The sequence below is a fragment of the Harpia harpyja genome, chromosome 15, assembly GCF_026419915.1.
Source record: "Harpia harpyja isolate bHarHar1 chromosome 15, bHarHar1 primary haplotype, whole genome shotgun sequence".
Lineage (NCBI taxonomy): Eukaryota > Metazoa > Chordata > Aves > Accipitriformes > Accipitridae > Harpia > Harpia harpyja.
This window is the reverse complement of record NC_068954.1, coordinates 3,353,870-3,414,817: the sequence shown is the minus strand read 5'-3', so window position 1 is coordinate 3,414,817 and position 60,948 is coordinate 3,353,870. Positions and strand designations below refer to the sequence as shown.

Genomic DNA, 60,948 nt, shown 5'->3' with positions numbered 1-60,948 from the left:
ATAGGAACAACCAGGTACCCAAGAGGAGTTAGTCCCCATCAGCCTGCAGAGCACCAAGAACAGCACAGGCAGCACCACCTCAAATCCTGCCTGCCCTTCAACCGAGCCAGGATGGGGCTGTACTGCCTTTCTGAGGTGATAAAATCTTCTACTGCCTTAAAACCAATCAAAGAAAATCCACTCTTCGGTTTATGCAGTTTAACTCGCTGGCAGCAGTACAACCCGCAGGACCTGTACCAGGCATTGAGGATTTTTATCTAGAGGTTGGCAGGAAGATTCTCTTTAATACTATTTTTAATGTAACCGTGTTTCTTTTCCCCTTTTGGGTGAAACTTGAAAAGTTCCTGGAATACTGAAATTTGGAAAAAGCCACCGTTATTCAACAGGGAAGTCCATGCTCTCACATCCTGCCCCAAGCAGCACCCTGTCCATTGCCCCAGAACTATAAGCACATGGTAGAGGTTCGAGGGACCATAACAGCCCATGGCTACAGTGACAAAGAAATAAGCACACTGTTGAGACTAAAGCACACAAATAAGCCTGCTCCACGATCCTGATAAAAACTGCTGCCTGGGAGTGAATTCCCCACTGCCTCTTCTCAAAGGTCCCAAACCCACATTCACACTCCCCCCTCCTCCCTTCCCGCTCTGCAGTTTCTCATCCAGACATCACCCCCCTCTCCCAGGCCAGGCTTACACCAGTATATTCTGCTTAGCACGGCTCTCGCCTTCACCGCAAACGAGAAAGGAGTCTCCGCAGAAGGTCCCCGTGTGCTGAGGGGCGATTTTCCCGGGAGCACGAATCCCCTGGGAGCTGCAGGTGAGCCTGAAATGCCCCGTGTCAGCACAGAGGCTGATCTGCAAGCCGACGTTAGGTGCGTGCTGGCAGACCTTTGCGGGAGAAGCTGGCCAGCTGGCTTATCCTGGCAAAAGCTGTTTTGTTAGAGCTGGCCGAAATGCCTAGAGCTTTGCATCGGGTCTGGGCTTGTGCACTTGCCTCTTCCCTGTCCCATTTGTACGCTTTGATTTCTGAGCTGTTTTTTGCACTGTCGGGAATTTTTTAAACCGTGTTAATTGTAGTCAGCTGCATAATGTTTGTTAGGCCTCTCCACCAAGCTCTTTAAATGAACGTCAGTGGCTGTCTTCCCTTGGACAATAATGAATGTATATATCGTTAAGTGCAGACTATACAGAAAAGTGGCTAAGTCAAGGATCAGAGGGTTTTGTAAAGCCTGTTTATTTTTTTAAATAAGTTTGAGCATTTATATTTTACCACCATTTACGTGGTTTTGGGGAACCCAGATTGTGTCAAGATCTCATGCCAAAACAAGCCAAAAGTTGTTTGATTTCAACCTTTTCTTCCATGAACCATATTTTAAATGATACTTTGTCATTTTAAATGTTTTATTGAAACATGTACTGATGAAAAAAAAACAAACAAAATGTCATCTTGACAAAAGATTTATACATGAATCAGAAAGTATTTATTTCAATTTTGTACCTTTCCATTTTAATACATTATAATGTATTGACTCAACTGAGATAATATAAACAGTTCATTTTAATAACATGTTTGCAGTGTGCTGTGTCTTTTTATTCTTTCCTTTCTACTCCACAATGGACACAGAGCCTACGAAACCAAAAGCCGATCTGCAACATTTCAGATCCTGGCAATCCTGAGTTTCTTTTAAACCAGAGCAAGAGTGTGTCTTTAGCAGGATGCTCCAGGAAAAGCAAATGGGCAGACCACAGGATGAGGTAGCCTGAGAGAGAAGAAGACCTGGGGGTAAGGATGGTCCAGGGTTAGAGTAAACTACCATGCAGCTGGAAATCTAATTGTCTGCTGCTGGCTCTAGGTGACGTGACCTCCTGTGGAGTCCCCAGATAGGGGATGGCACAACCACGCCGCGTCTCCCGTGGGCACCGCTGCAAGGGAACCAGTTTGCATCCTCTGGCAGTGGTGTGGTCCCTGCATCGAGACTCCCAGGTGAGCCTGCTCACACAGGGACTGAGTGCTGATACCTGTCCTGTCCCTCCTCAGCCCCACTCACTCAATCCGTAAGTAAGGACTGACTGTTTCTTCCACCAAACCCCCAAATTCAACTCCTATTCCTGATTTTCTTGACCTACCTCCTTTGTCACCTCCTCCACAACCCTGCCCGGAATGGTGCATAAACGCACCACACACACGGAGGGACACGTCTCTATTGCTGCCGATGAGCTTTGGCTTCTCTGCTCCAGTTTTCTGGCTTCGGTTTGTGCCTCCTACTGAGTCCCTCTCCCAAGCCCCTGCTGAACCCAAACGCGTGTTTAGCCCAGTTAATGATAACTGACCCCTTGATCCATCACTTCACAGAGAAAGCCCAAGTATGAAGCGGGCTATGCAAGCTGTCCTCATTCAGACAAAGGTCTGTCATTCAATGGTAACTCTCGCCTACGGACACCCAGGATACGCCAGTTGTGAGGAGAGAAACTTGCTCATGAGGCCTCTGTATTGGTGCTGGAGGTTGGTATGGCGTGGAGAGCAAATCTGCTTGTGACCACGAGGTAAATGCTGACTCCATCCTTGGCTCTAAGGCACTGTCTGGCCAGGTCCATGCTACCAAACTCCTTCAGCCTCCAGAGGAGGGTGGTCACATCCAAACCATCTATTGGGAATGGTCTGTTCTAACTCCTGAGCCAAGTCCAAGGATTATTTGGGACATTCCAGCTGACCTGGTCCAAAACTGTACTCAGGAGTGTGCTTGTAAACCTGCCCAGGAGATAAAACCAGTGAGGCTCATCTTGCCAACTTGTTGGACTGCATAGCATGCTAACAACAAGGGAGGGTGGACACTCATTGCAGAGGCCCAGTGGGGTGCTGATCTCTGGTGATAGCTTCTGGGTATTATCACACAGCTGTGAAAGTCTAGCATTTCACGGCATATCAAAGAATACGTAGTAGTAAAAGAGGTGTCTCCTACACAACAGTAGCTCAAACCAAACATCCTTGTGTTTCCCAGATGGTCTAGGCAGGATCTGAATTTCAAGACAATGCCAAACTTTGACTGGAAGGCAGGTCTGGGGGATATTGAACGGAAAAGGAAGGAGAAGGGGGTGGGAGGCTGTGCAACCTCAATGTTACACCTAAGGGACATCAGAGAAGAGAGCACATGGGTTATTGAAAGACATCTAGAAGAAAACCAGGTGAGTGTGGGCACTCACTGCAGACAGCTTCCTTTATTCTGACTCAACTTACCCTCTTTGAGCTAAGTAATTCATACGTCTCTGCGAACCAGTCAAGGACAGGCACTTTCTACATTGCATCCACTCCTCCCCAAAGAATGGGGCAACTGCCATCTGGAAAGATGGCACGAGTTGAGAGGAGCCCTGGAATCATAGAATAATTTGGGTTGGAAGGGACCTTTAAAGGTCACCTAGTCCAACCCCCCTGCAGTGAGCAGGGACATCTTCAACTGGATCAGGTTGCTCAGTTGGAGTCCACCCTCATCATGACTCTAAGACAGAATAATGAGCCTTACAGATTGCTCTCCCAAAAAGTGGCTGCCAGGTGTGCTGGAGTCCTTTAGGGTCAGAAGCAATAGGTGACGGCCAGAAAAGCTATGTTCCAGGAGAAGCTGACTTCTTCTAAGGAGAGGCATACAGGGAGACCATTTCTTCTGGGGTGGATGTAACAGTGCAGCATACACTGGCTGTTGCAGGGCATCTTCCTCAGCTTCCCACTAGGAGGGAGATGGGATTTTCAGCACAGAAGGACTTGTGTTGGGCATGGCATCCATGACAAACCTTCACGCCTTTGCCATAAGTTTGTGTGAAGACCTTTGCCTTTCTGACCGCTGTACCCTGTATCTCATTCACTGTGGCCTCACCTGTTTTTTCAGGGGCAGAAAGGCACTTCTAGCAGAAGGGAGGTGGACCATTCCTTTCTTACCCCAGGACTAGAGGGATGATGGCCTGCGTGCTGCAGCAGGGGGCTGTGGTGTGGGTTGGGAGCTACCAAACCGCTCTCTTAGACTTGGGTAATCAGCCCTGAGTGGCAAAGAGGGTCTCTTCTTATCCCTCCACGCTCTCAGTTCTCCAGATGCGTCAGGAGCGATGAGATCCCTGCATTTCTCCGCATACAATGACAAGTCTGGCTCACAAGCATTGGGCAAATGCTTTACCAACATGGTCTTTGAGGCTGGGATGTGAAGGAGAAGGGAGAGAAGAGGAGTATGATAGAGGGATGAGGCTGCAGAGATCCCGGGACAGTGGGAGAAGCTGTGAAGGGACCTAGAGAAAAAAAAATACAGCCAGGACACCTTTGAGGGTGGGAAGGGAGGCAGAAATAAATGCCAAGGGAAGAATGCCAAGGGGTTGTAACCAGGGTCAGAGCAGAGCAGCAATCCTGGAAAGACCATCTTTCACCTAGAAGGGTGGGGAGAAAACAAGTGAAGAAACTGCTTTACACAGCAATTACATCTTTCCTCCTAATGCCCATCCCAGGACATCTTTCTGACAAAATAGGCTCCCTGTTCCCTTTCATCAGTCTGCCAAGTTCCCTTTTAACAATTTCCTTAATATTTTCCCTGGCTTGCTACCAACAAACAACTTCTGGAGAGGACAACTTCAGCTCAGTCTACGACCTGATTGCTTTTTGTGCTGTTCCTCATCTGCCTGCAGAGTGGACTCCTGCCATGTTATAGCACAAGGTAGGTAGCAGTTGCCTCCACCTAGGCCAGGTTTTCAATGTGAATTTTCTGGAGACTTGCCTGGTCTTTGGTTCTGTAGGAAGGTTTGGAAGTAGCTTCTTTCACAGGAGCTAAGGCACATATACCCACGGACCCATGGAGAGCGTAAACATGGCCATACCCAAACGGCATGTTGGGACTGACCCATGACCTGTGCTACCTTCTTAGTAGCACCTGGGGATGGTTTGGCTCAGCGCTAGTTGGCCTGGGTTGAAACCATGTCTAGAAACCAAGGCTAATTGGTCTGGGTTGAAACCATGCAAATAAGAGTAGAGTTACAGGGACCAGATGCCAGCATCTTCATCCTGACAGAGAAGAGTGCCAGGCCATTAAATCATCATTTAATTGAAGGTCACTGTGTTTATATAATGCATGGCACAAGAGTGGCTTAGAGATCTTCCTGTGATAAGATAAAGAGTCTAGAAAACAAACCAGTAAGGAAAAAGTGAACAAATGGACTTCAGGCCAAAAAGGAGCATGAGGTGAGACACCAGGAGAAACTTTCTCCTGGTAGGATAAGTGGACATTGGGTAGGTTATCTGGATGGGAACTGAGCATTCACAAGTAGAGATGAAGAAGGGGTTAGACACACTTCAGTAGGACTGGCTTAGGTAGCACTGATGCTGTCCTGACCTCTGGCAGTGCCCGCTTTCTAAGTACCACTGGGAAGGTAGGCACTATTCCAGGGTTTATTAGAGGTACGCCTCAGTAGATTAAACCGATTTTTCTAACTCCTTGCCTACAACTTAACAAAACATCTGATCACGTGTGCATGTGCATTCTACCTGTTTGTAAATCTCTCTCTCTCTCTGTAGAGCAAGCTGGGACCCGAGTGCTGAGTTAAAGCGGAGATTTTCTTTTCAAGCAGAGCACTTTCCCAAGTGCTTCAGAGAACGTTAAGCAAACAATGATATTTACAAGCACTATTAGTGTTGCCGTTTGCACTAGATGTGGATTTGAATGAGTCTGTGAGAAAAGTGTGCCATGATACTTTCCCTGGCTCATTGACTCTACGATGAGCGAACAAATGAAAGCTCCAGCACAGCTCCTGTTTTACAAGGAGCATGTGGAAATTAAAAAGTTTGCAGTATTCAAAACTGAAATGTCCCAAACAACATGGTGTACGGAGTGTTTCCTGGATGCTTGGGAAGCCACAAGAACTCAATCATTTGTTTTATTTGTCCTGTTGTTGCTCAGAGACGCTGTTGCATCCCAGCTTGTCACCTCACTGAGGTATATAGCGGGGCAGAGCATCTGCGGGTGGAGTGAGCAGAGTCATGGACCCGAGCAGCCAAATATGCTGTGAAAACCAATTGCTTTGTTGTCTTTGGGCTCCAGAAAAAGCATCATTAACCTGCATTCAGCAACATTGGAAAAGAAGAATGACATGTTAAATCAAATTGAAGGTCTACCTAGCCCAGCACATGGCCTGAGACAGTGGCCAAAAGCTGATGTGCAGGAAAAAGTGTAAGACGCATGGCAAGTCTGGAGTGATCTCTCTGTTTTGCCCATCTCTTTGTCTGCTATAATCATGTCTGCAAGGAATTCCTGAGCTGGAAGTAGCAGCTGGACTACTGTGTTTAATGGCACCCTTCAGCAATGCGTCTGACCCCTTTTCAACCCCTGTATCTTCCACAGCATCCTGCGGCAATGAGTACCACAATGAAGCATAGAATCTTTTCACAGAATCATAGAATCATTTAGGTTGGAAAAGACCTTTAAGATCATCAAGCCCAACCGTAAAAGCAGTTGTGATATGGGAGGGAGTGGTGGCAAACAGGAGGCTCCTGTGTCGGTGCTGCAAACAGAAAAGCCGGCAAGTTGACGGAGGTCTTGATTCGGGCAACCCCAGTGATACCCCAACATAGGAATGGTGAGGCTGGGTCTAACCTCCTCATGCAGGGAAGCACTTGGTTTATTCAGACTCACTTTGCCAAGTGTCCCTGGGTAGCTGAGCCTGGAGGTACATTCCTACATGTTTAGGAGAAGGACTCTCTCTGCAGAAAAAGGCACTGCCACTTTGCTTTGGTTGATGGGCATAAGTCACACTTCTCCTCTTCCCTCTGACCTGCCCAAGCCAGGGTGCAAACCTTGAGGGCAGTCCTTGTGACATTGACAAATGGTGGTATGGAGTTGCCTGTCCCTCTTGCTGCTCCAGAGGCAGTTCATGAGCCCCGTGGCTACCACGGTGCTAAGCTTTCTCATGATATAGACCACCAGTAGCATATGCAAGGCCTGTAGCAAGATCAGTAGACCTCAGTGCGTCACCACCCCTATGGGACACTGGTCCAAAACAAGGCTGCTGCATCCACGTTGCTCTTGGGAATAATTCCTGGCCTTTGCTGACTCCTGAACTGTGCTCGGCAAGATCAGTGCTGGTTGGTCTGGGTCAAAACCAGGCCAAGGTCCATGCTGACAACTGACCACTGGGGACAACAGCTTCCCAGAATCTGAGCCCAGGTTAGTGTAGTAGCATTGGTGCAGTTACTAAGTCCAAATGATGTAGCAGGACACATCCTGCACACACCCTCTGTTTTGCCCACTCTAGAAGGTCACCTTTGTGTAGACAGTCCTGTGGTCCAGGATTGTGGAATATGTTACGGATATGTTATTCAGCCATACCTGTTGAATTGGGTTTAAAACTAGAGTTGTCCCTGGTAACGTGGGCACTGCTGTACCCTAAGCTTCATGGATGTCTGTTTAGCTGGTTGCTTCTTTAAGACATGTCTCCTACTGAAGACACACCTGGATTTCACGTACCGGGACAGGCTCTGAACACTTCAGAGGCTGTTACTGTCACTTCTCACCCTGTTTTCCCTGCATTTTCCATTCCTTGATGCTTGTCTTAGCATGGGCTTCATGGGGGAATCCCATTCTTCCAATTTGTGGAAAAGGGAAGGGTAGGAAGATGGACTAGTAGTGAATCATAGTGGTGTCCACCAGACCAAGGCAGCTCCTGGCATTTCCTAATCAATGTCAGTGGTGAGATCACAGGACAAAGTTGCAAGTGTAGATGAGAGAAAGGAAAACCAATGTGTAATTAAAGAGCTAATGAGCCCATGTTGGCTATTTTTAGTGCTCTTTTATTTTCCAGTGGTTGCTCAAACAGCCCTGAAATGACGGTACTGGGTCAGCCTTGAAAGTGCAGCTACACTTTGAAAAGTGAGCAATGTCCTTGTGGGTTTCCCTCTTTATTTCTCTTCAAAAGACCTAAATCTGATTTGCTGTGTTTACAAAGCTGAACCCTGCTGAGACTGTGAGCAATGTTGGTTCCGAAATCTTCAGAAGTAACCTCGATCCTGCCACAAGAACTTCCCAGACAACCAGGGCTAATGAATAAAACGGGCTATAAACTGGATGCATTAAACCAGTTTAAAAACTGCTGCAGACCTATTTGCTTTTTTTCACTGCTGACCCCCTGTTTGCTGCTGCTGCTGGATTTTGACTAGTCCTCAGTACATAATTTTTTATGAATAATATATCAAACATGCTCTTTTGGGCCTGGCATTTTCTCCTCCTCATAGAAAACTATGAACTTTCCTTGCAGCCATTTGCAAATCCAAAAGTATTTGATATCTGGGGCAGGCAGGAATGCTTTTTTATTTCAGCAGTTTCATCATGAATATTTTTGTTGAACTGAGCCATTGGTATTGCTTATGTGCTGCTCACCTACTTCTTTTCTTGCTTCCTGACCAGAGGAGCAATTCCCATATCTACAAAAGTATCATTTGCTTCTGATCTCATGTTTGTGGTAAATAACACTTGAACCTAGATGGCAACAAATGTCTTGTGTAAATGAAATTTTCTGCCTAGCTGCTTCTCAGAAAATGAACACAACGATAGTGAAAGGGAATTAATTTTGAAATCTGAACAAGGATCTGCAGGAAATCCTTTTTTTTTCCTTTCCCATCTCAGTTTGAACAAAGCAAGTGAGTGTTTCATAGGATTAAATGGGACACTTAATTTGCAGAAGAGTAAACTGCACTTTACAGAAGAGTAAATAGCACAGGACTGGTTTTGTGGTTAAGACATTGCATCGGACCTGAGGAAAGATGCATTCTGAGAGGGCTTCCTCAATTGATTTATAAAGTGATAGATATGGAGAACTTGATGAACTGGAGGAGCCTTTGGGAAGCCACCCAGCTCCTTTCCCCGTTCTGTGGTCAGGTCAAACAGGCCATTCGTGACAAGTCTGACGATCAAAAAAGACAATCTCACAACCCCTTAGCCAGTCCCAGGTGTTCTGGTACCCTGCTTGTTCTCCAACATGCTAAATTATGTTGATTGCTGCTTTTCCAGGTGGCAATGGACAAGGAAACCAATTGCTTGCCCTCATCCCTAGCAGCCTGCACTGGAGTTCCTGTATGCTTTTGATTTCTGGACAAAACAAGTCCAGTTCCTCCAAACTCTTCCTCAGACTGTCTTTTCTAATCATCTGGTTGTGTCCCTCCCTCTCCTCTCTGGTCCATATCTGGTTCATCCCCAATTTCCTTAAGTGCAGTGGCCAGATATGGGCATGGTGTTATAGCTATGGCTTTTCCATCTCTGAGACAGCGGGCAATTATCCTCTTTCATCACAGATAATTGGTCCAGAAAGAAACTGGTCCTTTTGAACCAGTATTTTACTACAGGTTCTTATTTCATTAGTTATTTTTTAGCTCTACTACTTCCTTTTTTATTTCCCCCCATTGTTGGTGCCTTCTAGTCATTCCCGGTTTCCCTACACGTGATATTTCCCAGGTTTAAGTCTTATCCTACTGCTTGCTATCTCATATTTTTCAGGCTATTCCCCCACTCCAAAGTGATCGTTTGAGTTTTGATGCTGCCTTCCACATTGTTTGCAGCCCTTCTGTGCATGGTACATCAACAGATGGTCTGTCCCACACCAGGTTGTTCACAGAGTACCAGCTAGACACATTGTGCTACGGGGAAGCTGTCTGGAACATAAGTCTGCATGTGGGATGGTGCTGAAGGTCTTTTTAAGGACTATTTTTTTTCCCTAGAGATGTTCAACCTGGGGCTTTTTGAGTTGCAGATAGTCTGCAGAAAGGCCAAGAGCAAATCCCATATGGGAGCTTTGTTGCATGATCGGCAGCAGGCTGGGGCTGCTGTGGAGGCTGCTGGGTTGTCCGAGTCCTTGGGTGTGGGAGGATGTCAGCTGCCAGGATCTGACACCTCCATGTCACCCTGGGACCTCATCACACGTCTGGGGCTTCAGCCTGGACCCATCCCACCATGGGGCCAGGGAACCATGAGGAGCTCCAGTCCTCTGCCACCTGTGGATGACTCCCAAAGTTCCCCATACCCTCAGCGCTGAGGTGTGGACCATGCGTCTGTGGCTCTTGGCTAGATGAAACGTCTCGCTACCTTAGTCACCAAAGCCGGCTTTCTGGTCAGAGACAAAAATTAGGTTGGTTTGTTGAGAATTGCTCCCAGTGAGTCGTGTAGATTGTTTTTCATCGCTCCGTGGTCCTCCAGTGGCCAAATATTGAACAAATTATGTAAGAACTTCTGCAGTGTTTTCCCAGGGACTGGAGTCAAGGTAACTCATCCATGATTCCCTGACTCCGCCACTGTCCTCTTTGTCCCATGATAATGATTAGCGATTTCATGACATTTCTCAAAATTTCCAGGCTAAGCTTTGCCCAAGTTACAAACCTCCAAGTAGACACATCAGCCCGCTCTTCCCACCCTCGAACCTGCACTGTTAAATTGCACTGAATATTCCCTTGGGATTCAGGGGAAGACTAAAACGAGAAACATGCAAATCCTTCAGTCTCCTGACAGTGCTTCTTATGGGCTTGTTACCATTGCATCTACATTAAGAACTGGCCCAGACTGGCCCGTTTTCCTCTTACCTCTCCTGCAATGTATTTACAAAGCCTCTGTTTGCTGACAGTTGCACTCTTTGCTGATTTTATCTGTAGCTGACGGTTTCTGAGAGTGCATCTGTGCAAAGACTCTTGGCCAGTTTATAGATCTCGCAGTTCTGCTCCATGTCTTTGTTTCCAGCCCCCTCCCCGATATCTCCTCTCAGGTCAGCCTGGTCCTTAATGGTTTCTGACCCTGCCTCCCCCTATCTCTTTTAAATCAACCTGCCCAAGGTTTTTCCCAAGCCCTGAGCTGCTGTCCATGTCCTTGGGATCCTCATTTTCACCCCACCTGTGGATTACACCCTGGCTTGCCCTTGAGACCTGCTGGCTCTGACTCTTTGGCTTGCTGACCTTCTTTGGACTGGTCCGTCTGGGACCCTCTGGTGCCTGGCCTCATCCTGCCGGGACTGCAGCTCGGAGCAATGCTTCCAACCCACGTTCAGCACAGCCCAGCCAGGAAATCTGATCACCAATATACCAGTCATAACAAAAAAAACACCCACTCTATGCCCATTAACATGAGTTTAATCTCAGTAGCATCCAATTCTTTCACACTCCTTTATATTTTAAAATATCTCCACAAGAAATGCAAGCTGTTAGCACCTTGACTTTCACATCATGTCCGTGCCTCAGTTTTCTTCTCTACAAATCATTGCTGGTCTTTCATCTGCTCCCTACCTCCTTTCAGTGTTTGGATAACAAACTGCTTACAGCAGGACTTCAGTCTTACATCCCATAAAGCCTAGGCTGATGAATTAACAACAACAATAGCAATAATAAAAAAAAAAATAATAAAAACACACTGTGCTCATGGAACAGAAGGAAAATTATCTGGATTTCTGTCTGCTGCCTCTTTTGCCCATGCTCCCTCCAGCGTTCCCTGCCAGGCACTGCACACTGCTGCTGAGCTCTTCACTGGCAGCATTTCTAGGAACATCAACCCCTTGCCTTGAGCATCTTTCTGCTCCTTGCCTGCCCCAGTAGCTGTTCTTTGAACCCCTCATCTCCTGGCTGCAGGCACTCGTTCTGACATCTTTTGCTCCATGGGTCAGACGTTGTTAATCTCTTGCTCTCTGCCTGACTCTTGATGGGTGACTTCTCTGCTCGGCTAATACAGCTTTATACCAGAGCTCACCTCTAATCCGCGTGTTCTCTTGAATCATTGTCCTAAATCAAACCTGTCTTTTCGTTTTAAGGTCTCCAGGCAGTCCTTGTCCCTAGTGCTTCCATCACACCTCTCCCAGGACTCGCTCAATAAGCATTTCTCGTCTGGCCTCAGGCCATTTATCACACAACAGAGGCTGATTTGCCTCACAAATGACCTGTTGCACAGCCAGGACTCACATCCTATTTCTTTACTTGCTTTTCTCCTCCTTTTTTCCCCACTTTTCTTTTCCTGGCCACCTCTCCTCTCCCTCCTCACATTTCGCTTGTTGATGGGGCATTTGAATGGGGCACAGACAGAGAAAAATGGGCGTTTTGACTGATGCTGTTTCTTCTCTATTTGAACTCAGGGTGATACATTCAGGTCTAGACATCTCTTGCAGGCATCTAGTGTGAGGGGACCTGAACCCCACCTGTGAATGCGTCTCCCCATGAACTCCAAGGGGGTTATAACACGTTCATGGACCCCACCCCAGTGTCCTCAGGTAGCAAGAGACTGGTGTAGAGCTATCCGTGGCATTAGCCCGTTGCCGATACCCGTGGCTGCCCTTCTGGGGGCATAGGAACTGCTCGTTAGCTGGGAAATGTAACTCCCTTCCACGTGTCTCCTCTGGGTGGAATGGGGCCAGCAAGGTGGGTATCAGGGTGGGCATCAGGCTCAGATGCACTTGCAACCCTCCTCCATTCATCTGCCGTTTCAATTTATCTGTATTGTTGGCTCTGTTGATCCCAGCTGGATCTCCCCCCAAGACCCAGACACTTCAACCTGCGAGTGGCATCAAAGGAATTCCCCAAGGCATGTGGGGACTCTGGAGCTGACGCTGACAGCACAGCGCAGGCTGCAGCCACCGTGCAATCGATAACAATGTGCCAGGAGGAAAATACCCTGCTCAGATCTCTGAGCCCTAAATGATCTTTGCAGTGCTGGCTGTCGGGAAACACCTTTTCAAGTAAGACCCTTGGGAGGAATCGCTGGAGAACTCTGAACGTAATGCCCACCAGGCATCTTTATTGCTTTATTTTCAGAGAATAGCTACACTTCAACCACTCCAAGCACACTGGAAATAGGATTTCAGGCTATATTCTTAGAGGACTATAATCACCCATATAAGCTGTTCTTTCTCTGGGAAGAAAATATATACACAAACATACATATATATGCATACAAATATTTTTCTTTCCTGTGACACCAGCTTTTACCCAGATATGTAATTGTGAAATATAATAATTGCCCCTGGATGGCACCTTCCCCTTTTGCGCACATTGCCCAATTTCACTGCCCCTGTGCATATTCATGTACTTAAATGTTTCTAGGATCAGCACTTTAAAATACTAATTTGCAAGAACTGTGGCTACATCTGTGTAGAATAATTTGGACCTTGACCTCAAGCCTGCTGTTAAGCAAATGCAGTCAGCAATAATTAAAGAAGGTATGATCTCATTTGTGTTTTAAGCCGTGATTCTTTGCAAGCAGGGGAGTAAGACAGCTTTGGAAGTAGAAGTGCTCCGATGCAGTCGAATATTAAGTTTCAAAAACAAACAAGAAACAAATCTCAACCTCAAGGCATCCTTTAACAGAAATTACTTCCAATCTTCCCCCTTCAGTGATGTCTTTCTAGCACAGCGAAGCTGACTCAAAGGTATGTAATGCTGCTACCTATTGGAGCAATCAAATATTACACTCAATTCTCAGCTAGAAGCCTTAACACCTCTCCAGAATCAAAAATGGAAGCAGAATTTGGCTGGTCTGAAATGGCTCACGCAAGTAAGTGACCATTTGAACACTTAACGCATGGATGACACTACAATTTAGTTGACGTAATAGAGACCTCGGAGTGATAATGGCTATTACTGCCAGGAGGAGTACTTTGTTCAGGAAACACAGGTTTCCTTTGTGGCGGAGGGGAAGATACATCACCTTATATTTCAGATCCAGACGACAGCAAAGAGTGGCCACTGCTGAGAATCCCTGGGTGGTGATGAAAGGGAAGGAGGATCCTGGTGCGTGTGACCTGTGAGCACTAGAAAGCAGATGGGGTGTCAGATTGAGAACTACCAGAATCACAGAGCTGGTGGTGACATGAGAGTTCATCTGGCCTGTCCTCCCTAATGAAGAGAGCAGGGCTGATGGGATTCAGCTAGAGGTATCCTAAGACTCAGCTGGGTATCTAAACTCCCTCTGGGTTAGCAGAAAGATGGGCACCAGGAATTCAGGTTACAGGCCTGCTTTGTACACAGTTAAGGGAGGTGAGGTGGACCCTGTCCTAGACTGTCCAAGCAGGTCTCTGCTGTGTATGAATTTTGTTAGGGCAAGAAAAAAATAAAACAGAAAGAAGGCTCTCCTAGGGTTGATTCTGATCTCTAGGGATTTCCTCCTGGAGAAAAACCTTAAGTGGAAGCTTGAAATCTGCCACATACCTGGTTATTTCCAGGTACAAATGATGGTTCCTCTTCCTAAGGCAGGAGAGTAGAGGAGCCAAAAAACATTGACAGATTTCAGGTAGACCTCAGTAAACTCAAAGAATGACCAGGCAGTGTCTTGGGAGCCTGGTTTATGAATTAAAGTCAGTCATTCCTTAAACTAACGCTAATAAGCGCATCAGTGCATAACATCCAGCTGCAAGCCAGGACACAAGAAGTAGATGCAAGACCACCTTATGCAGAGCACATACAGACATATAGTATGAGCATAACAGACAGAATGAACAAAGTCAAGGCACTGAATGAGATAAACCCTGCGGTTGCAAAGCTTTATATAGCGCAGCAGGCATAAGAGAAAGACCAAAGGCAAGGCTGATCCACTACACAGCAGAGGGAGCAGGGCATGATTCATCCACTTAGTCTTCACCAAAAGGACTAGATGCAATCAAGTGGCTAACACAGTTAGGCAAAGGGAAAAGATCTCTCTCCCAGGTAGTGAAGGATTGGGAAGTATTTATTTGTTTTCACACCAGTCAAGCCTGACGAATGTGACCTGAAAGTATGCAGAGAACTGACGTAAAAAGGCTGGTGAGAACATATGCTGTGAGAATTTCTGGCTAGATGTGGGCTTAGAAGACCACAAAAGGACCAACTTGATACTCGTCTTTAAAGGAGCAAGTAGGGCAGAGCAGTCAGTTTAATAGGAATTGAATATAAACTATTAAAAAAACCCAAACAAACAGGCTATTTGTAAGTTTATAGATTTGCCAAGAACAAGCTCCATCATATCAATCTAACTTTGACTGACAGAATGGGTCTTACAGAGGAAAAGACGCTGTTATAATTTCTATTTTCTATGTCTATAAAGTCTTTAGAAACTGTCTTTCACAGTGTTCTTATAAGCAAATAGGGAAATGTAATGTAAATCAAAAACCACAGAAGCAAAGCAGTTTGAAAAGCTGAACTGGGCCAGCTGTAATCCAGCTGTCATCCAAATGGAAGGATGGATGAAGAAAGAGTGGTGGCCAATCTGTTCTGATCCTGGTAGGACTCAATACTCCCATCAACGACCTGACTTAAGGTATAGAGCACACTTACGACACTTGCAGGTGACTCCAAGCTGGGAAAGAGACAGCAGAGACCCCAAAGGTCCGCAATTCAGAACAATACAACAAAATAGAAAGACAGAAGTAAGTGTTGATTCAGTAAGGGCAAAAGACAGGATTAACACATTCCACGAACACAGAATATAAAAGCCTCACGTAGCACTTCTCTGAAAGGGGTACGGAGGTTAGAAAACAAAATATTACACTCAGATGCAAAACATAGCCAGAGAAGAGACAGGGGAAGCAGCCTACAACTCCAGCTAAGCGCTCAGAAGAACTCAGAAGCATCATGTGTGTCGTGTTTTGGGTGCTACACTGTAAATAAAACAACTGAAGAGTGGCTAAAAAACCAGAAAAACGTGAATGACCATGGGCTCAAAACCATGATCTGCAAGAAAAGACTACTAAATAGCAGTAGTTTGATTCAGCAAGTAAACATCAAGGAGGCGTTGCATTCAGTAGCCAAATACAAAACGTTTGTTTCAGAAAGGAAAAAATACTTTTTATTCCACACGTAAGGGGAGTAAGACAAGAAGCACTGAGCTGATATTATAGGAAGGAAGATCTGCGTTCATCACAGAATCCTTAAAAATCTTGAAAAGCAGAATAAAGAGGTAATTTGCCTGAGGAGGCTTCAAGTTGCTGCTGTTAAGACATACGTTTACATAGTTCATTGCTGCTGCTTGTTAAGAGTCTTGTCTGGTAGTTTTCCATCAGGCTCAGGCTTCAACATCTTCGACCATTTATATACCGAGAGCTGTCCTTGGACCCAATCATGACAAGTTCAGCTTTATTACAAGAGGACAGGCAGAGGACGGCGCACAAGACACGTGAGGTCCCCCCACCGCTCTTCCCTCCCGCGACGGGCACAGATTTGGGTAAATTCAGGAACATTCCCCCCACACACACCCCCCAAGGACTCAGACTGCCCGTGCCCCGTTATTTTTCACCACACACACCGAGGCCACAGCGAACACTGGCTCATCCCGCTCCCCATCCTCCACGAACCCCCTCACAACGGGCTCCGCCTGCGGACACCGCGAAACGCCGTCCCAAGCTGCACTTGTGGGGACGACTAAACACCCGAAGAGACCCCACCACCCGCTCGCAGAGGCTTTAAGCGGCTTTAATGGCTGCAGGGCAGGCCCGAAGCGCCCAGCAGAAGCCGCCGCGCACCCCCGGCCCTCTCTGTGGAGGCAGAGGACGCTGCCGGCCCCCAAGGGGCGCGCGCGCTCTTCGGCTGCCCGCAAAGGTGCCTGTCCGATATCCTCCGGGAAACGCGCGAGAATCGCCGATATAACAGCACGTCCTTTGGTATCTTTAAGTAGAATTTTAGCGGGTTTGCACCCTCTGTTTTCGGTAGGGTGGGGCGCCGCGCTCGCCAGCTTCAAGGCTTTTTTTTTAATCAGGCATTTCTTTCGCCGCCTCTACCGACGCCCGCGTTCACAAAAGTCCCCCACGGGGTGGCGGGGGGGGTGTTCCCCCGCCACGCGCCGCGGAGGGAGGAAGGCCCCCAAGATGGCGATGCTGGCGGAGCGTGAGTGCCGTTCCCCGCGGGGAGCGAACTGCGCCGGCGGGGCTCGGGGCGATGCCGGGGTCGGGGTCGGGAAAAGCCGTTATCCTGAGGGGGGAAGGCTGCCTGGGAGCTGCCCCAGCCCCTCCTCACCGCCCTCGCTTGATGGGGCGGGGGCCGGCGTTTCCTTTCAGGGCCTGGGCGCCATCTCTGCGGCGGGGTGCGTTAGGAACCCTGAAGCCTTGGGGCCGGGGCTGTGCTGGGGGTTGGCGGCTGCTGTGTGTCAGCCAGGCAGGACTTCAGGGGATCCGCGTGTGTGTAGGCATCGGTCTTTTGATCGCACGCAGGGTTAGCGTTTGAGCTTAGGTCGCCCTTCTTGTCTGCGCAGGGAGCTGCGGAGAGCAGGTGAATTCTGGGGTGCGAAAAGCGAGAGTGGGGTGTCAGGGGTTTCAGGCAGGTGCTTCAGGAAAGGCAGGTAAATCCGCTGAGCTCGTGGGGAGAGCTCAGGATAAGGCCATGAGGTTGTGTTATGCCCTTTGTGTAAGAGTGTCGCTGAGTGAATCATTTCTGAAGGTTTTATGATATGCAGCCTGATAATTTTGTTTAACTTTTTCCTAATATTGGAGTCTAACAGAGCTTCACTCTTACCTCTGAAGCGATTGAGGACTTGGGCTCCCCATATCTAAAAGAATTTATTAAAACATTGGATAAATATCCTGACTGATAACTCTTTCTTGGGTAAAGCTCCTCAGTTCAGGAGACAGAACTGTCTCGGGGCTGGCCAAAGTGAGAACTAAAAACTTTTGCTGCCTTCTCTTCCAAGTTAAAGATTCATTCCTGTAAAGGAGCCTTTTCTAGTAATTGTAAAACCATATATGAATAGAAAGACTAAACTTCTGAACCATAGATTTTTATGTAATAGGACTAATACACTTCTGTCTCAGTATTTTTAATGTCCTTGGGTGGTTTTGGTAAGCTTAGTGGTGTCAGGACACCCTTAACATGACAGCATAGGGTCTGATCAATTTGTTTGCTTGACTACAGGAAAGACAGACTTAAGTATAATGACTAATTAGAAAATATGGTTTCCAGTGGAAAATACAGGTGTGAACTGAGGAAAACAAAACTGAATTTACATATGTAATTTTTTAATTATTTTAGATGTAAACTTTGTTGGTACCATTTTTTTTCAGAATTTGTTAATTATTTCAGTGGGACACTGTACATAACAATAATCACAGAATCACAAAATGGTTTGGGTTGGAAGGGACCTTCAAAGGTCATCTAGTGCAAGCCGCCCTGCAATGAGCAGGGACATCTTCAACTAGATCAGGTTGCTCAGAGCCCCGTCCAACCTGACCTTGAATGTTTTCGGGGATGGGGCATATACCACCTCTCTGGGTGACCTGTTCCAGTGTGTTAACATAGCTTTTGTATGTAGTGAATTCTAAAATCAAATGCCTTAAAAGCCAAATCTAGCTGCTGAGAGCCACCTTTGCACAGTTGTATGCCTTTGTTCATCACCTTCAGCTGCAGTTATAATTGTGAAGCCATGTTACACACATGCATTTTTGTTTGCAGTTCCAGATCAAGTTCTGATGCTCTTATTAATATTCACCCTAAAAAAAAAAAGTTGAGGGAGGAGGTGTTAATTGGTTTTACTACAGCTGTGAAAGCACATGCATTTCAGGCACTTAAAGTAACTTCTCAGTGGTACCCAGTGACAGGACAAGAAGCAGTGAGTGGAAATTGAAACACAAGAAATTCCATCTTTTTTGTACTGTGAGGGTGGCCAAACACTGGAACGAATTGCTCAGGGAGGCTGTGGAGTATCTGTCTGTGGAGATATTCAGAACCAGACTGGACATGGTCCTGGACAACCTGCTTATGCAGGGGGGTGAAGTCGATGATCTTGAGAGGTCCTTCCAACTTTTGTGATGCTGTGAACTAAAGTGAGAAAAGACAAACTCGATCATTCTATGCTTATGTAGTTTGAATTTTAAAAATGTATCAATTGCGGAAATGGCCAAAGAGCTTTTTTTTTTCACTTATTTTTAACTCCTCTTAACTGTTAATAAACTTTAACTCTCTATCTGACTGGCGCTTATCAGGAAAAAAATGTACGTGTTAATGATAGGTTTCATAGCTTTGATTAAAAATAAAGTCCCTTCTGTGGGCGGTATATTTTTTTCTGTTTGTTGGAGAAATTTAGCCTGTTTATTATTTTCTGTTATCACCATAAATGGGCACACAGCAGGGCTTTGGATGGGAACCGATAGGGAACTTTCAGCAATGATAGTTAAACACATGCTCCAGGCACAGAATTAGTCTTGGTAAAAGAGTTTAGTAATTGATCTTTTTCAAATCGCAGGGTATCTGAGTGAAGTATCTAAAGAAATGATGCTTTTCTCCACTGGATGGTGCTGCTTGCCCAGAGTTGCATGACTATCACTAGACTCATTTTATGAGCAGCCCAGAAGATTGGTGTTAACTTCTGAGCTGAATTTTTTAGCTGGAAGATAGTATATTGTTTCCTTTCTTGCTCTTAAGACATGAACAAACATTTCTGATAAATTGTTGACTAAAGAGTCTTTTTTTATTGTTTGTTTGGAGAGGGGAGATGATTTTGTGGTTGCTGTATGTGGCATGAAGTTGTTGTTCCTGGCTTTCTTAAATACTTCTCTAAAGATGTAAGCAAGTTCATTTTCCTGCGTCTAGCTTACCATTTTTGAAAATAAGTGTGTGTAAACATGGCAGAAATGTGAGGATTAATTCCATAGTGGTAGTTAAAAAGTTTGAAATACTTGGATTGCAAGTGCTGGGAAAGGGAAGGTCTCTCAAAATTTCAAGCTTGAGAAATCTGTGTATTAGGTGCCCTTTTGTTACCAGTGTCCTCCTGAGAGTAAAACATCTCAGGGCTTCTCTACAGAGAGAGATTCAGGAAAATTAATAGAAATTAACTTTTAACGTGGATTAGTTGTACTACATCAAACAACTTAATTTGGAAGTTAAAGTCACACATTCAGTTGACACAGATTACCTCTGCTGTGTAGACAAATCCTTAGATACATACGGTGGCTTTAGAACAGTAAGAATTGCGTTGAATTTAATTTCTTGGGATTTGCAAAGTCACCACCTGGGGAACTAGTTACAGAGAGCATAACAGAATATGGGCATACTTAAAATGTTGTTACAGTTAGATGCCTTTTTTTAAAAAGGCGTTGAACAGTTAGGTTTTGGTGAGTGAGGGAAAGTTGATATTAATCGAGAGATTTTAAACAAAGGGACAAATTAAGAAATATGATTGAAAAGGAGGGCTGCTGCTCAGCTGTGCAGCATAACCTCTATTAAATTGCTTCTTTTTATTGTCTTTCTTTTTATGTTGTTTGTTTCACTGTCAGCTACGGAGGAAAGCCAACAGCCAAGGTGTTCCCTGTTTTTATAGGACTTAACTTTTGCTGCCAGCTTGATAGCTTTTTAACTCATTCCCCCCACAAACCACTGGAAACCTGGGTCCTTAGAGATCATTTGCATCTTGGGTGAGGGAAGATGACAATGCTTGTTAATTGTCCCAGGTTCCTAGCTCAATGTTTCAAACACTGCAATAAATGAGTCAAGTCAGCCATGTTGCGGAGGGAGCCAGAGTTTTTGTTCACAGTGGGGCAGCAGGGAACCCTAATTTTGTTGGGTGTTTAAAATCACAGTCTGCAGTGGCACTTTACCACCTTTTGTTAGCAGCACAGGCAGGGCTTGTAGTAGATGCTTCTCTGAAGGCTGACTGTTGGAAATAAGTTGTTGTTTTTCTGTAGAGAAGTGAACCAAGCGAAGGCTCTCTCGATTTCTCTCACAGTGCTCAGTCATTTAACCTACTGTAAAATCTTTTTTATGGACTGTTCAGGGTTTTATGAAATTCTTTATCAGACTATTACTTTTTATTGGGCTGCCACGCAGCACCTATTTTGAGCTTCAAAGCTTCGGAAGTATGTTAAAAAAAGCCACCATCACGCATTGTGACAGTGTTAGTTTTTCTTTAAGAACGAAACAAAGCTGGGCAAAAAATGAATTGAGCATCCCTGTAATATTCTGTCCCTCTGGCCCAAATCTTAAGTGTTGCATTTTAAGGAAAGGTGACTTCCTGATTATGTTGAAAGCCCCTCAGTGGACTTGGCTTCTCACTGACTTTGTATGGCCTTGGGTTAATTGGTCAGTTTTGATCCACCATTTCCCATCATGTTTAATGAAGTTTGTAATCTTCCTGTCTCCCATTCTTTGTTTGTCTTGTTTATTTAGGTTGTCTTCCTGCATATGTTTAGGTGCACACTTAAAGTGACTGGTTAACTGTGCTAGCTTTTCTTCCTTGATTTCAATGAAGCTATTCCTGATGATAGTCAGGCGCATGCATGTGAGCCTGGGGGACTGTAGTTTCTTTAGGAGTCTGTATAGGACAAAGGAGCCTTGATTCACGTTTGGATCTCTTAACACCTGCAATAATTTCCGGTGACTTTTCCGTTTCTGAATAAACCATTTTGTGGTAAATCCAAGAGCTGAAATCCCACTGGTTTGTGTTCTGTAATTCAGTTTCTCTGGTCACTTATGTTTGATTTTTGACTTGGCTTTTGTTATGAAGGCAAGTATTAAAACTTATATGTTCTGGTTAAAAGGAAGACTGGCTAGTGGATATTGTCCAGAACTGGGAAAGCCAGCACTGTAGTCTCATCCCCTATAGATTTCATGTTGAAGCCAGATGTAAAACAAAGTTGGAATAAAAATGGAATTTAGGCCTGTACACCTAAATGGTAATCCTTAAAGCCTTCCCTGAATTGCAGCCCATCCTTAGGGATGACAACTTCCATTGCAATTTTACTTTGACATTCTTCACATTAATAATTAACATTTTCACTGTCCTTTTTTTGCAATATAAGGTTTAGTAAAATTAAACCCCCAAGACGTGTTTAGTCTGGCATAAGTTCTGGGGTTTTTGCAATGAAGAGCTTTTCTTGAATTGATTAAATACTAAGAACACTGCAGAAATGTCAGTAGAGCCTGTTTGAATTTTTCCTTCCTGCTCTAGCCCGTAGAAGGCAGAAGTGGTCTGTGGATCCACGAAATAGCGCTTGGAGTAAAGATGAATCTAAATTTGGCCAGAAGATGCTGGAAAAGATGGGCTGGTCCAAAGGAAAGGTATGATGTGAAGGAGAGTTGTCTAGCTGAAGGGCGGAAGGCTGTCAGGGGACTCTCGATCTCAGTGTTTAAAACAGCCGTGTTCTTTTTATTTGATGTATTCTCTTAATTGCACAAAGAATTTGAGCAATGTTAGATTTCTGTAGTTTGTTACAAAGGTATTTGCTTTCTTGTGCCTGTCCTGCTTTCCAGTTTTTCTCTCCTCTCTTTGACAAGGTGAAGTCCCCAAATAAGAGCAGGAGTTGGTACATTAAATCAGGTGATGGTTAAAGGCTTTAAGTTGCCTTTACACCCTCTGTTCTCTGCCTGGCTTTTGGTACTGTTTAAAGCAACTCCAGGACCTGTTTTTAAAGCTTACTTCTGATCCGTTCCTTGAATGGCCAAAATGCAGCGTTACGTGAGCTGTATTCCTTCCCAGCTCCAGCCTGTACCTGTGGGATGAGGTGACTGCTTTCTGGCACTAAGAATAATCTCTAGGTCAGTGCAGGCAGCTGCAGACTTCTCAGCTGCCCCTTAAAAGCAGTTTAACGTCCACAAAGGTGCCTCAGCAAAGCTGAGATTTGGGCCTGTACGTCAGCATGTTTAATGAAACGAATGCACACAAAACTCCCACAATATTTATTTAATTCTTCTCCTAGATTTTATCTCCCAGTCTTTTTTTAAAAGGAATAAAATGAGGATCATTCTCAGTTCTGTGAATGTGTTAAAACTTAGAAAAAAAAGCCTACTCTTGGATTTCTCAGTGTAGCCTACTGTTGCCTCAGTTGTCTTAGAGTTAGTACATATAAATCTGGCTTCTAACTGCCTCTCATTTCACGAACAAGCAGTGGTACCTGATTCAAATGCTGCTGACGTCAAGGAACTGGCATTGGTTTCACTAGGCTTTAGACCAAACTGTTAAGAGTATGGAGCATGAGTACTGTCCTTTTATGTAAATTGTATGCATAGGTGTTTAATGTGTGTAAGATTAAAATAGATATGTAAACCAGAGTATAAAAAATACTGTTAAATATTCTGGTTGTATTTTTAGGCAGCCAGCTTCTCTGACCATAGATAACGCTTTTGCCATTATGAACACCGTGTTAGGGTGTGAAAGGAAGGCCTCATGTTGTTTTCTGTCTGTCACTCTCCCTGCCTCCCCATCTTCTTCACAACAATAAGTTTCCTACTTGAGCTACCAGATCTTCTTTTACAACAGTTATAGCTGTACGAGAAAGATTTATCTCTCCATTCCACTACAAACTCAGACAAGTGGAACCTTAGCTTGATCAAATTAATGGGCAAAAGCCCATCTGTGCAGTGAAATTAAGCTGCTTACACTAGTCCTGTTATTAGTTGTATTGGAATTGGGTCACGGCAGGATGTGTAACCAAGTGTCCTGCTTGCTTCCATACTTTTTGGTTAGCAGAAATTTCAAGGTAAACTTTCCACCCCACTGACCAAATAAACTCTACTGGATTCGTAGTAGCAACAGCCTTTTTCAAATATGCCTCATTGCTTCAGATATTAGATATGCCCAGGATCTATCCACAGGGCTTTTCTCCACTACTGCATATACATGTTTATTATAGCCATACACTTAGCTGATGATTTGTTACTGGTGACAGATAGGGAAAAAGCAGGTAGATACCAGGAGTAAAGTTTTAAACCAAATGCTTTGTCTTTTTTTTCCCCCCTGACTGTACAACTAAGAAAGATAATACTGGGCCTAAAGATTGCTTCCCAGATTTGAGTGATTATGTTTTTAAGGATAGCCAAACCCAACACTTGTTTGCTCCAGTATCTTCGTCAGCTTATTAGCGTGAATGAGATGGAAGAAGTTCTTAATGTCCTGCTAGCTCCAGTCTGACTCTTCCCCTCCCTATTCTCCCCATATAACTTCGTTCTGTATCGTACGTTCTATGTGGCATCTGTCTTACAGCCATTACGCAGCTGCCTTCCCAATGACGGAGGTATTTTTGGTGAGAGGCATGTTCTTTTTATGTAGTGTCTTGTTTTAAAATTGTAAACACTTTGGACTTGCCTAGGAATGTCAGGTGGCTTCCTGATTAATCACCCAACTGCTTAATGTTGTTGCTATTTTAGTGTTTATAATACTTTGCTGGAGGCTTAAGTAGTAAATTAAAAAACCATAGTATCTCATGTGTGCTAATGCCTGTGAATGAATTCAGTTACAAGCAAATAAATAGTAAGTTGTGATTTCTTGCTGTATTTCATTGCAAACTATCTTATAGTACAAAAGGTCTAATTGCTTAGTCACTGCTGTAAAATCCTTACATTTTTACCCTTGAATCCTCCCTAGGGTCTTGGGGCTCAGGAACAAGGAAATACAGAACATATCAAGGTTCAGGTGAAAAACAACATGCTGGGGTTAGGAGCAACCATCAATTACGAGGTGAGCCCTAGACCCAGGTAAGGAAATGGCTCCCATTTCAGCTAAAGCACAGTCTTTGTAATGGGATGTTAGTGAAATCTGTTGTCACATCTGGTGGCAGTATGTACCTATGCGAACGTCTCTGCAGAAACTCTTGACCTGGAGTTTAGTTCTGCTTTGTTGGGTGGTTTAGGAATAAGTACCTGCTTGGAAGGATTACAGTGAATTCTAGGAGCAGGCTGTTCAGAGATTTTTTTTTTTGCTTCCAAGCAAATCAGTGAAATACTTCCTTTCTCCCTGTGTCTTCTGCCCTCTTTAGCTTCATGCCTTCTGTCCCTCTTCCTGATACTCCTGACTGGAGTTCAGGTACATAGGCAGAGCAGAACATGGTCCTACAGGTGCTTGTCTCGTAATCAACATCTTAAGTAACTTTGTTGCTGGGAAAAATCACACTAGTACTTCCTGCCTACTTCTGAAAACATTTTGCACAGACGAGGGACACACAGAGCCAGCAGCAGTATTGTTTAAGGACATACAAATGCAACCCTTATCATTTCTGCACTTTGGAGTGACTGTAGTGAGCTGTTGTTAGCGTTGCCACCTGTGGAGCTTCTGAGGGTCCCTCCCACCAACAAGGATTGAGTATATACAATTAAGTTGCTTCTTAGAGTGCAGAGTCTTAATATCTGCTTTAGCAAAACTTCTGTTAGTGCTGAAGACTTTTGTCTTGTATTAATGTGGGTGATATTTACAGGACAACTGGATTGCTCATCAGGATGACTTCAACCAGCTTCTGGCTGAACTGAATGATTGCCATGGACAGGGTGAAACAGGTAGGTTCATGCTTTCCTCAATCAGATGCTGGAAGCTTAGCAGAGTTTCCATTCTTTGTCTTAAAAGGCTAGCTGAGGCCCAATCCTTTGGGCTGCTAATAATCTTCTTGCTGAGGTTGACAACTCCCCTTCTCCCCCAAAATCAGTGGGAGCCAAAGGACATGTTGCCATCCATGACCATGCTCAAGTTTGTCTGCCTCAATATGTAGATCTCAGTGGATCAGTTTTGCTCTCAGTCAGGCCTCGATTAGAGGCTTTTTGTTGGGGAAAGCAAACAAAATTTTGAACTTGCTTATTTTATCCAGGACCACAACATGGGGGACCTTTTGCTGGGATGTACTACAGCAGGACTTGTTTCTTTATAAAGCAGCCAGAGCCATTATGAAGGCTCACAACACAGTCACTCACCATTCCAATGTGTTTGCCTTTCTTTTACTAATGAACTGTCACACCTGGTGTCCATGCTCTGGTGGTTTCTTAAATACCTACTTTTCCTGTCCTCAGAGAGCTGCTTCTTAGCTTTTGACTCAGAGTTATGCATCTGTTTTGAGTGTGGTATAATGTGATTTTTGCAGCCCTGATGCAGAGCACACAAGTGGGGAAACTACACAACTTTCCCAAAAGGGCTATTTATAAATTCTTTTTAATTTTGGAAAGCTTTTTACAGTTTGACCTTGGTTTGTAAAAATGAAGTTATGCAAAACTGGTGGTTGTAAGCTTACAGAAAGAATTGTATGCATCAAATGGTTTATCGTCTCTCCTTTAGTTAGACTCAAGCTTAGACTCTGATCATATATCTAAACAACTCTCCGTGGAGTGTTGTTAAACCAAGGGCTTCCATTTGGACACAGCAGCTTGTCCACGTGCTGCTAGTGGCAGAATTGCCAGCTGAGTGAATTTAGCAACTCTTCATTCGTTCATTCTTAACATTTGACCACAGAAGGTTTTCTAGGGAGGAAAGGTAGAAAGAAGAGGAGGAAAATCAGTTAGCAAGAAGGATCAAACTTGGTTTCTAATCCTAGAGAGCTAGGATTACAATTCTGAACCTGATGCTTTAAAAACACTTTTTTTAAATTGCTGTGTAAGTTGTCCTTGTGCGTTGGAGCCATAGTCACGGTCTGAGGCCACACAGTGCTAGGTGCTGTAGTTGAAGTCCTCAAGAGGTAGAATAGCGTATCATAGGGAAATTCCAAAAGTTCCTTTCTGCCTTTATAACTAAATCCTACCCAAGTTCCAACTTGAGCCATGGGAAGATCAGTTAGGTGTAACTGGTGGGAAACCTGCAAACTGATGAGCAGAGAGCTGAAATGACTTGCCCAAGGACACAATGAGTCAGCACAGAGGCAGGTTCATTGAGCAAGGCTGTCTTGTTCCTAAATCTGTGCAGTATTCCCTGGGTCATCCGTACGGATGCAAAGTGGCTCCTGAAAACCGTATTTCTCCCTGTTTTACTCAGTTATTTTTCCTTCGTCTTTTTAGGAGCTGGGACAAGAGTTTTCAATCACTGAGGACGAATTTGGGTGCATGTTGAAAATTCCCAGTCAGAATCACATTTGGTGATTTGCAGACTGCAAGCATTGCTCTGAAACTTGGTTTTTTGGCAATTGTTTAAGCTGGCAAAACTCATCCAGATAACTCTGCCTGCAGCTGTGCTGCAGGATCAAATGTTACATTATTGGCCATTGTCCAGTTTCAAATTGCATTAAAAGTCAGCTGAAAAACTTCATTGTTCTTAAATAACTGGTGTAGTTGCCAGAGTTGGATTGCAATTAGAGATCGGGAAGGAAGGGCCCCGTGGTGGTTAGTATGCCAGCATTCAAATACCCTTGATGTACATAGTTTTAGCTTTCTTTTCTTTTTTTTTCTAGCTGACCACCTAGTGAGGAGTTTTCATTCCTGACTCTTTTGCTGGGATACTAAGTGATGATGACTGTGTCCCTTTCCCGTTTGTAAAATGGGGCAACAACATACTGGCCATGTCTGTAACGTGCTTTGGAATATTCGTCTGTATCAGATTTGCTACAGAAATGACACATAGCTTTATTGCTATGACTAAATTGCTTTAAAAAACACATTAATATTCCTGCAGTGCTTGCTCAGTTTGTCAGAGGATTTACCAGTCACTAGAAGGCACAGGGATGTACCTACCTGTCCATTGCAAGTGCCAGCACGTTTCAGTAGTGAAATTCCTCCTTGAAGGCACAAGGCGGTGCTGCTGCCCCTTTTGCTGTAAGAATAAAGTCGAGGAGGAAGCCCAGTGGAAATACTTTGCTGTGTAATGTTCCCTTCAGTACAAGTGGATCTGAGAGCAGATGCAAAGTGCTTCATCTCTGGTCACGATATTTTAGTTGTGATGTTTACTTTCCCCATGGACCGTTTTTATTGAGGATTTTCGAGCTGACTGCAAACTCTTGTCTAAAACTGGGTTTGCTAGTCCTTACTCTTCTCATTAGGGCTTGGTGTGTAAATGGAAGAGTAGATCTCAGACTGCATTCTGGTAGTCAGCTCTCCCACCGCAAGCTGTGGATTTCATTTTTAGGTCAATGACTCTATCATCAGGTGTCACTACCTATCAAACAGTGAAGTGCTGTAATTCCAATGTCAGAAAAGCTTGGTCTGCAGAGCTTTCAGGGGTGGGATCATATGAAAAAGGTGATTCAACTTCGCCCTCAGGGTATGGGTTGATTTCCCTACCCATCCCAGTTGCCACTGGAAGGAAAAAAAAAAAATCTCAACAGAGTAACCTTTTCTAGAGTTACAGAGGAGAGAATCCTATGGTGCCTATTTCTTTGCAGGACAGGGCTAATAAAGTAGTTATTAACCAGACAGCAGGTTACCTCCTTCTGAGAACTTCTTGTAAATTAACAGGCTCTGTGGATGCAAAGAGCACATCAGTACCGGTAAAATAACCTGCCACAGCACAGGAACTTGATATCTCTACTGTTAAATAGTTAGACTAATCCTTCACATGGTTTTGACCTGCACAAGCTAACATTCTTCCAAACAGCTCCTGAGTGAATTTGGGACTTAGCCAACCCCAGAGACCATTCCCAGTGGACAGTTTAGGTGCAACCCCTCTTCTGGAAGCTAGGAAAATTAATTGATATGGATGTGGCAATTTGTTCTAGCTGGCCTCAGGGACAGAAAAGCTCTGCCACCATTTAATTTCTTTACATAGATGTATCAGACTACGTCCAGATAAAGGCACTTCATGTAGTATTAGAAGTGGAAAGCCTGTCTGTGTGATTTTTTTTTTTTTTTTCTTTTTTCTTTGTACCCAGTCAGGTTCAGTATTTTATTTTGTACTGTTTCTTACATCTTCCTCAGACTCTGGCACTGGAGATATTTTGTAACAAACAGCACAATAAACCCTGACCTATTATTCTTTCTTACTGTAGAAATGATGTTGAATTAGACTTTGCCTTTGACCTGGAGTACCTGTATCTGCCTTTTCAAATCACATTAGATTAGAAATGGGAAGGGAAGGGGCATGTGGCAAAAAAAAATCAAGCAGTAACATGTCTCAGAAAAAACTTACCATGCTTCCTTCAGTAATATATTGTGATATGTTGTTGAGACTCGGTTTTGAGAAAGTTAAATACACTGATGTTTGAATTTGGTGATTAGAGTGCCTCTAATAGGGTTGGAACCTGTTTGGTTTTGGCTTTTTTAGAGTCCTCAGTGAATAATCAGAAGACGACGTTCAGTCTCGAAGAAAAATCCAAATCTTCCAAGAAACGTGTCCATTATATGAAGTTTGCGAAAGGTAAGAGGAGTTTTGTTGTTTCATAAGCTCTAGCCAAGATTAGAGGGGGAAAAAAAAACACCCAACCAAAACGTGTCAAGGTGATCTGTTGCCTTCTGGGGTCTAAATTTGGCAAGTAAAATCTCGGTTTAGAAATACCCCCTGCAGCGACTCACTTAAAGCTGTATTACGCTGTTCCTCTTTATTTTGAACAATTTTGGATGGCTTTAGGCTCATACTGTTGAATAAAATAATTTCTATCTGAAGGAACCATCAGCTGAATAAAGGAACAGTGAATATTCTGAGTGATCTGTGCATGGGTAGGGGATGGGAGGGGGGGCAAAGATGATAACAGAGTTATTTGGGCATCTGCACGGCACTATCCTCTGCAATCTCCAATAACCCCTGTTAGGAGATCATGTGGATAAGATCAGTGATCAGATTAAACCTGAATGCAGGAAGAGGAAAGCCCTCTTACATCTACCAGGTACTTTATTGGATAAATTAGGACAGTGGCTGGTGGCCAGAAAAACTGTATCAAGAACTTGTAGAGTTTAGTAATCTCTTTCTTTCTTACAGTGATGACATTATTTCAACCATCCCTGGTTTTGGCTCTTGACAATTGTTCAATCCCTTGCTCTATTTCTCTGTTGGTTGTGTTCCTCTTTCACACACCCATGAGCACATGGTGTGTGTATATATGTGTTTCAGTGTATGGATAGGATTGGTTTCCACTAATGACTGATTTATTAAACTTGAAGCTCTGTGTAATGTTTTCTGATAGCAAATGCCTCAGCTAAAACAGAGGTAATTGACGTTTTAATGGAGACCAAATTCTGCTATTGGGGTTTGGGATTTTTGATTAAATAATTCGGCCTTGAAGTCAAACATGTTAACATGACCCTGTCACTTTACAACATTAAAAAATTAAATTGGTTCAGGGCTTCCAAGTACAGAGGCCATGGCCTGTTTGAGGTGGTAGCAAAGAGGATTTATTTTGATTTGATTTGGATTTAACCTTTCACTAAATATAGAGAAAAAAGAAGTGTCTTTTGAGTATGTAAAACGTGGAGCAAGGCTTTCATATTAACAATATGCCTTATTTGTTTGGCTGCAGTGTTTCTATAAGGGAGGCCCCTGTTTGATTGTACCCTCTGTGGTCTAAAACAGGGAAATTGTCCTTTTTCAGGGAAAGAGGAAAAGTTACTTGAGAAAGGCTAATGTTGTTGTGGCCCTTGTTCTTCAAGTCCGATCCAGCTTCCTTTTAGACTAAACAAGACGAGCTCACACAAAAGCTGGAGAAGGGAGCAGCAACGATAGAAAATGCAGCTTCCGTTTCTGTTGCTGTTTTGTAGCCTTGCTGCAGCAGGAACATAGGCATCACATATAGCCTTAGCAGCCACTCTTAGATCTGGGGATACACACCAGTATGAGATTAAGACAGTGATTTCAGTTGCTTTTCTAGTAGCTGTTCCACTGTGATGCTGCAAAAGATTTGGACTGTCAGCTAAGTTGGTTTTCTATTACAGAATGCAAGAAGAGGGGGATGCATTTAGGGTTGGGGGGGAAGGCATGGGAAGAAAGTGTAGGGTGAGAGGAGGAGCAGCAGGATTGTAAGTGTCATGTTCCAAGGCTTGGCCAAGATAAAGCTGAAAACAGCCACCAGGCTCATCTAGCTTGCTTGGGTAAGGACTGGGTAAGACTGCACAGTGAGACACCAGGAAGTTGGGTAACACTTTTTTTCCTCTAGGTTCATGTGTCTGCTTACCCTCTGTGGGCAGTTAAGGATCCTGAGAAGAAGAAACAGGTGGAATAGTCAGATGTGGGGTTTTTTTGTCCATTAAGTGCTTAGATTCATTTTGTGGACAGTGATTTTGGAATCAGAAAATCAAGTGGCGTAAGACCCCAGCAGACTCCTGATAAGTTGGCCTATCTGGGCTAATTTTGTTTCTTTAACTTTTGTTGACTTTTTTTTTAAAGGATTTTCTGCGACAAGCTGTGGACAACTCAATATTAAGGCTTCTGCACTGTGGAATCAGCAGTATCTCAGAATATCACGTCATACCCTTTTGCTTCCCCCTCCCTGCTCCACATGTGATATTCAGCTAGCCACACAACAGTCAGATGGGACTAATGGTCCTACTCAAACTCAGAGAAATCTTTGCTTCACCCTTGAAATTGCTTTAAGTTGGAATAATCCAGTGTGTTACAGAGATGGAGGTTTTGCTTTTCAAAAGCAATTTCATGAATCAAAGAAAAGTCCCCACTGAGTAAAGATGGATATTTTTTTTTTCACTGTATGGAGGAGCTATAACTCCCTAACGCTGTCAGAGATGGGGAATTCTCATGAGAATCCAAAGATGTGCAGCTTCTCCTTGAACTTTTCTTGTGTGTAGGAGGTTACAACTTTTCTTTCCCTTTAGCGTAGTACAGGCTGCTTCCCTCATCTTGCTATACCAATTGCAGCGTCAAGTCAGGGGAAACAAGCTGCTGTTCTGTGTTTCCTTGTGGGCATTCACCAGCAGGCTGTGGTTGTCTCCTCACCAGCCTTTCCCCCTACACACACACATATTTCCTACTGTATGTGGGAGTCATGGTCAGCCTTCATTTAGAGTCTTTAACATTCTCCTCCTGATTTTTGTTCACGTCCAAAAATAATTTCTCTACCTCCATGGGTCACAGTTTGTTATCAAAATGTACCTGTCAACACCAGATGTGAAAGTTGTGTGGTTTTTTTCCTCCCCTTACCCCCTTCAGGTAAGGATCTCTCTTCGCGCAGTGAAGATGATCTGTCCTGCATATTTGGGAAGCGACAGAAGAGTGTGAAGACACAGGTAAACAAGAGGCTTCACCTTTTTCTTGTTGCATATTTTCCCTTATAACAAAAACATACTTAAATGTCTTTCTGCTAATGAGATTACCATGTGCCCATCAAAAGCAAGGGGTCTTGCCTGTGAAATTACTGTTGTTTCTAGGTGAAGGCTGCAGGGGAATGGCTGTGCTCTGAACCATTAGGAAATAAGAGTGAATTTAATACATATTTTTATAGATGCTAGTATATGTATCGAGATTTAACTTCTTTGGAGTTAGGAATCTTCATTATTTTAATTTTACACTTATTAAGCAATATACATTGCAAAGTAGATCAATTTTGCTTGATCTGAAAGTTGCATAAATATCCAAAATAAAATTTGACATTCAGTAGCAACTGGCCAATCTCAGCAAACTGGCCTTATTTTCACAAGAATTGGGAAAGCCTGAGCAGCTGCTAAGTCTTGCTCATCTTTGAACAAAGGATTCAGATATGGCTTGATCACTGATAAATATTTAATGAAAAGACTTTTCCCCACTTTGTGTAATGAGATCAAGGTTTGTACTAGCATTTATTTTATTATTTTATTTTATTTTACTTATCTAGTTATTCATGTTTGCACTTGCAAAGAATAGGCCTGCTCTATCAGTATATAAAATAACAGACTTAGACCGTGACATGATTAACATATCCAGAAAAATCCTTGGGAAAAAATAACATCTGGAAAAGCACAAATGAATATGTTGCAAGAATTGCCCTGTTGGTTCAGAGGTCTGAAGTCTCTTGTCTAGAGGGAAAGATGGGGCCTGAAATTGAATGGAAATTTCTGAAATACCATGTATGTGTTTGACACCTTGCTTGTTGTGCAGTAGTCTTGAAAATTTTTCTGTAACTTCACTTTAGGCCACTGTGAACTTTGGGAGGAGAGGAATAGGGGGAAGAATGTGCTAAGAGATCTTGGATAGTAGTGAAAGTAATATAAGGTTTGTAGCTATGTAAATGCTAGGCAGAATGACAAGGAAGCTTGTGAAGAACAAATAGCAATCCACTGGGGATTCTTCACTGGAAAAAACTCTGACTATAAAATAAAGAATACTTCAGTGGAGTGTCCTGAATTGAACAGTTTGAAGGATTTGGTCTTGCCATTATCCCATATAGTGTTACAGTTTCAGTGAATGTGTTGTAGGTTTTAAAGGATGGAGAAAAATGTCGTCTGAGTACTGTTCGCTAAACTACAAAAATAGAGTTACAGTTAATTAAACTGGGAGGTTAGAAGAAATTTAAACAAATTAAGAACTGTCCTGTCTTGTCTGCGACTGTGAAAAACAGTATGAACCTTTGTTACAAGTCACATGGTTTGGCTTGAAAGGTAAGAGCTTGGGAGGAGGCCATCAGCCACAACAGAACCCATCTTAACTTATTACTGTCTTGAAATAAGCGTGTGGGGACTTCAAGTCTGTGAGAGCTGTTAGAGGTCTCAAATACTGTAGGTAAGCTTGCGCCATTGGAGCCTTCCTGATTAACACTTCTGATCACCTAAATATGCCATGGATCTACTACTTTGCTCCCTTGCTGTCAGACCAATATGAAGCAAGACACACTGGGATTTAATGCAAATCAACAGTGCTGTGGTTAAGGGAGTAGATTTTGCCCACCTGTGAGTTGTCCCAAATAGTTGGTCTTGTTTTCTCTGCATGTCCCCTGTCTTTTGAAATTAAAGATAAGTTTGGAAAGTGCTGTTGCTTCTTCTGGGACTTAATCCTGCAGAGCATTTGTTCTTTTGTTGATAGACCCTGCAGAGTATGTGCATTTATGACTGCTTGTGAAGGGTATGTAAGTTTGTGCATGTTTTTGCTAATTCCTTGACCAGTGCAGTGATTGGCTGATGACTACTGTGCAGATTTCCTTTTTCCCCTCACTGAACAGTAAGCTAATGGGTCAAGGTTCTGGCAAAAAGTCACAGGCTGTTCCCTGTTAAGCACCCAGATTTCCACATGCAAATACAGGCAGGAGGTAATGTAATTTGGAGCTGCATTGTTGTCTTCTGGCTACTGGCTGCTGCTAAGCAGCCACGGGGAGAGAAAGCCAGAGGCAGCACAATTCAGCACAGTTGCTACACCCCCCCCCGCCCTTTCTTCATGGATCAGAGATCTGTGGAGTTTGCACAGAACAAAAATGCATTGCACAGACCCTCCAGCTCTGAGCAATTTCATTTCATTGCACCCATGAACTCTCATGATCCCTTTCCATCATGTTCCAGAGCCTGGTCCTTAAGGTGGTACAAAAGGAACTGTCTTGGGAGGATTTGCAGTACTGTTCTCTCTGTGTGTTTGTATTCTGTTTTGGAATGCCTAGGCTCTGGGCATTTCTCTGATGTGGCAGAGAGTGCACTACAGGAGCAGGAAAGTGCTGGTCATTCTGCTGGAATTGAGTTGTTCGTATCTGTTCCTGTGTAGAGATAATGTCGGAAGAGCCTTGGTGTCCATCAGAGCCTTGGGATATGCCTCCAGGCTGTGATAGGCTGCAGTCCCCTTTAATTGCAGCTCCTGCAACTGTTAGTAACAGTTGTATGCTGCTGTCCCTGTTCAGAGTAGATGAGGACAGCTTCCATACTTACATAGGTGCCAGAACTGCTACTATCAATTAATCTGATTGCAGGTTCCCAGCTGTAGTTGCAACTGAGATCATATGTGGAAGTACCTGTTTGTATTGATCCTGTAGCTTAAAGTCCTATCTTTAAGGCTCTTTCCGAGGTATTAGATTCCTCTGCTTTTTTCAGAGGTGCAGTTTGAGAAGCATTCACTACAGATTTGATTTGGACTGAATGACCTATCCTCTGCTCACAGCAGAGTTGTCATTCCACTCTTGATCTTTCAACAAAGATATTCAGCATAATTCTTTCTCCTGTATTTCTAGTTGTTTCAGTCTAGGATCAGAACCATCTTGAGTATAACTTCATAGAAAGGTGCAGGAACTGCTTTTCATAGAATCACAGAATTACTGAGATTGGAGGAGACCTGGAGGTCTCTAGATCAGTCACCCTGCTCAAAGCAGGGTCAGCTACAAGTTGCTCAGGACCTTGTCCAACTGAGTTTTGACCATCTCCCTCCCTTAAAGCCTCCAATTTAAGCCTGTGACAAAATTCAGTGGATGGGTGAAAGAGATCACTTAAGGAGCAGGAGATGGGAACATTTTGGAATAACAAAACGCTTATGCTGTAAATGGACTTAGTTGGGTGATGATCTGCAGTTCTGTAGGTATCAGAGACCCAGTGGAAGTTACGGAAACGTTTAAGGATGTATGCCGTTGATGGCATTATGGCCAGGTTTTTCATCTGAGTGAGTTGCGGAACTTCTCTTATTCCCAAGAGCTGTTGTACCCATGGCCTTTGAGCTTTCCTGTCTCTACAAATGGCCTAACGTGCAGTAGATCCTGGCAGTGGTATTACATTGATGTTCATCGGCACTGTCGTACTAGGTCTGGTTGGTTGGCTGGTGTTATACCAAATTGTTCTTAAAGATTAGGAAAGGGGGGGGAAGCAAAACCCAGGAAACTCCATCTGTGCTTATGGTTGAATGGAAACTAGTGGAAGGGCTCAAGGCTAAGTGACATGGTCTCTGGACCAGCAAGATAATCCAGGCTCTTCTGAAGTGCTTGTCAAAAATATGTCACCTCTGAACTGCTGCTGTGATAAATGGTGTCTCAACAAATCAGATGTCACAGAGACACCGTTCCAATTAGTCGTGTTCAGTCTTTTCTAGTATGGTCATTAGCAATCATTTTATGATCTTGACCTGTGGAGTAGTCTTTGGCAGAAGATGTTTTGTGCTAGCTTAATCTGAGCCGTTTTAACTGTAGTACTGAACTCAGACTCACTTTTTAACTGTCTCAGTAGCCTAGGACTGATCTGGCTAATGGATCTTTTCTCTTGTTTCACACTGATGCTACTGCAGTAAGTGGGGATGTTGAAATTTGGATTATCTGCCTTATCAAAGGAAGAGGGAGTTGGCTAGAGGATTGTAAAGATTGCAAAAGAGTGAAATTGCAAAGGATATGGAAGGAAATGCTGTTTGCCCCTAAGGGTCGAAAGGAGTTTCTTTAGAAGTAGTAAGACTTAGATACTAGTTTAAGCTATTGTTTTGTTGGTTCTGGGATATGCGTTACTAATCATAGGCACTTGCAACCTTTAATTATCCTGAATGTTAAACATAACGGTACTTTTTTATTATTATTTTTGCTAAATCATGTGTCCAACTAAAACCTCCTTAATAAACTACACAGGGACCTTTGTTTAAAAAAAAAAAAATACAAGTCAAAAAAATGGGGGGGAAGAAAACAATGGCTGAGCTTCAGAGTGGACCTAAATTGAAAACGTCTGCAGTTTTTCCGAGGGAGAGTAAGTGATCGAAAATATTGAATTGTAATTATGATGCTCTCTGGAGACCTGCAGTGAGGACCTGTTTTGCAGGGTAAGATCTGCCAGACGTTTTTTGCCCCCACTTTCCCTCTGATTTTCTCACTTGCTTAGGAACACTGGGAGCTGGGGAGACAGAAAAACAAATTCCATTAGTTCCTATCTGGTTGAACTTCCTGGAACCCCCACTATTTTTTTTGCTTCTCAGAATTTCCTTCCTCCATCCAGCTGTGTTTCCTGATGAAGCCTTATCACTGGAGAAAATGCTCCTGAGTGAGACTGAGGATTTGGGAATGAGTTACAGACAGTCCCAGCTTGGTTGCTGAATAACATGATTCTGGCACTGATTTCGCTTTGGGGGCTGGGGGAGTAGTTCTTATTTGCTGGCGCATTTGTAATAACTCTCTTTGAGATGCATAGAAAACTGAGTGTTTTGCATCCATCTCGCTTCCATGTCTCAGGCCATTTGATGAGTAATCTGCTTCCTTCAAATTTTTGTAACTTGGATGTAAACCTGCGTAAGTTCCCTTAAACCACCTAATCCAAGTAGCCCGAAAGTCTTGAGTTCGTGGTGATTTCTTCCGTGTTAGTCATTAGAAATGTAACTATCAACCCTGTTGCTTTTTCATTTTTTTTTTTTTTAAATCAGGAAATTGTCTTCTGACACATTTTGCAGAACTTCCTCAACTGACTTACATTTCCCAGCACTTATCAGAAAAGCATGTTGACTAATCTTAAGGGACATAACTGAAAATCCATTAAAGTCTGGCTCTGCCATGGGCTCACTGAAGCTATGGGTAAACTGATATAATTCCCTACACCTCAGCTTTCTCTCTGCAAAATAACAATCATGATATTGATGTTTGTGGGGTTTCACAATTGTGACTTTTAGGCAAGTTGCAAGTTTCATCTGTTGGGGTTTTCTTACCTGTGACAAAAGTCTCCATTGCAGAGGTAGCATATAAATTAATTTGCTGTTCCTTTTTTCAGCAATGTCAGGGAACAAAAAACTGCAGAAGAGAAAAATTAGTTAAAAATTAACTTAGGTTTTTCACTGTTCTGCTTTGGAGACTGCAGCTAGCATGAGGTATTTGGGACTGAGAAGCAGAACAGAAAAAGGACATCAAAAACCTGGAGAGAGTCCAAAAGGATTTAGTAAAATGGGCCATAGGGTTAGAGGGCATGTCCTAGAAGGAGAGAGTGGAGGAACTGGATACGTTCATCTCAGAAAAGAGGCAGAAAAAGATGACCTCTCTGCCTATAAATATCTGGGGGTTGGGGGGGGAGAAACAGAGGAAGGGAAGGGATAGTAATCAGGGGATGCAAAAGCCAAGAATGGTACTAGGGGTGAGAACTTCAATTAGAAAGAGGAAGACACAAGCTTACTCTTCGGCAGGCTTCCTCGCAGTGATGTCAGCGGGGCAGTGGAAGAGTCTCCTAAGGGAAATCCCAGCTCCTTAGTAAGTGACACCAAGAAAAAAAAAATGAATTTAACACTTTTAGACCTGTTGGAATGGGCAAAGATGATTTGGTTTAAGTAAAACAACTCCCAACAAGTCATTCTGTGAGCGGCTCCAGTACTGAAGCTTGGTTTCCTGTGGTTGTGTTGTGCTTGGATTCTGTGTGACTAAAGGAGATGAGCTCATGCTGAAATCCCCATCCATGTGCACACTGATCTGTTGGCCTTCTCTGTCCAGCTGAAATATTTTAGAGTCTCAATATCTTTGAAATCTCTAAGCTTCTGCTAGGTTGGATTTAAAAGTTGCTGGAGAGAAAGGAGTGCATGATGTACACAAATGTCTGGGCAGAATGATTATGGAAACTTTGCTTCCTTAAGAAATCAGAGTAAAAATGTAATTGCTGTCAGTGTGTTCCGGAGGAAGACAGTAGGAAAACACTGAGAATAGTGTCTTTAACATATTTCCTTCTTTTTTTTATTATACATTTATTGTCAGAGAGAATAATTGCTTTTTTAGAGGAACTGAGTATCTTGTGCCTAGGTTTTATAATTATCCTCAGGCTACAGAGTTTGTCAGATTTGGGGTTAAAATTTAGAACTGCACAGTGCTTATTCCTATATATGACTTAACCATTTCAGCATAGAAGTATGTAATGTATTGTGTGTCATTGGGAAGAGTGAATACAACGTTTTACCAAGAATCAAGGCAAATGAAAACATAGGTAGCAAAAGGTAGGATTTAATCCCACCCAACTTTATTGGTAGAAGATCTAGGCGTCTTCTCCAGACTCCCTTCATAGTGATGAGCCACAGGTGCCCAAACAGATGCATTCACTGTCTCTGAAGATGATAAAGATGTATGAAGCCGAACTCTTCCTAGCGATATGTGCCTCTTCACTGATTGTAGAGGACATCTAACAGTGAGGTGTATCCTATCCAAGTAGTTATATTTTGAATATATTCTGTTTCAGTGCAAAAGCTGACTATGTTCTTGTAAGCATGTGATTACTGCTCAGTCCTCTTGACCTATTCAGTTCTTGTGCAGGCTGCATTTTTTTAATTTTTTTTTTTTTAATGTTAGTGGGAAGAGGCTGGTGACCTAGTGGCAGAGTCTGCAAGACAATGTGATGGTGCTTTTGCGCATTTGGTATCCCCAGGAACCTGCTTCTGAGTAGAAAGGTTTCTGTCAGCCTCTAGTTCACTGCTACTTTGACCAGCATGGCTTACTACAGATTTTTAGACTCATGATCTAGGAAATGGTAACACTCTGCTTACAGTGGCTTAGTTCTCCTTGACTTCTGTGGGAGCTCACTGTGTTCTGCAGCATCACTCTTGGAAGATATCATTAGGTTTGTGTGTTCATCTGTTATGTCTTTTCTCTCTGACCATTTGAGTGAAGTGTGTTAAAATGACCATTAGCAGGGGCTTTTTACTGTATCTGTAACACTGCAGTTACTTTGGTCTCTCCAGTTTTGCTCTGCAGCATACCATGGACTCTTTTAACAGCCAGAAGGATCATTTCCAAAGAAAAGAAGAGGGGAAAAAAGCCCCAAAACCAGATTCTGCCAGCAGTTAGCAGTACAAGGCCTTTGCCCATGCTTGAGGGGCAATGAGGACAGGTTGGTGAGACAAACTCACAAGGAGAACAGCATGACAATACAGTTGAAGGGTTAAATGCATCTTCAGTGTACACGAGTGGTACAGGTAGAGCAAATCTTCTGGCAGCACAGACTAGCGTAAACTGGATCTAAAACCCTGTTGCTTTGAGCTGATAACTTGTAACACTGTATATAGCAAGTCAGAAAAACGATGAATTAGGCTCAAGGTGTTAATTTGGGCCATATTTTTAATACTCCTCCATGCAGATGAGATTGTTCCAGGAGCACCGGTAAAAATTACTTTACCCAGCATGGTGTCCTAGTAGTGCTTTTGATAAAAGGAAGAAGAGCAAAGTATTGATGTTTTGTTGCCTATTCTATAAGCACCTTGTTAATCAACTGAGGATAAATTATTGCTGTTCAAATATCAGCAGAGAGGGAGATCTTCCCGATCTGGAAGAAATGGTGCTTTTTCTTCTCTTCATTGGAGAAGAGTTTTGCCTCTAGTGTTAGTTCCTTGGGGGGGTTGTTAGGAACAGAAACAAAACTGGGGGGAGGTCTTTTGATTTATCTTCTCTCCTTCCCTTTTGGTCACTTCGATAGGCTTAAAGAGCCGAGTTGGCTTTAATGTGTTACCATTAGAGACCATGCATTAGCTGGAATAAACCATCATGCCTCACAGTGAAAAATATCCTTTGATTGGCTAATTAATCAGTCAAAGGGGAATGACATGGCCCTCGGCTTGAGGGACTCTGCTGCACAGGTAAACAGGTCATTGATAAATGGTTTACCCACAAATTCATATATCAAGAAAACTTAGTCATTTTTTAACTACACTTTGTGTGAAAGCTGCAGTGCATTTTTGGAGGTGTATTTTTGCTGCCCTTGCTTTTTGCATTGTGGGAGTTTTTAGGTTGTGAAAGTTTAAGAGGAAAAGCCCGAACAGAACTTTGTTATGATTGTAGGGTTTTTCCCCCCAAAGGTGGGGGGGGGGGGGAGGGGGGGGTTGAGGGCAGAATCATTGTCATGGCTTTGTATTGAGATTGAGTGGGTCTCTAATCAGAATGGCTCATAGCATTTTGTCATTTAAATATACTGAGACTGTTCAGTGGGTCGTATCCATTCCTCAGGCACTGCATGAACAAAGCTGACATCCATAAATGGGTCTAATGAAATAATTGGGGAGAATACATGAAGTAAGATGCAGGTCTGTGTTGGTAAAAGACTTCATCTTACCCAATTCAGTTAGTACTGGTTTTTGGCATCTATATGCTGAATCTTGTCATCTGTGTACTTTATAACACCTTATCCTGAAAAGATGGTTCCCAAGTGGAATTCTTCACTGGGAGTTTAAAAAAAAAAAAAGGGGGGGGGGGGAGTCCTTCTTTAAATTAAATTGCATAAAAATATGATCCAGAACCATTCTTTTATGTGGGGTGTGCAAATAGGGTTAAAGCAGTGTAATCATGTAAGGCACCACAAAACAGTAATGTTTGGCATAGCTGCTTAACTGGGTGCACAAAGCAAATCCTAATTCTGTTTTTTTCTTTTTTCTTTTTTTTTTTTTTTAACTGTGTGTTTACTGTGAGAAAGTAACATACCAGTACCTAAGAATATGGGCTTGGCTACTAGAGAATAAAGTTAACCTTATTTTTGTCATGTATAATCCCTTCCTCCCAAACAGCCCTTGTCATGGGCCTGCGCTTTATAGGACAGCTTTGTTTTGTTTTTCCTTTTAAAAATATTTGTCTGATCAAAGAGCTTTCCTTAAAAAAAAAAAAAATTCCAGTGCAGTAGTTCAAAATAAGGAAAAGTACATTTTTTGATCCTATCATAACAGGATTTGTATATGGAAGTGTGAACTAAGCAGGTGGCTTCCTGTTGATTTTAAAGCCAGGTGGGCAAGTTCTTGACAACAAGTTGATCTCGCAGGCTGCTACCTGCCTTGCTTTCCCTGGTGTCCTGTTGTAAGAGTATGCTGCATGCTCTTCTTACGCTGGTGTAGCACAAAGCCAAGATGATGGTCCTTTGCACAAAGGATCTTACTCCTCTGTATGTGAGGAGTAGGGTTAGTGTGAGATGGCATTTGGGATTAGTATCTTGTGGGAATAATACTGCTGTGGGAATGAGAGGAAAATAGCAGCATGTGTTCTCTCCCAGAAATCAGGGAATAGAATGCATTTTATTACCCTCTAAGAAGGCTGCCGGATCCACTCAAATAGCCTGCAGAAGGACTGGATGTTCGTAGCACAGTCTTATTCTTGCTGACTTTTAGTTATTAAAGGGTGTCTAACCTTTCTCCAAGTGTGTCTTCGGATTTTGGCTCATCAAACTGATTATGAAACTGCTAGTTGATTTAGATGGGTTAAGCAAACCAGAAGTTGGAGCAAAATAAATGATTCAGCCTGAGAAAGTGCTTAAAATCAACGAAACAAGCTTTTCCACTTCCAATCCAGTATTTCGACTTCTCTACTGAATTGTTCTTTCTTCAGCTGTGAGCATTTGCTTTTTTTCCTCTCCAATCAGGAGAGATATCTAGTGCTGGAGTGTGACTTAATGGTAAACTTCCCCATCAGAGTAACCTTGAGAGTGTGAGGTACTCCCTCCTCTCTCTGACCTCACTTCAGCTGCCTGACATGTTTGAAAAGTTTGGCAATTTGAAGTTAATTTAGGCTCATTTGGGTTTTCTCAAAAGTAATAAGACAAGGTCAAGAAATCCATTGTCTATGTTTTTCCCTACATCTACAGCCTCACTCTGCAAACTATCATCAATACCAGTGTGTTTCCTTTGAAAAATTGTGGTGTTGCCATATATATATATATATATATATGCAACTATGACCTGCTGACTAATGTCACTAATTTGACCATCTGCTAATAACTGCATGTATCCCTCTCAAGAAAAGAGGAAGAGTTTGATGGAGAAGACTATCATGCAATGGGATAGTAGGTACCTTCCATGCTCTGTTTGCTTTAGCATCATCTTTAAAATGATATGTCGGTTGCGAGTATCTTGGTGATGATGACTTACTGTTCTCCATCATGGAATACTTTGGGGGAAGGACCTCAGATACGGTGTTAAGGATGAATATTGTCCAATTTTGATTGCTAAGCCACGTTGTCTGTTGTTGAGAGAGCAAGGAAGCAAGGGTCTTAACAGCTGAAGTAAGCAACAGAAAAAAAGAACAGAGAGGAACTCAAGCAAACCTTGAGATTTGCTGAGTTGGAAAGCATTTGGGTACTGTACTGTACAGATTCTGAAGCTTCCGTGCACGTAACAGTGTCTGAACTCTTCCCTGCACTGGATTAAGGGATGTGACGTCTGTCTGTTGAGCGTAGTTTGTTCTTTCTCTCCTTGGGGGAAATCGGTTATGCATTCAAGTGTTTTGATTTGGCAGATTCTCAGTAATATGAACCCAGTGGGTATTAGTGAAGACAAGTTGAAGTGTGCTCTGGCTTTGGAGCAGAAGATGATGCTGTTTATGTTAATTAGTTTCTGTGGAAGTTTGTTGCCCAGTCTGTGATGGACCTCCAGAAGGTTATGCACAGATGAGTTTTAACCTGCTGGTAGAAAATGCTCCTGTCCCTCAGGATCTGGAATCACCAAGGCTGTTTTGGTGACCAGCTGGCACTTCCCTCAGCTGAAGTTAAGCACTAATACCTTTTTGCATGGCCCTTACACTGAACTTTAAGCTCCTATGAAAAGGATTTGACCAGGGACAGTAGAGGGGACAGAGAGTGAGAAGTGTGGATATCCTCAGAGTTGAAGAGTTCTGATAATTTAGTTCATTCTTATTATTTTTGTTTTGCTGGGGTTTATTTTAAATCTGCTCTGTTCTCACCATGAGCTGATTTCTTCCAAGTGCTGGGACATGTTGTTGACAGCAGCAGAATCGAATCCAGCTCAGGCTAACTAGATCCTGTGTCACCTGTGTGTTACAGGTTGTTTTTTAACAAATGAAGAGTCAAGATCAAAAATATTGTCTGCCCTAAAATCCTGTTTTCCAGAATATTGAAGAATTTAAATGTCACTCAGTACTTCAATACTTGAAAGAAAATTATTTATTCTCAATACTTTTTTACAAAGAAATTTCTGTAAGCTTGGGAGTAGAAGAAAGTTACTGTAGTACAGCAAGTTAGTCAAAGGCTAATGCTAATTAGGAAATGCTTTCTAGTTCACAGAAAATACAATCAATTTTCTCCGGAAAATTTCTAAAAAAATTATTTTTATTTAAAATAGTCAACTTCTGTGTTTTGCAATGAATATTTGCAGTTAGAGAAATAGGAATGACTACAAATGTCTTGTAATGGTCAAGTGGAAGCTTGCAGGTGCTTTTTATTATAATTCATTAGACCACTATACTCATAATGGAGTAAAAATCTTAGATGAGGGAAAAAAATAATCCGATTTTAGTTATTTATTAGTTCAGGTAACCTTTTGTGTATATATATTTGTTTGATGCCTTATTAATATGGTTCATGTATTTCTAGGAGAAAAGGGGAACAGTGTAAGTAATTAAGCAGGAGTTTCTTGTTGATCCTCCCCATCTCATCTACCTTTAACTCTTTAACTGTATTCAGAAAGCATCTTAGTCTGTACCAAACACTCCAGGATTCCTGGAACGCTTCCTAGGTTTAGCTGTTATTCAGTAAAATAACTGTAAAGTCTTCTCGATAGCAGTAAATATGAAATTTCTCTGCAACTACTAATGTATTAAGACACTAAGACATTTGGTATGAAAAGTGTTGTAGGAAGCAGCAAAGACAACTTCTTGAATTCTGTCTTGATGCATAGCATATCAGGGGCTACTAACTCTATATGCCGCTGCTGTCAGATTCAAGCAAAAGCTGTTTCCGCCAACAATTCTCAAATTATCTTAGAGCTTCAAATCTTTTATTTACTTGCCTGGCTCAGCTCGTCCCAGTATCAGGTCCTTAATCAGTAAACAACACATTTAGCCCAGTGGGTTATTAAGTTTTCTAAATATCTTCCTTTTCTATGTTCTCAATCTGTCCAGTAATGGCATCAGTTCAAAACTCAAATTGTTCCACGAAGACCACCATAATAGTCTGCTTATATAAACCTTTTGGTGCTACTCAGCTTGAATCTGGGGCAGTGATATAATGAAACACATGACTGTCGGGTTATCCAGTTCTCAAGTTTGCTTCTACCTAAAAACATTTCTCCTCCTGAATTGAAGAATGAATGTTCTGTGGGGAGCAATTCAGTGTTGGCCGAAGTGACCTAATTTCAGCCTCTTTAATATCTGTGACTGCTAATGCTGAAAGCTTAGGCATTCATTTACATTTCATCTTAAAAGCAGTGAGAATGCTGGGCCAAACTTTGAGGTGATGAGAGAAAATTGTGTAATCTTGCACGTCAGCAAGCGACTGGAAGAGGAAGTTTTTTGTTGTAACTTGCACACTAAGAAGTTAGAAGGCAAAATGTCCCTATTTTAACTTATGCCTTGTTAAGCCTTCTATTAATCACTGCTTTCAAACTCCTCTCTCCCAGCCCCTTTGGATTAGAGCATGTGATTTGTCTGTAGAGGACATCACCCTGCAGTGGATCCCAGGAATGTGGCTCAGGTGAGGCACAGCCAGCCTGTAGTCAGGGCTCTTTGGTTTGCTTTCACCACTGTCCTACTCGCATGCTATGCAGCCTTGGGTCAGGTTACTTCTCTGCATCCCAATTTCACAATCACTAAATCTGGGGATGATTCACATACCCCATGTAGGTGGTATTAGCCTAATTTGTGTTAAGTGTGTGGTTCTTCATGAAATGCATTGAAATATTTAGATGATAAATGAGAATGTTTAAGTGCAAAGTATATCGTACGTGTTCAGTTTCTCCTGGCGGTTGTTTCTGGAGGACTAGAAGAGCTGTTTGAAGTGTACTATATGTGCTTACCTGTTTACCTTTTGAACTTTACAGCCATAATGCCTATAAAAGCTATATTGTGGTTTTAGGACATTGTAACTTAATTAAACTTTCAGAGATTCCTGAAGCGTGACTGTCTCTGGCTTTTCTGAAATCCCTGCAAAAAGCAAGGCTGTTTACATAAAATCTGGGTGGGAGGGGGGAATGTGCTCCAGAGCAGCATGTTACTTGCAGGACTGAGGGTGAGGGTATGTAACCCTGCAGATTTGTGAATCTTGGAAAGTTGAGGTCAAGCAAGAAGTAAAGAAGTATCTACCTGCAGGAGTGTTTGTATAAATGGTTGCTTCTGGTCAAGTGAAGTAGCAGCCCTTGTTTTGACAGCTAGTACTTAATGTATCATTTGGGCTGCTGATTCTGACATCCATTCATTACAGCAGACCTCCTCTGACCAGTGCTTACCAACCAGAGCACTGCGGGGTTGTTTTTTTTTCTTTTTAATAAGCCTAGTGTTTCTCAGTTACCAAATGGCAAAGGAATGCTGTGTGTAGCAACTGCAATGGATCGCATCCAAAGGCACAGAATATGGCCTGATCCTTTTTCCTCCATTGTCGTAGGGAAATGGGTGTCTCCAAGAGACGCCCATCGGTATAGCCCTTGCTCTTCAGCAACAAATGTCTGGGTGTTCTGATTTTAACACTTGCTACTAGAAAACAGAGGTTTGTCACTCCTGGCAACTGACTTTACAAAAACACTGATAACAATAAAGGGCTTCATGCCCAGCCCTGGCTTGTGCTTGCTTTCTGGGAATCTTCCAGTGTAGTGGTGATGCTGACCCTCTGCTTTAACCCACAGAGCTGTCCCTGGATGGCAGAACTCACAACATGGTTTGTAGAGCCTGTCTGGTCCCAGATGCCTTCTGTACCTCAAAGTCTGGGACCTCCACAGGCTTGATAGCATCTGAAGTCTTGCAGGGCTATTGCAGATACTGTTCAAATCACAGAATTAAAGTTCACTTAGTCTTGAAGCTTCTTTCTTTCCTGTAAGTATTAGTGGAACAAAATGCTCTTCACCTGAACACGGAAGAGCTTGGGTGAATTTATGGGGATGTAAGATGTTTCTGTTCCCAGGAACCTGCCCTGCTGCAGTCAGCTGAAGAAAAGCAGCATACATATGCCTCAGCCACTAGTATACAGTGTGGCTTCATGGCTTAACATATCAGCAAGGTGGCTCTGCACTAGATTGACTGATTTAGAGGCAGATGTTCTTCAGTGCTGATTTTGCACTCTCAGAGGATGCTTGCAAGGTTGGTAACTAGGAAAAATTATCTCGAGTTGAAGTCAGGCAACAAAATATTAGAATTTTGCTGTAACATCTGTAAAGTACTTTTTGTACTTATTTTTCCAAGAAGCTTTTCTTTTATGGTTAAAAGTTTTGAACTGAAAGCTGCAAAACTCTGTTGTCCTAATTAGTAAGCAATTTTTCTGGAACTTGTATTGTCAGGCTGGTAAGAGAATTCTCTGTCTTCCGGGGTCTGAAGTCCTTGAAAGAAAACATGAGATTGCTCTCGAGGGAGAGTGATGGGGTTTAATACCACTTAAGGGCCCTGACACACAATCATCTTCAGGGTATCATGCAAGAGGTACCCACTTAGCTTTCTTGTTTTGTCCTTCAGGATATCTTGTTGCTGTGGAGATTTGCTGATAATGATGGATTCAAGACAATATTCTCCAATTGTTTCAGAGTTAAGCTAGATGCCTAAAGTAGAGGGAGATTAATCCTAGCTGAGAGGTTAAATATAGTGATGTAACATCTAAGAAGCAGAGGAAGGGAAAAGCACCAGTGAAGGGCCATTTAACCCACTTAAGGTATGACCTGTGCGTTTGAGGGTCACCTCTCTCCATTGAATATGATGATTTTGGCCTCCAGATTTAAAGTTTCCACTAAATATAAATATTTGGAAAGGTTTGAGCTTTGGGTACAAAGCTCTTGGTTTGTATACTTATATTGCAAATATATAAAAGCTTTATATTATTTTCCTTTCCATATGGATGCTTAGGTAAGGCATGACATTTATGACAGTTTCTCTCACAGATTTGGTGCTACTAAAATGATTCAGTACACAGAATGTGCATAGGAACCTTGGAAGGGACCACCTGTGTACAAATTATTCCGTAAATTAGTGCCATTTCTTAACTTTACCATAGACAAATGATCCTTCTCTCCCTCTTTCTGAATCACTTTCCTTAATCAACTTCTGCAAATGAAAATACCTTTATGTAGCAGATCCAAGCAGAAAGCTGCCTTAAGGCAGTAGCTTTATATGTCCAGTAATTTAGGGGCACCTTTTCCCCAGTGTGCATCTCTGAATCGATATTCCAGTTCTTATTTAGGAGGGCATATTATTCGCTTTCCTCTAACATTTGGGAAAGCGGGACATGCTACTCATTTGAAAATCATACCAGATCCTTTATCACTGCCAGTCACCGTCAGCAACGCTACATTCCCTGCTTGACATGAAGGAGGAGGTTTGCCCTGAATAAATATAGTAGATAAATGGTCTTTCTGTTCCTCAGAAGAATTTGGGCCACTTCTCAAAGTTGGTGCCAGAAGTACAGTAGCAGAGTGGCATGGTTAAAGTTAATTGCACTCAGATTTTAGTTAAAAGTCTAACTAGCTTGTCAGCTTTGAATTTATATTTTCACAGTTCACTAGGGAGTGATAATAGGAAGGCTTTGATGTAGCTTGCTGTTTTTTGCTTTGTACCAAATGCTCCAAAGTTTAGTAAATAAACTTTTATTGGAGGGGGGGGCATGAATGACAGATTAAAGCCAGCCAGAAGTATCAAGATATACCCTCACCGAGGGGCAGCAGGGGCATCATAGCTGCATGGCTGGCATGTTAAAGAAGATTTGCATGGAGCACTAATGCTGAGCTCTCTAAGAAACAGCTCATCAGAGATTTGTTAATTAGGTGTTACTGGAGACTTGCTGAAATAGTGAAGCTGTGATGCACGAAGCACTACCTAATTAACTCTTTAATATCCCCGTAATAGATTTGCTACTTCTCTCCACTCAGAGAAACTGAGACATGTTGGTTTAATTGCCTAGGCTTCCCAAGGCTGTCCTAATGGCAAGTGTTTGAGAGAATGTAGATGTGAGACTGATTCACAGCTTGTAACATGAGACTGTGGCTTCTAAACCAAGAAAAGCCTTTCCAATTGTTTTGAAAGATGGTAGTTCTAGCTTTAACTGGACGCAAAGTCTCTTTTCCATATTTTTTTTTTAAATTGCTGGAGAGAAATGTTTGTGATGAATATAGCTGTACACTGTACCCCCACCCTATAACCAGGTGGGAAGAACCCAAGTGTTCAATCATCTTTCAAATACATAAGCAAAAAGGCACTTTTAAAAAGCATCATTAGGGTTTGATAGTTCTTATTCTAATATTATTGGTTAACTTTCTATTCAAGAGATTACTAGGTTTGATATCTCCCAGGCACCTTGTTCTCTGGGTGGAGGGCAGATCAACTTCTAAAAGTGGGATAGCTCCCCCTAATTCTTGTTAAAACCATCCTTGAACACTTTTAAAGCATTTTAATATAGTTTTAATTCTTCTTTCTCATTAAATGAAAAGGAATAACTTATTCTCCTGCTTTACCTGTTTTACCTGGTGATGCGAGAACAAACCACTGAGCTGTTTGAAGGTGCAAGTGGTTTTCTTGCAACTGCAAGTTGCATTTTCCTGGACGGATGGATTCCATCGCCAGGATCTTATTGCAATAAAGACCTTGTGTCACAGAAGCTTCCATCTAGCAGCTAGGAGTTTCCCTGCTGCAGTAGAGACTAACTGCCACGAATGCTTGGTAGCAGAAATCATCTCTACAATGTTTGTCTGATACTAAGGAAAGCTATTGAGTATCACGCCAGTGACCTTGAACTCTCTCTTCAGTGGGCTGCCATTCTTTGGCGATCTGTTCATTGAGCTGCTCTTTTCACTGCAGGTGGTTTTGCAAAGCGAGCTAGCTGCATTCAGACGTGGAGATAAACTTCTGCCTTTGTACCCGAGATTACACAAGCGTAGATTACCACGGCTGGAGTCGGCTAACAGGAATGTGGTCTAATCTTGTTCTGGCTAACCCTAGTGAAAATAGGAGCATGTATTGCCAAAATTATTGGAGCAGCCAGTTGCTCCGAGGAGCCCAACAGGCTACAGACAGGTTTTAACCATCTGAGTGGGAAGTGACTTTCTGTTTTGCAAGCCCTGCAACACTGATTTCAGCACCTGTCTGGATGGTTCAGAGGTAATGTCATCGCCTGGAGGAATAGCTGGCTTTATTTGAAAGAAAAGTTGGGGTTTGTCCATTCTGAAGTGGAAACCATGGGACTAAAAGTTTCATTGTCTTCAGAAGGGTCTTGAAGGGGCATTCGACAAAATCCATTCATAAGGCAAACAATGAAATATTTACTTGTAAAAACCATTACTGCTTTAACATAACATGTATCAGGTGGCTTCCTAAATTTCAGTGCAGAGCGCTCTTAGTTTCTGTATATTTGAAATAAGTGAGCTTCACAGTGGAAAGAGTCAAACATTCTAATGTAAATTTTTTTCCAGTTAGTTTTTAGTAAAGTGTACATTTCAGTTTTGGTTGTGCTCAAAATTGTAAAATGTTTCACAATTACTGCCTGGTGTCGTAAACACTGTAGTTGAAAATTATTTGTTTGGGCGAGAGGATGTTGCTCTTGTTTTTTTATGGCAAGGTTTTGAAAGAAGTTTCTCTGATGTCTTTAAGAAGTTTACATGTACTTCATTAGGCTGTCTTGACAGTACTTGAATTAAAAAAAAAAAAAATCCATCAAAATTTTTTTATTTTTCCCTACGTGGGACATGTGCGGATGTCACACAAGGAATGTTTAAGCTGTCAACTGAATTTCATGCTTGTACTTACATAAGGTTTGGATTGCATGTTCTCGCAGACAGAGTTTGAGCTGGCTGCTGAGTGTGGATGTGAGTTGGCTGTGCCTGTAGCCTGTGTGGGTTGAAGTGGATTGGACTGCGTCTCCTAGAGACCTTTATGTAATGCACTTCTTGTACAGTTAGGAGTTTAATGTTTATTTCATCCTTTCTCTGCACTATATAATATCATTTCTCAATACAGAATATATTATACTGAACCTAGTTCAAATACTAATTTGTGTTAAGTACTGCGAAAACTAGAAATGTTGCATCTGAGATTGATCATGTAACTTGACTTGCTTCAGTTCTACAATGAGATTATTTGGACAATCGTAATTGTTAATTACGTAATTATGTACTGTTCATTTCTCTGGAAATAGCACTCACATAATGAACAACTATTCAATATTTTGTTTTCATTTAGGGTGTGGCCTTGGTCTTTATTTACTACATACAATTCAAGTGCTGCTCAGAAAACAGAATTATGAATATTCTTGCTGTCTTTCTACATTGTTTGCTACGGTAGTATCTACATCCTTCTTTTTCAGCATTTCCTCGATGGTCTGGGGAAGAGATCAGGTACTTGTAGAGGACAGTTTGTTATAGCCTGAAGTAGGATGAGTCAAAAACTGGAGGAGTCTTCTGAGCAAGGAGAATTCCCCCCTCACCTGACCCAGTCCTCACAGTGTTGCTATGAGATGGAGAAGATACAATCCCAACCTTTTAATGGGCAACAAAGCAGGCTGGGGTGCCAGCCTGTTTACTGGCTTCCAATTCCCTGGCCAAATGATGGTTGCATACAATGCCCTGGCCTGGTTTAGGAAACTGGCACATATCAGGATCTCTTCTTAGGAAACAATTTGGGTGCAACTGCCCCATTTTGTACAAGGCAGTATAGGTGTCTACTGCTTTTAGGTTTGCAGGTTGAGATACTGGAGACCTCAGCTTTTTTTGTTTTCATATTGCTTCAAATCATAGAGTTGCATGTATTCACAGTACTACTACTCTTGACTTAAGGAAAGCTCTGAATGGTTTTCAGATTGAGGTTTTTGACAGGTACTTATAAAAAGGGAAACAGAAATTAAGGGCATGACTTCTTATCAGTGTGCTCTGTGGCCAAGGCCAAAGTAGAATTGATTTCTCAGGTCAGTATTCAGCTAATTTAACTACAAGACTCTTGTTCATTTGGGTCTGTGCATTTTGCTCCAGATGCGATGTGGTCCTGTAGAGTGATGCCTCCTTCACCGCAAACCTCTGATTCATCTCTGAAGAAGTCCGTCCTGCTCACTGCATGAGAGGAGGTCCTATACAAAACATAACACGTAGCTGCATAGTTCAAAGGGTATCGGTATGCAAAAGCACAAAGATGCTGAAAGAGTCAGACACCTAAATACTCCTGTGGATCTGAGTTATAGTAATCCCACCAGCACCCATAGACTTCTGTGACTGTTTAGTGTTTAGCTCTGAAAACTGTCTCTCTGTGCAATACAGGTTTCAAAACTCAGGTTCACACACCTGGAGCTGAAATATTTTAGTTTTTCACTATTAGTCTCTGGCAAGAATAACTCTGAAGAACTAAAGAAGAGAGAGTTTTTGTTGCCAGCCCTGCTGCTTTGTTGTTCATTTGTTATACTTAGGAATGTTTTTTGTCATCCTTCCGTATATTCCTGGATTAAAGAAATATGCATTATTTCAGGTGATATTATTCATGACTGCACAGTGGGAAGTTATTGTTTTATTAGAGAGGCAAATTATGCCTCAGGGAAATATGCTGGTCAAATCACCTTTCATTTAGACGGCTATTCCATATCCAACATGTCTGCATACAAAACAGACAAATTTGGAGGGTTTTTTCATATTTGATTTCATTTTTTGATGCATTGACACTTCTGCCTTTTTTGGGTTACAGTTTCTTATATAAGTACAGTCAGCTCACTCACAATGGGAGGTGATATAAATACCTGCTAGAAACTCATCCTCTGAAGTTGCTCTATTAATCCATGCCATCAGGGATGCTTCTTATATATGTCACCTTGTGAACGGTGCAGGTGAGAAAATGGAGCATGAGAGCTTTCCATTCAAATAGTGTTTTCTGTAAAAACACTGGGTGATATTTTTAGATGCCTTTGGCTATCTAACTCTTTACATGTGATGTCCTTGTGTATAATGTACACATGCCTGGTGCTTGCCTACCACCACATCTGTGCCTGTATGTGCCTAGAAGTGATTGTGAGCACAAATATACAGACAGACCATGTCTTGCTAGCATGGTTTATTAATTAGATCTAATTCATTGCACTCATTGGGAATTCCCTGTGAACACTTCAAAGCACTCTATGCAGATATTTGCTTGCTAGCCTGTGATTCCTGGTGCGTTAGTTACTGTCATGTGGCTAGAAGACTTGAATCTGCAAAGCACCTAATTTGTGATGAATAAAGCTACACAGATACTAGAGTCTTTAGACACTGATAGCTGGTTGAGAACTGTGTTAATTGCTGTGTTACACTGGGGAAGGCAGTGCTTCTCAAGCTCTTAATCAAAGCATCATAGCCCCTTTGAGAGAAACATCCTGCAGACTAGCTTACCTCCAAGTGTTTGGCAGCTGGGGGCAAGAGAGGTACCAAAGTAGTTTGTATTGAAGTAAGCAAAACCATATTATCTTACAAAACCCTCATTTTACTCTTTCAGTTAGCTTTTTAATTAGGTACTGACTGCTGTGGGGAATTGGTTCTTGCCTGTGTCTGCCTACATGCAGTGACTCGTCCCCATCAGCTGAGTGTAAACGGATTGCATGTGGGGGTTTTGCAATCATCCCATGGCCCACCGTCTAGTGTCTCGCAAACCGGCATGCTAACATCTTGGTTACAGAGCAAGTAAGAAGTCAAGCTTGTCTTTTCATTCTGTTTTCATGAAAAGAGCTTTTAGAAGAATAAAAACAAGTATCATATGAAAGGCAAGACTGGTTGGGAAGGCAACAGCTTGCTTGATGCAGTTGGGTTATGGAGAGAAAAGTACACGTGTGTGTAGAAATAGTAGTCTCTTTATGCTCCAATATACGTGGTTGCAGCCAAAACCTTTTTCCAGTTTCCTACCTTCTCCACAAGTCAAATGTTCCAATAGTTTCTGATTTTTGCATTTAATGTAAAATGTGTCACATTTGTAATGTAGCAATAAAGTATAGTTTAGACCTCTCTGAAATACCTCAAAACGTCCATGCTTGTGTATGCAGAAACCATTCATGTATCATTACTGTAGAGTATTTTAAGAGTAACAGTAGAAGGAGTACTTATAGGTCAGGTAAAAACTTCTTGTGCCAGGGTGTAAAAGCATCAATAGTATGTCAGCACCTCTCTGTTACGAGATGCTTCTCCATCATGTCGCTTTCCTGTGACATACCTTATACTTCCATCCTCAACATTTCTGACTCCACAGTATGAACTCTGGGGGTGGATCAGGGCAGAAAAGGAAAGCTTTGTGTTTCTTGGAGAGCTGTTAAAATTAATCCTGGAGAGCCAGAAGTTGCTCAGGTTTTCTTCCCTTCAGAGGGCTTGAGATACATGTTATCACACATTAACTTATCTTGATTAATTCTGCAAAAGATATGGGAGCAGTTCCCTCGAGTTCTTGTGAAAATGAGAGGGACGTACTATCTCACCATCATCCTCTCTTGGCGTCAGAGTGTCTGTCTACTGGCATTACTTTAAGCCAAGGGAAATTGCTTGACATCACTTAAATTTCTGAATATCTAGACAGCAGGAGTTTGGCACTCCAAGGGTGAATTCTGAAGCCAATTTTATCCATTGGATGGTATAGATCATGTTGACACACATGCTTTATTGCTTTTACTAAATCCTCAAGGTAGACTTCCCCAGGTGAAGTAGCAGCAATTTCAAGGCATGCTACTAACCAAGTTCAGGGTTTTCTTTTTTTGTTTTTTTTTTGGCAGAGATGGGTGGATGCCACACTCCTATCTAAATGCACGCTATTCCTGAGCATAAGTTTGTGATTATGGTTACTGTAAGAGAAGAGATCCAGATGTTTTTCAGAGTCTGAGGTAAATCCTCTTCTGCGTAATGTAAGCAAATTAATCTACACTGTATAGAAAGTCATACAGTTTCAAAACATGATTTCAGCACACTGGTATCATATCCAGGTAATGGGTATAGGTCTATGTAAACTGCATGTCTTTAAGACAGAAGTTATTAAAATGTGTCGCTTTGGGCTTATTTTATTTGATGGAAATCTCCTTTTTAAAAAAAAATAAATTCAAATAGCCTAGTTTCTGCTAGGGAAACTTTCTTCTGAGTTGAGCATGAAATGTTTGGGGGTTTTTTTCTTCTTTTTTTCAGATGTGTTTCAGACTTTTGCTTTGATCAAGAAACAAGTTGCCAATCAGACTATTGAAATTTGTAAAAGGGCTTATACTGCTTTTCTAAAGCAGACCGAAAAAAAAAAAAATGTTTTAGGAAGTTCATTCCGAGTTTTGTTTCTTCAGACAGCAGCTCAAAGCCAGGCTTTGCCAAACAGATTCCCCTGAAATGGCTGTTGTCTGTCTTTTTTTTGTCTTTTTTTTTTTTTTTTTGCTTTTCATTTTTGTTGTTCTTTGACAAGACTATCTTAGTAGTGTCAAAAAGGACCTCACTTAACCAAAACAGCAGCAGTTAACAATATCCAGTCTCTGATCAGTGTTTTCCTCCTGAGACTTGTGTAAGTTTATTTTGCCATTCTTGAGAGGTGGTTGCTTTTACAGTCAACTCTGCCTTTGATATTACAGCTAAGTAAAGCTTCTAAATTTGTCCTGGCTGTGTTTTCTTTTTGAGCATTTTCTGGACAAGTGTTTCAGCTCTTCCTTTCCTGTTCTGTCTGATATCTAGGGATAAACACACCCGAACACATGCATATACACACACATGCTGTTTTATCCAGAATGCTGTCCATAATGCTGTTGTTGGTTTCATGTGATTAGGGTCTTAAAATACTTGTTTCATTCCAGTTTGGTTTTGAAGGAATATTTGACATTTTTGTGCCATCACCATAGTTCTTGTCTTGCCCAAGGATCATTTCATCATCAGTCTTTTCCATATTTTCATATTATTGCAGGGGATTCAAGTGAGTAAATTTTTCTTTATTGTAGTAGAACTTAAACAGAAATTGCAGAGTGGCTTAGAGAAATGCTAATGTATCAACATCTTCCTTTTGAAAACTACTCAATAGCAGTAAGAGTAACAAACTAAGTTTTGGTATTCCATGGATGTAGTGAAGGGGTTGGTTTTTTTTTTTCACTTTAATGAGGATACTAAATCAGGTTTAGGGGTGAAATGTATCAGGAGCACATTAATTTTAAAAGCAAAATTTTAGAAGCTCCTTTGTTTACCTAACAGGAAAGCCCTGCTTAGACTAAAGATCCAATACATGGATTATAGTTTCAGTGGCTTGTGTTCATTTTGGATGTCCACATGTTCTTCTGTGTAGATAGATAGGTAGGTCTTTTAAGGTGCCTGGAGAGTTCATGTGTTTGAGGATCTTGTGTGCTTGTAAAAACGAAATTGGACTGTTTTTTAAACTTTACGCGAAATACCTTGTCCTAGAAGAAATTAGTGGCAGAATCATAGAATCACAGAATGGTTTGGGCTGGAGGGGACCTTAAAGGTCATCTAGTTCCAACCCCCCTGCCACGGGCAGGGACACTTTCCACCAGACCAGGTTGCTCAAAGCCCCATCCAACCTGGCCTTGGACACTGCCAGGGATGGGGCATCCACAACTTCTCTGGGCAACCTGTTCCAGTGCCTCACCACCCTTATTGTGAGAAATTTCTTCCTTATACCTAATCTAAATCTACTCTCTTTCAGTTTAAAGCCATTACCCCTTGTCCTGTCACTACATGCCCTTGTAAAAAGTCCCTCTCCAGCTTTCTTGTCGGCCCCCTTTAAGTACTGGCAGGCTGCTGTAAGGTCTGCCCGGAGCCTTCTCTTCTCCAGGCTGAACAACCCCAACTCTCTCAGCCTGTCCTCATAGGAGAGGTGCTCCAGCCCTCTGATCATCTTTGTGGCCTCCTCTGGACCTGCTCCAACAGGTCCAAGTGAGTCTAGAAGTCAGAAGTCTTGAACTACTCAAGGGCTTTCCTGTGGCATGCCTTTCAGTGATACCTTGCATATGAATAAAGTTCTTCCCCCCTCCCCCCCCATTTTTATGGCACCCCATGACTTATATGATGTGTATTTAATAACTGCTGCAATTAAATGTGGTGTATTTTCTAAAATTGTTTAAATGTATAAAATGACCATGCTGGTTTATTTCTTTCTGTGGGCAAGAATGGATTGGGTTTTGGTACTTCAGAAAGGCAATAATAGATGGTCAACTGCCATAATTTTAATAACTATGTATATTGAGGGCTGAGGAGGAGCATAAGAGCAATTGCTGATGTTTCTGAAATATGCCATTTGGCAATGATATCTGGGTATATGCTAAATGGTATTTGTTTTTATATACATTGGTAGGTCAAAGTGGGGCTTTGTAGAGAGACTGGGAACTTGGTTTCTATCTGGAAGGTTTATTTATCACCTATATTTTCAAGTCTTAGCTGAGGATGCCTCCTAAAGTGGTGTTGATGTGTTAAAGGGGCACTTGGGATGTATATCTGTCTTGTTGGGATGATGAATGTCAATGCCACTTGCTATCACTTGGACGACTGGTGTAAAGCTGGGTGGTCTGATTCCTGGACCTGCACTGCACAGGCAGTTTGCACCATCCGTGGAAGGTAAAACTGATTGTGTCAGTAGATGTCAAAAACACAACATACATATATAGGCATGGATGTATGATCCTGACAATGCTGCTCACCTACGAGAGTAGTATTTGAGGAGAATTTGGGGAGCACAACCGTGTCTTCCACAAGATTAGAAAGAAACCTTTAACTTTGTAAAATCCCTTTATTGGACCAACGTGCTACTGTGATGTTGAATCCATCTCACGTGTGGGTGACAACGTTTTAACAAGAAGTAACACCAGTTTTATACAGGGTGGAGACTGAAGCACCCATAAATTAAATCATATGTGGGTGGGTGATGGAAAGATAGGAGATAAACCAAGGTCCTTGGAGGCTCTGTCTAGCCTGTCTTCTGCACACTAAGAAACTGAGGTGGAAGGACAGAAGTAACGTAAAGAGAAAGAGGGAGCAGCAGAGAGAATGAAAAGCAAAGGAAACCATGGAAGAAAAATTTTAATATGTCAACATAATTTCCATATGCAAGGAATGTCCTTTTGCCAGCTAATTGGTTTTATTTGCAAGGGGAATATTTCTATCTTTCATGTATTGAAGACTGCTGTTGAACTAGTGAGATATGTTTTAAAATGTAAGTCATCCTGGGTGTGTTGGTGGAGGAGATCAGTTTATAGTGAGGATGCAGAAGATTTTAGGTAGTTTTCAGTGCTCCCGAAAATCCTAACATGAAATTTTTCCCAAGACTTCAACCTTTTGAATTACAGTTATGAGAAATACTTGAATCTTTTTTTTTTTCCTTTCTCTTTTTTTTTTTTTTCCTTTTGCTTAAGCAAGTTTAATTTTTACTGCCAATCTTGGTGGTGTCTGTTCTGGAGAGTAGCAGGAAAAGCTGATAAGGGCAGAGGACAGAAATCTTTGTGCTTATCTTACTGCAACACATGGAGCTGAGAGTGCATCCTTTTCCTGTCCTAGGACAGGAGACGTAAACTGACCATCTCCTGACAGCAGTGACTTCAAACAGAGCCTCTAACGTCTAGAGGGTATGAATCTTCTCTCAACTTCAGAGGCCAGCTAGGTGAAAGTGGGTCACTGGCTGTTTAGAAAGCTGGTTTTGTGCCAGAAAAAAAAAAAAAAAACACCACATTTCTGATAACTGCTGGGTCAATAGACATCTCTGTAGACATTGTAGTGTTCTGTAGGGGGTTTTTTTTCCCCCAAAGGGCATAAATTCAGCATGACTCCTAGTTGTTTGTTTAGACTTCTGCCAAAAGGTGAATTAAGTTTTTGGTGGGTTTTGGTTTTTTTGCCTTTTTTTTTAAATTAACTGTTTTTTTTCTAAGAGAGTTTTATAAAAATCACAGTTGTGCTATCAGATTTGGAACAAAGGTCAGACAAAAATTGTCCTCAAAGAAGGGGTTATTTGGACAGTGAGTGTCTTTATAGACGAACATTAGAGGTTTTCTTTTATGTATTGTCTTTATGTGACCTAGAAATGAAGGGTCTAAGTCAAAGGGAATGTGAATTGGAGCAAAGAGAACCTTCCACCAGGACTGCCTGAGCCTCGGTGTGACTGGACCTCAGGATCCTAGCCAGGGTCTGTGCTGTGACTCTAGGTTAGTAACCAATTCTTAGAAAAAGAGCAACACAGTTATGAATTGGTTAGACAGGCTCATTTCTGTTACACTTAATAGTTAGATTTCATTCGTAATTTTTGCCATTGAAAGAGGCAGAAGAAGCCCCAGCTTGCAGCTTTTCTGGCCACATGTGGAAATACATCTCAGTGGCCAAAGCTCAGCAAGAGAAATCCAGGAAAAAAACCAGGAGTCCCACATCAAATATTGATGCTGTACAGTCTGGGGCAAACTGCTTCACTGCTTTCTGGGCCTTGTTGTCCCTATTGGTAGAACAGCCCAAGAACTCTATGGTAATGCCAAGTTCAACACAGAAGATCACACTGGGAAAGAGACTTTGGAAGTGCACAGTATTTCTCTTCTAATTAACTGCCTGCCTGGCAACCTAGCACTTTATATAGTGCCTGTGCTCTGAAGTCTGCCTTCAGGTATGTGTGGCACCAGATCTTCAATTACCCATGGATCCTGGGACTCATGCGGTTTGCCCAGGTTTGACAGCAGTATAGTTTGCTGCCACATCAGCTGAAGGTGCAGCCTTATTATTTGAACATTTATTTATTGCTATGACATTGGCATGCCTTGCTAATGCGAGTCTCCTCGTCTGTTTCATATGTTAACTTTGAGACCTCACCAAGGCTGAAGAAATAGGTATGATCTCATCCTTTCCTTTTGTTTCAGGATGCAGAACGGTTCCTCCAGATTGATTGATTTTTTTTTTTTTTTTTTTTTTACTTTTTCTTAACAGTCACTCCTGGTAAATGTGAAAGCTGTATGAATTATTAGCATTAAATCTCAAAGCTTTTCAGCTCTAGTCTGGAATTTGAGGTTTACTACAGTCCTTAATCTCAGCTCGTGGTCACATAACTTTGATACGGGCTGGCTTTGATTGGAAAACCAGCAAACTTTTATCTCTTCCCTCCTTCCAATCAGATATGTTTCTGTCCCAGCGAACCCCAAATAACTTCCTAAATGCAGCTCAGATAGTACAAAGTGGCTCTAGGACCCTTCAGCAGTGGGATGAATGGGATCCCTAGAGTCGTATGATTAATCTCATTATAATCTCAACTTTCTAGTTCTCTTCCAGTCCCCATGAATCAGATGCAAATTGTACCCTGTAGAATTGGCTAATCTGTCATCTGTAGCAGACTGTCAGCTACCTATCCAGACCTTTTCTTCTGGTATTTAAAAATATCTTGGAACCTTTCACGTTGTCTTTCTTACATGGCTATCAGCTCTCCAGGACTTGTATTGTTTTCAGCTCTGCTTTAAAGACAAAAGCAGAACTGCTGGTGAAGGTTGCAAAATCTTTTCCTGAAGTGCTGCGAATCTGAGACCAGATTAAATTTGTTGAGACTAAGGTTTTTCTTCTGCCTTCAAACTAGTGATGGACTAAAGGCATAAATTTTGAGTTTCAGATTCAAAATCCAAATATAGGGATGCCGATGCCAGTCTTCTGAAAAGCAGAGCAGCTCGAAGCTGGGCGTTCAGCTCCAAGCTTACACCCACATCCCCTTTTCTTCAAGACAGGAAAACTGGAAACTGGTCTGAGCACTGGGTGTGAAAATCCCAGTCTGCAAGGGAACATTCCGCACCTTGTGCACAGCTCACCCTTCCCCTAGACTTTGCAAAATTAGATCAGCTTCCTCCCTCTGAATCAGTTTTACCTTCTGCACTAGCATAGAGTTGCACTGTGTCTGGTTAGATGGTGTGCTGTGAACTGGGGCATAAAATGCAGAGCCAGAAATTTGGATGGTAATTCTACCCACCCTTCGTTATTCATACCTTTGTTACTTGTGTTTCTTTGCAAGGTTCCCTTTTTCACAATAGTTTGCTCCTGTTTAGATCTAATGTTGATAAAGCATTTTGAGGCTTTCCCATAGAAGGGATACTATTTATTGCTTTGAGTTTTAACAACTGGTCAGTAACTCTTGTGTGAGGAAACTTGCCGTTTGCTTTTCAGTCTAAAGAAAAGTTCAAGTAGCTGTTGATGCTGCAAAAACTTCTGTCCTCTCATGAGGAGCCTGACCTGCAACTGTAATTTATCACCCATCCTCCACATCACTTGGCCACCATCCGAAAGGACACGTTACCAAGTTTCAATAACTCCTGTTGCATATTGCACAGCTTGGTGAGGCTGTCACTCATCTCTCAAACTACCCAGGCTTCAGCAGCGTGGTAGGAACCGTTGTTGCGTGAGTCGCATCAGCTTTTCCGTGCCCCAGGACATTTGGGAAGCTAACCCCACCGCCTTCCACCCGCCTGCCAGAGATTTCATGACTGTCGGTAAATTCCTTAGTTACTTGAGAAGCCGTTGCTATAGAAAATGTCCTTTTATGCATGTTTGTACTGGCTTGTCTAAATGAGTGTCAATACCGGCATCTGACTGGGCAAAAAAAACCTGTCAGTATCTGCCTTCTGATGTTAACATTGGCAGCAGCTTCTTGTAACTGTTGCAGGGAAGTAGGTCTGGTGGCCAAATTCTTTCAAAATTCAGATGTTACCTGTTTGAATATTTAACTCTTTCATGAGATCTCTGAA

General features: G+C 42.4%; 1 protein-coding gene and 1 long non-coding RNA gene across 5 annotated transcripts; one reads left to right on the top strand and one right to left on the bottom strand.

The window, feature by feature from the left end:
* Nucleotides 1-15,769: 15,769 nt before the first annotated feature.
* Nucleotides 15,770-16,494, bottom strand: LOC128151949 (uncharacterized). The gene is made up of 2 exons (XR_008238501.1): nt 16,310-16,494; nt 15,770-16,055 (listed from the first exon to the last, which is right to left on the bottom strand). It is a non-coding gene; the product is annotated as an uncharacterized LOC128151949 (long non-coding RNA).
* A 293-nt stretch (nt 16,495-16,787) lies between these two features.
* PINX1 (PIN2 (TERF1) interacting telomerase inhibitor 1) lies at nt 16,788-54,078 on the top strand. Of its 4 annotated transcripts, none has more exons than XM_052810026.1 (7): nt 16,788-16,830; nt 21,878-21,987; nt 24,290-24,382; nt 25,116-25,194; nt 28,868-28,960; nt 31,697-31,773; nt 49,104-49,844. In XM_052810026.1, exons 1-7 carry the CDS (start codon nt 16,812-16,814, stop codon nt 49,221-49,223), a joined length of 591 nt encoding a protein of 196 aa, XP_052665986.1. In that variant the 5' UTR covers nt 16,788-16,811; the 3' UTR covers nt 49,224-49,844. The 4 variants fall into 4 exon arrangements, with proteins under 4 accessions (XP_052665986.1, XP_052665988.1, XP_052665989.1 ...); XM_052810028.1 differs by lacking the exon at nt 49,104-49,844 and adding an exon at nt 54,004-54,078 and having other exon boundaries at nt 16,793-16,830; XM_052810029.1 differs by lacking the exon at nt 49,104-49,844 and adding an exon at nt 51,266-51,886 and having other exon boundaries at nt 16,793-16,830.
* The last annotated feature ends 6,870 nt before the right edge of the window (nt 54,079-60,948 follow it).

Excerpts from the sequence above, each read along its gene's own strand:
- PINX1 (XM_052810026.1), top strand. Across the intron at positions 21,988-24,289 it reads TGGGCTGGTCCAAAGGAAAG|GGTCTTGGGGCTCAGGAACA; the intron begins GTATGATGTGAA and ends AATCCTCCCTAG. Across the intron at positions 31,774-49,103 it reads AGAAGAGTGTGAAGACACAG|GTGGTTTTGCAAAGCGAGCT; the intron begins GTAAACAAGAGG and ends TTTTCACTGCAG.